Genomic DNA, 72,089 nt, shown 5'->3' with positions numbered 1-72,089 from the left:
CGCATCCCATTTTCACACAACTCTTTACGTTCATTTAAGACTTAATTTAACTCATTTAAGACTCTGCGTATGAGGATCCTCGATAAAATGGGCATTTTGGCATAATTTAGAGTTTTTGTCTGCTCAAGCGCTGTCTGAAGCGGCTTTCTGTGCATCACAGACATCAGATTCATAGACATGCACCAGCACTGCACTGCGTTCTCTTTTGTGTTTTATCGAACTTGGATGGTTTAAAAGCATTTGTGTGAATTAGAGCATGGTCATATAATGTAACGCTAGCCAAAAGATGATGGGGGGGGAAAAGCATTAAACTGAAAAAAAATTTATCGCATTCGTTAACTCATTAATTTTGAAAACACTAATGTATAGCTGTTTCTAATGTATAGCTGTTTCTAAAGTTGCGAATTTAACTTGTGCGTAAAACTGGAATGTCGCATTAAACATTTGTGAATAAAGCACCGTTTCTGTCTAGTGAGCCGGAAAAAACAAAATTGTCACTTCTTGATAAACTGGTGCTGCATATCACTAAGAAAAATGGAAGTTGCTGCAGCCAGAGAAGCCACTGTATATAATAATTTCATATGTAATAAATTACTAGCACCTCAGAGCGCGCGGCCGCAACGTAATAAAGTTATCTTGCTTTCGGAGACGAATGCCTGCTGTTTGGGAACACAGTCGTGAAAGACAGTTCTGGGGGGTAATTATACCGAACCACTTTGACGACAGACTTTGCTCAGGCATTTCAAAACAACCAAAACAGTATTTCAGATGATGTGCAATGGGATCGGTCCGCTGGTTAGTCCAGTTATGCCGTCCCATTGCAATGTCTTTTTTGTGCATCAAGGAATTTATTCTGTGAATGTTTTTCCATCGTAGTTTATGCACGTTTTCTTCCCGGTTAAAAAGTTAGGGTTAGGGTTATCAACTCAAATTAATGCATACGTTTTTTATGCGTATTTTGAAAATTCACATATAAATAGGTGGATGGAAACATAGCTACTGATGGTTGCTATAGCTTTTTTTTTAAAATATATACAAATTGAAATTTTTTTGTATTTGCTAAATTATAAAAAAAAGTTATTTGCTTTTTTTCCAAAAAAGTCCACCATTGCTTTTGTGTCAGTCTCATTTTTCAATAGCCATATCAATGTTTTTCCTTTTCTGCCTCGCACAGCCCTGCGGAGAGAACCTACGATGGAAAAGTACGGGTGACAGTGGAAGTGGTGGGCAAAGGCAAGTTCAAAGGCGTGGGACGCAGCTACCGGATAGCCAAGTCAGCGGCCGCACGCCGAGCCCTGCGCAGTCTCAAAGCCAATCAACCTCAGGTCCAAACCAACTGAGCTTCAGACCGCAGACACCCCAACACACCAGTCAAAAACACAGCAGAACCCCCCTCGGCTCCAGTTTACGACCGAGTGAAGTTTTGTCGCTGACTGCGTTCTCATTGGGCTTGTCTAACTTAAATGAATCGAGTCAAAAGATTTGAGAGTAATTCACAATAGGGTTCATGTTTCATTTTATTCTTTACGTGCGCAAACACAATCTTTCTTTCTCCCCAGCTTTGTTTGAACACGAGTGCTTTTTTTTATGTATTGCAAGTGTTAAGAAAAAGGTCAGGTCCCCCTTTCCCTATTTTTATTAACATTTAAAAAGATATATGCTCTGCTTTGTGGTAGTGGTTAAAAAAAGCTAAAGCTTATATAGGTAGTATTACAATGTACATAGATAAACTCCAAGGTATCAACTAAATAAGAGAAACACAACAACATAAAAACACAAAATTCCTCAATCTGTGCACTAGTGCCATTTTGCTGCCGTTTGGCAGGAAGGGCACGTGGAAAGAAAGAGTGTTGGTGTTGTTGGAAATGTTTTTCTCTATCTTGAGATGATATATTCTCAATCATAATTGCACTTCTCTAGTGTCCGCTTTATTTTGACGAGAGTCATGAACGTTTTGTTTTTTTTTGCCTGCAAAATAGTTTAGATCACTTGTATCGAGAGAGAAAGGCCCTCGCATCTTTAAGACGGATAGGAATTTGACATTCCCGGTTACTGTAATCAGCAGTTGTAAACGGCACTTGAGGATGCGTGTTCGTGTAGTCCAACCGGATGGGTTGTGTAGACGTCACAGCTATATAAAATAAATATTAAATGTTTATTACGAAATATACGTTGATACTTGGGTTTCAGTAATGTCTTTTTGATACTGATATTGATGATATTTAGTTGACAGTCTTTATGAACATTAGATGTCTCCGTAGACTGACTTGACTGACTTAGTTTTGATATAACGACACGAACGATAAACAGGAGGACATATCACCTGGGAAAATATGCTGCAGATTTTATATTAAAAAGCGGAAAGAGAGGAATGGAATCGGATAATTCTGTAAGACACAAAGCACCTTTACATACCGTCTTTAGGACAAACCGATATTTCGCTAGACTTCACGTGCATCGCTTACCAAAGTCGACACTGATGCAGCGTTGTGAGGTTGCACCTGTTAAATCAATCCCTCAACATTCACACGTTTGGAGATGTGGTAACCAGCCTTTTTTTTTTTTTTTTTGCGTAAATGTGTTGTAGCCTTTTGTCTAGACTAAATGTTTTCATATTAATAGGCATTCTTCACTTGAATACCTCAGTTAATTGCATGCATTTTTTTTTTGGTGCTATGTTTAAGCTTGAATTTCTCATCTTTTTGCACTGTAACTGTATTACCTCTTTAATTTTACCTTTTTGAAATCTGTTGGGTTGTTTTTTTCTGTTCTGTCTGCTCGTCAGGCTGTAGAAATTGTTTCCCCATTTGTTTTTGTTTTTTTCCTTTGGTTTTTATGCTTGAAGGGGAAATGCTGAGAAAAAAAAGCTTGATGCCTCTTTGAGGTTTTTCCTTCACATGAAAAATATTGTACATTGGTCAGAAGGGTTACTTAACACTTGAGAAAATCGATAGATTGCACTCCAAGTTCTTATAAGCCATGCGTCTCGCCTTTTGTTTCTTTCCTCTCTTGCAGTCTTACCAACTCTAATTGCGTTTTTGTTTTGTTTTGTCGATGTATTAATAGTTAGAAAACAAGACACCCTTGTCTATCATTGCTACTCCAAGAAATAAGGGTGCAAATTGAAACATTTGAACATCTTGAAGGCTACCTAACTTTTCCCTTCCTCGTTCTGTCTATACTTCTGCTATTGTGTTACGGACAAACTATTCCTGAAGTTACATAATCCCAGGCATTGCTACCTCAGAAGACCCTTGCGAATAGTTTGGCCTTATCATAAAACGTTGATTAATATATTTGTGGATATGCCTTTTTACAAATCTGAATGGCATTATTAAGGCACAGTATTGTATACACTCATCAGCACCTTATAAGGGGATAAATATATATACTCACGACTATTTGCACTAGAATACATTCCCACTGACATTGAATTTGCATCTTTTAATGGAGTATGCTCTAAAGTGGTGCCTTTCAAACCTGTAACATCTAAACTGTCTCATCTTTTGCTACTATAGCAATTTTTTTGCATTATGGTTTCGATATGGTGAAGGACTTTTGGTGCCATGCTTCATTCTTGGATATCTTGTAACCCAATTAAAGCCAAGATTTCACGAACATTTGAGGCTCCAACCGAAGTACTCCCCTTTCTTGAAAGTGAGTGCAATCTGGTTCAGTTTTTGCAAGAGTTGAGTGACCCTCTTTACATGAGCTCAGTCGCAACCCCAAAGTTGAGTATTGAAAGTCATTGGAAATGAATGGGTTTCCATATTCCCTCAACAAATGGAGTGAGTTTGTGCATCAGGGTCAGTGCGCGCCGGCCCTGCGATATGACACTGATTCTGTAACCCTTAACCCTCAGACTATTGCAACTTTATTATTTGTGTGTGTGTGTGTGTTTGTTTGTTCATTTGAATTTTTTTCCAGCTTGTTACGTTCGTTTTCCCCCCGAGCCTCTGAAAGCCGCACACTTTTTTTTTCCTTTACTTTTTGTTTAAGCTTTTTTCCTCACTGTTGGATTTTTACCTTTCAGAGAATGTGAAATCACACGTATGGTGCCACCGCATAGATATTGATATTTTTTCTTTCTTTTTTTTCCTGAGAAGCAATTTCATTTTCACAACCAATAATCGATTATCATGCCAGAGCTAGTCCCACAGAACAGATATCACAGTAAAAAAAAAAGGAAAAAAAGTATCATCTGTTGGGAGTGTTTTCTTAAAGTGGTCCTCCATCGTATCATATGCTGCAGATTGTATTTTCCTTCATGGTGGAGAATCATTTTTGTGTTTTTTCTTTTCTTTTTCTTTTTAAACATGTAGCACAAATAAGCATTGCACTCGGGCGCCATACTTTACCTCATGTCAGAACGATAAAAATAAAATAAAAAATACAAAACATGTATATATGATGCCGTAACGTTTAAAGGAATAACTTGTGGTTTTGGCCTTGCTGCTGTTTGCATCGCTGGTATTTTACCAATGTATTTAAAAGTGATCCGAGAGATACAATGTGCCTGCAGGATGTCATCAGAGAAAATACACTGTAGAAAAGTAGTTTCGAATCTCTACAATCTGGGGCTAAATATGTGTCCTATGTGTACATTAATGTCCTGCCTTAATGTAATACTTTGAATATGGAATTGTAATGTAACCCGTCAAGTCCTTCGACTTGCATGATTTTAATATGTTGGGACGGCACTGTCCTTCATCCATCACCCCCCCCCCCCCCCCCATATTAGAATTATGAATCCAGATGTATTAGTGCATGTCATTGAAAACTCCTTTCCCACCCACATGTATTTCCTTTTTAGACTAAATACATTGTATAGATCTCATTAAATCAGCCCTACATTTTATTTAAAAGGGCTTTATTTCATAAAAAGTGTCATACTTCTTTTTTTTTTTGTGTGGAAAAAATGTAATTTCCTGATTTAAAAGTCAAATGCACTCTTAGCAGCAGCAAGGTGTTCAAAGACAACATAGCAGGACTGGAATGTGTGGCGAGCTCCTCTTGAAGGGGTTCATGGGTTCATTGAGCACCGTAGAGCACTAACAGTACGGGGATTTAAAATGGGGAATTATGGGTCACAAACTGCAGCGCAATTTCTGTATTTTTAAGGGACGTGTATTTAAATGTCTATTTCTCATTCATACTGTATCAGTGCTGCAGTGGTTTGCATTCTGCACCTTATGGATCACAAAAACCTTTAAAAATTCTGTCCCCCCACCCCCTCCTTTTTTGTTTTTTTAAGTAATTGTAGCTGAGTATATCTACAATAAAGTTATGGTATGGTCGTTCATTTGCGGGTGTTATGTGTGTTCTTTTCGCTGTAATCTATATCCTGAAAGGAGAAATGATGTATTAGATTGTTTTATGAGCTGCACGGCTGTGGCTACTAATACTGTGTGAAAAGCCGGCCGCGCGCCACAGTGCAAGTGTGGGCTTCGCAGTGCAAGCATATGCTGATGACCTCAGTATTTTCCTAACCCAAGGAGTGCTCTTGCCTCCCGTTTACGAGTGCTAGGAGGCCGTTCGCGTTTAGATGGACTCGGCAACCGTGACCGATGTTTTAATCACATTTGCAAGGAGCCTTATGTAATAGATGAAGTAGGTATGAACTGTGTTTGCGAGTATACTTTTTCACTCTCGGCGGGCCTTTTTATGGCCTTGTGTATTCATTTCGCCACTTGCACATTTTGTATGGCTGCATCGATGTTTGCCAAGAAGTAAAAAATAGAGCTGGAGCGCTCACTCTTGGTAGGTGAGAGATGACCTCACATCAGCTGTGCAAGCATTGGAGCATATATTCTGATAGGAGAGTTTTGCCACACTATTACACATTCTAATTAAATCTTGGATTCAAAAAGACACAAGTTCAGCATGAATTATGATTCTTAGTCTGATGTTTGCTGATTTGGAGGGACTGTTTGAGACCAGTAATCCCAGTATGATCCTCTGAGTGTACCTACAGTGGGGTCCAGACGTTTGAGATCACGTTGAACATTTCAAACTGAAACAAAGACACACTATACATTTAAATAAGAAATATTAGGTCACACTTTATATTTGGTGTCTTTAACTTCTATGTACTTACATTATACATGCATGCATACATATTGGTATGGGGAGTGATAAGGGAAGGGTCTACCTTGTAATTATAAATGTATTACAGAAATTAATTACAACTGTAATTACATTCAGGTAGTTTTTAAGTATTAGTACAATGTAAAAACATGCATGTACACAAGTGTTTTTTTCTATCAATTGATTAATTTAAATGTCAGTGCATAGTTAAAGACACAATACTGTATATAATGACATCAAATAATATATTAAATATTCTATATTTCTATCTGCGATAGATGTGAAAGAAACGGAGTAAAAGTTTATTTCCATTCCAGAAAAAAGTAAATATAATATATATATATTTTTTATACCTATATATATATATATATATATATATATATATATGGTAACACTTTAGTCCTGTTCTCATTATTATTAGCATGTATATTACTATTTATTAGCTGTTTATTAGTACTTATAAATCATTCAGAATTCCTTATTCTGCATGAACATATTCTACATCCCTTAATGATATCCAATACCTAAACTTAACAACTACCTTACTAACTATTAATAAGCAGTTATTATGAGTTTATTGTGGCAAAAGTCATTGTTTATATTTAGTTAATAGTGATAATTGGACCCTAAACTAAAATGTGACAGTAGATTTTTTTTTTTTTTTTGCAAAGAAATTGTCTGTTAGATAGGGTTTGTGTTCAGATGGTTTCATTTGGAAAAAATTATAATATCAGAACTGAATGATTTCAATGATTTTTCAAGTGTAGATAATGACTCGTTTTTCATATGATAGTGTCATCTTAACCTCAGTCATTTATGTGTACAAGTAGCCTACAATACAATGCACAATAAAAAACTTTATTGAATACTCCTTCACAGACTATAGACAAGACAGAATGCAACAGACCTCACTGTTATGCACACACACACAATACAGAAACTACAATAAATTGCTAGACAATAAGACAAAAGTGACATTATCGTTGGCATTATCAAGTATCCAGTATTATTTATTGAATATGAATGTGTACTGAACAGTCTTGGGGTAGAAATTATTCCTAAATCTCATAGTGCGTGTTTGAAAAGTCCTAGAATTGTTTTTTGTTCTTTGTTGTTTTACATTTGTTATCGAAATTATCCCTGCTGGCAACTAAAGTACTGAAATCATTACATTCATTACATTAATTTTCATCCCTAATAAAGAAATATATTTATTGCAGCCCAGTGGTGTAGTTACAACATCTACCAACAGGGGCTAACAAGGTCATGCTAACCAGCCAAACCTTGACCCCTTTATCCAAACAATGGTAGATGGCATTATTATTATTTAATTCATTATTTTCCCATTTAGTTTGGTGGCACTGATTACATGCTTCACTTTTAAAATGAACGTCCAGGTTCTTGATTTAGCCTAAGGCTTTGTTCTTTACTCCAACTCTGACAAGCAGGGTTGATTAAACTGCTTTGCGTCATTTTAAAATACAAAAAAATAATGGTCTAAACCAGATTTGACCAAAGTACAGCACTCTTGATGAAGTAGCTACTCATAGCAGATCACCTGGAGCATGTCCGCTGAGATGATCTAGGAGGGAGAAGTTGAACATGGCTTTGTTCATCAAAAAATGTAGATAAAGGAGGAAAATAAATATCTCTAGCTGTTGAAAAGACGTACATATGCTTCTATGGGTTATATGTAGGTGGAATGCAAATGACGGCCAGTGTTCTGGGCTGGGATCAGGCGGGGCTGATATGCTGAGTGTGGGAATGAGAGGCTAATGGTGACTTATTACCTGTGTTGACAATGTGCAGGCTTGTGCCGTGTCATTTGAGCCATTTATTCTCCGCGCTATAAAAACAAAGAGATGACGAATAAATATGCAGAGGGGGCTCATTGTTTTCCGCTTGCTCGGTTGCCAAAACTTTTGACTGACCTTTCGAGCACAGGTCCCAAACCAGCGCTAAACCGTCTGTCACTCAGCGCACGCGCGCTTACACAAGTCGCCCTTTCGACCTCAGCATCTTGTTTTTCTCTCTTTCAAGCTCCGGGAGCAGGCGACAATCGTAATCGAGCATAGCGGGCATTCCGTGCAGTGCGCCTCTTCATCCTCGTACGGTAATTTGTTTCCCTCTTTTGTACAGTCTCTTTCGATTCCCCTTCACTTGAGGATTACAGTGTGTTGCAGTCAGGCCCTTACAATGCGCAGGACTCCAACGGGTTATTAATACGGCGGTTTACTGATGGCCCTTCAGCTTCAGGAACGGGCCTGCGCTTCCTCACGTGTAATTGGATCCAGCTCCCTGCACCCTGTCTTAAGGGCAGGCCGAGGAATAACCCCGGCATCAGGAGAGATAAGGATCGCACGCGCTTCCACATATACGGCCCCAAATCAGCAATCACATTTAGCGTCACTCCATCAGTCAAATCTACTTTTCTCCATCGGTTTGCGGTTCTTTCTGTCTCCTTTGGTGACAGAGTAGTCTTTCTAAGAATTGCTAGGTGGGCGCTGTGGTCAATAGAGTTGCTTTGCATCATCAGTTTGGAGTCTACATTTATTCGTTTAGCAGATGCTTTTGTCCGAAGGGACTTGTAAATAAGGAGTATACTACAAAAAAAGTGATTTATCACAAGGAAACTGATGTGAGAAGTGAGAAAATTACAAAGAATGAGATGTAAGTGAACTCTGGATATAGGATTCTATATTCACTGCCGGTCAAAAGTTTGAGGCCTTTTTTTCTAAAGAAATTATACTTTATTCTGCACTAAATTATACTTTGAGACTTATTTAAATAGAAAACAGTTATTTTAAAGTCAGTTTTTCAGTTTTGAATGTGTTTTAATGAATTAAATGCAGCATTGGTGAGCATAAGAGACTTTCAAAAGTGTTGTATGTGTGTAAATAAATATATAAAATGTCTACTGATATTATATTAACTTATATTATGTATGCTGATTTTGGTGCTGGAAACTTGTTGTCTGCATATATTTTACATATCATCTATTTGACATATACTGTTTTGGTTCCTTGAGTTTAGTTTCCTTACCCGTTTAGTTGCCATTACTTATTTGTTCATTGATTAGTCCCACCTGTTCCATGTTTTCTCTCTCACTTGCCCTGTGTATTTTATACCGCTAGTTTGTTTCAGTTCTTTGCATGTTCTCGTCATGCATAGTTTGGTTTTGTTGTTTTTCCTCGTGCTCCTTTGTTCCAGAGTGTTTTTTATTTTCACTTAGAGTAAATTTACTACACATTGATGTAAACACAGAAAAGCTTTTCCTTTGTGTTTTTTACATACAGGCGACAAAGTTGTCAAAACGATGCACGAAAACGACAAAAATGCTGCATTATGCATGCAGTCGACATGTGCATGATGTCACGTTCAATCGCGTTTTTGTACTTTACACAGAGACGATATTGGTATCGTATTCAGAAACTTGCACTTTAAAATCCGTTTTCAAAGTTTGTCCCTAAAATGCCGTAGTCATGTAAATGAACGTCCAAAATGCATTAGAAGTTTTCAGGTTTTCAGTTGAAAACTGAATAAAACAATATACCGCCTGCACATAGATCCTCAACTCTTCTTTATAGTCAAACTGAAAATATCAAATATTTTATTATAAATTTGTCAAAAAAAAAAAAAAAAGTCACACCTTTTTTTTACAACAATACTAATACAAGGCATTAAAGCATATGCCTTAATATTATTATTATACATTTCTTTCTTTGTTGAGATCATAAAAAACAAATTCACTTTCTCCAATATTTTGACTGGTAATGCAAATTGTTTTGATGCATACAAAATCATTGCTCTAATGCAGTCTCCTCCCTCTTAATGTAGCTCATTAGCGGAGTAAACAGCGAGGGTCCGGGGCCCCTTTACCAGTGTGTGTGTGTGTGTGTGTGTGCGCGCATCTGAAAGGTCTGTCTCATGGGGGGATTTACTCTCCGGGTCTCAGGTGTTAATGGAGTGTCAGAATAAACACGCTCTTAATCCCCACTATCTTTTCACTTAGGAACAATTACAATTAGGAAGTCAGTTGTTAGCTGGCTAATACGCCAGTACCATTGTCTCACTATTTAGGATGAATTGGCTCATGCTAATTGCTTCATCTCATTATGCATGAAGAGCTTTGTAACTGCGGTTCAGAATGGGAGCGTCCCCAGCACTCTGAGCACTGTGTATTTTGTTTGGGAACATCATGGATGTAAAACGAGAAGAAATGCTTTTACACGGCTATTAATTGCTTGTTTAGTTTTCCCCTCTTTAGCTTTATTAACAGCTGGATCAACTACAAGATTTTATAAAACCTGATGATCATGCTCTCCACCATGATTTAAGATGGAAGCAAAACATCTGGCCATCTATCCTTATTTTGCAACAAAAAATTAAGTTGTTTTCTGTGAATGTGTGAGACTTCCGATTTATTAGCTATTAAACAAGAAGAATTACAAAGTGCAGTAAACTGTAAAACTATTTGTGCTACAAACCAGTGTGTTTGATTACTATAATAAATTAAAAGGTTACTCTTTATTTGAAGGATGATGTAGTTACATTGTACTTACACACTGAGTAATATTAATTAACTTAGGGTTTGGTTTAAGGTTAGTTACTTGTAATTATGCATATTTAACTGTTATTACTATAGTAAGTCTATGTAGTAACGTGTAACTACATCACCTAAAAAAATAAGTTGATAAAAATAATATGATGACAAATACCAGTTTGCAATATCAAGTAGCATAAATGACTTTGTACTTCTATAATAACCAGAAGTGGATGAATCCGGAAGTCAACCACATTCGAATGACAAATTGCGATAATGCTTATGTTAAAAATATAAGGTGGATGCTAAGAGTTACATGATCAATTTGCTTATACAAGTAAATATTGGAAATAGTTCAATAATCATAAAAGTAATGTTTCTTTTTTCTAAAATTTTCTCTTTATTTCCAGGTGAAAATTCCATTTTAAATTCCAGATTTTCAATATGGTCTCAGACTTATTGGACCCCGCAGTGTACGTGTGCATACAGCCAAAATGAGGAAAGAGGGGGGGGGGGGGGGGGGGGTTGCTTTGATACAGCTATATTTCTTCATCAGCTTGAACATAATTTAGCCATCATAGAATTCCCCATTAATCTGCACCAAGGACGTATTTTGCAAACACATTAGAACAACAATGCAGGCAGGCATACATGTAATCTCTCATTTTACGATTCTTAAATGCTGAACAGAAATGGAATATGAATATTTCTGAAAGCAAATCCCCAAAGAGCCCAGGTTATAATGTCCACAGTTAGCCGTAATGAGAGCAGGATGAAAGCCATGATCAGATGGTAATTACTTGACACAGCTCCTCTGATGAGCCACTGGGTATGTTTGATTTGTCATCATCACCTGTCGTCAGCTCAGACAAGCCTGCCTCCCTTCTCTTCTCACTCCTGGCCACGCACCCATTTTCTCCTCTCATGAACCACAAAAGCAATCTGGGGAATATTGAAATGAAGTCTGAGCAGGGGGCTTTGGAAACAGCATGACATCTCGGGCTGGCGAGATGCAGAAATAATTAACCGAATCATTTGGGTCCCAGGGCCTATTTCCATTTGCAATAACAGTGTTTTAGTCTTGAGTGGTGTCTGTAAATTGCCCCCACTGTTTGCAGAGGAGAGTAATGAGAGTTTAGTCTAACGGTCATGTTCCCCTCGTTTAGCTCGAATGAGAAATGTCATCCGTCTGAAAAGCAATAAGGGGTCCGTCAGAATGGCATGTGCCAGTCCAAAAAGCAATGATTGAAGGAATACGGGAAAGTGTGGCGTTGACTTTCCTGACACATTTTAGCCTGGTTAAATTGTATTATCGTAAGAAAACAACACAAATTATTAGCCATTCATTTGCGTGATAATAAGCGTCAGCGTTTTATCCCTCTGGTGTCACTTCGGTCATCATTTTATGTTTTGATTTGTATTTTACTTCAGAACTGGTATGACACTTAGTTACTTTTGTGGCACTTATATGGAAACACACACACACACACACAAAAATGTATGAAAAAGAAATGAATAAAAATTATATTATATATATATATATATATATATATATATATATATATATATATATATATATATGCTTATAATGCATGGATATTACATCATACCATAAAAATTCCTTAAAATATTAAATAAAAACATAATAAATGAAGAGCACCTTAAGCTATGTGGTTATTGTGAAAAAATTAAAAGTTAAAAAAATATTTTTCTAAATAAACACAAATCTTGGCCTGGTGTCTGTGATCAACACCTGTTATTCTCGACTCGAACCATCTGCGTTTTTACCCGCTTCATATCTGTTGTTATGGACATAGATTATAGTATTTTTTTTCACGGCACACGCGGTTGTGTTCAGTAAAGTGGTTCAGCCTCTAATGCCTAACTTTTCCGTGGGTTTGTGGTCAGCCGTGTTCCCTTTCATCTGAAGGTAATTACCCTTATAAGCTGAACCTCCACAAACGCAGTGTTTGTCGAGATGTGATACTAAGCAGTCGTGTGTTCCAGCCTTGTCTTCACACGAGGCCCTGAATAGATGGACAAGTCCACCCAGTCGAACGAGACCTTTCGCTTTTCTCCCAGGAGTGCTTTACTCGCCCTTTTCGGAGTTTCTCCCACCCACATTATTTCTGGGTAAATGCTTGCAGATTGTTTCACTACAAAGTGGAGGGTTCTAATTAAATAATATAGCCCCTTTTTAATATTCGTGGATAAGATAACGGAGAGTAGTGGTCCTGACACATTTAAGATTGCTGTAAAAATCAGCAATAACAAGAAACTACTATATGCTCAGTTATTGTTCTAGGGAGAGCTGGTTATTTATTCCAGATGGTGAGAGGTGAGAAGACCAGAGTGGAAGATTTGTTTTCGTTGAACATAAGACTGTTTGATCCTTCCTGTCCGAGAGAGCAACTGATGTCACGGATAGGCTGGGTATTAAAAATTAGGTTTTTCTGTACAAAAATATACATCATGTGCCTTGTTTTTCACTCTTGATGTATTACCATTAGACTATTAGATATTATAGGAACATTTCACCCAAAAATAAAAAAATTGCCAATTGTCATTTGCCATTTGCATTTGTCATTTGTCCATTTCTGACATAGGATGCATGTCAGTGTTTAAGTGGACACATTACAAATATTCTATTTATAACTAAATTATGAGTTGTCATGATTTTGGAAAGAATAGCTTTACTGAAACTATGACTATTTTTTCTTTATTATTATTACAATTATTCATAAATGAAGTAAAAAAAAAAAACTAACCCTGTCACGAAAAATTACAACCCTGAAACAACGAGAAATACATATATACTGTATGATGGGGTTGAGTTTTTGTTGTTGTTGCTCAAAATGGCCACTGATCCTCATGTGGTGTAGGAAAGTAAAACATATATGGCAGCAGTGAAATGAGTACTTTATATATATACTTACAGAATAAAATAAAATTTTGAAAAATAATAATTTTCCATCTTAATTTTATGTGATGGGGAGTTGTTGCCTCAAAAATATGCATAAAAAGTAGGATACTACTTCCCATCTTCTGCACCACTGTAAAAATTATGTAATTTTTGGTACATTTTGTTAAATATTTTCTAAGTACAAATTCAGCGAAGTGCCTCAGGGACATGACAAAAGACAATATATATATTATAATGGACATACCAAAATATTGTGAAAAGCGTTTAACATTTCATTTTGGTGAACCACCACTTTAAAAGGGAGGACTGGGGGACTTAAATATTATCGAATGCCAGGAATGACCCAGGCCACATTTGCACAGGAGTGACAACCACATTTAAAGACCCCCTGTGGTGAAAATCAAGTATTTAATGTTGTTTATATATCTATGTGGCGTTTTTAACATGCTTTAAGACAAACCATGTACAAATTCATGTCAACACCATTGCTGAGTATTTTCTAATTTAAACTGCAGTGATAACTGCTCCACTGACCATACGCTGGTCACTCCACTGCACACCTCGGATCACTTACTCCTCACTCTTAACCCTTAACATGGCTCAGGACGCAATACACACTCCTCCACAAGTCACCTTTCGGGCGTAACCAATGCTCACTCTCACCCTCCCTCCTATCCTCTTTGGTCCCATCCACACTTCCTCCCCCTAATCAGCTCTCATCACTAGATACTAACAGTGCAACTGACACTTTTTTTCTCCACTCTAACATCGTTGTTTAGACAACTTCTGCCCCCTTGCATCCAGGCCAGCCTGCGCCAACCCCCTCTGCCCCCTGGTTCTCTGATGTTCTCCGCGAGCACCGGTCTAAACTCAGGGCTTCAGAGAGGAAGTGGCGCAGATCGAATCCACAGAGGGGTGAGGTGTCTACTTCCCTATGTCTAGCTACTGGGGTGCCTCAAGGCTCGGTGCTTGGTCCACTTCTCTTCTCCATCTACTTGTCATCACTAGGATCTTACATTCAGAAACATTGTTTTTCCTATCACTGCTATTCTTATGACACCCATTTCTACCTCTCATTCCAACCAGACGATCTGACCGTAGATGCTCGCATCTCGACTTGCCTGAGAGACATTTCTTGCTGGATGAAGAACCATCACATTCAGAGACAGAGCTGCTTGGGGTCTCGACCAACCCAGCACTTCATCATAACTTCTCCATTCAGCTGGTTTCGTCAACCATAACTCAGGACAGCCAGGAGCCTTGGAGTTGTGATTGATGATTAGTTAAACTTCACAGACCACATTGCTAGAACTGCCTGGTCCTGCAGTTTTGCCTTACAACATTAGGAGGATCAGGCCATTCCTATCGGAGTATGCTACACAACTCCTTGTCCAAGCTCTTGTTCTATCCAAACTAGACTATTGTAATGCTCTCTTGGCAGACCTTCCAGCATCAACTGTCAACCCTAACCCTAACTGTCAAACCACTGCAACTGATCCAAAATGCTGCTGCAAGTGTGGTCTTTAACAAGCCGAAAAGAGCAAACATCACACCTCTCTTCATAAAATTGCACTGGTTGCCAATTGCCCCCCGCATCAAATTCAAGGCACTGATGTATGCCACTATGCCTACAGAACAACCACTGGCTCTGCACCCCTATATCTTAACTCATTACTTCAGACCTAGAACCTTGCGTTCTGCAAGTGCATTACGGCACAACATATTTGAGCACAAGAAACAATATTTACGGGACAGTAACATGTCATAGGGGAGAGCGGGGCACAACCTAACGCATTTTGGTTTTGGCTCAATTATTTAAAAAATAATTAGGTTAGATTAATCTTTTTTTTTTACACAAGAAACATACACATCTCTGCTACAAATGAACACTTAAAGTTTTTTTCTAGGACCTTCCATTTTCGTACAGTTGCACTGAAAGTGACAGAAGTGCAAATGTTACAACTTACCCCATATGCGGGGTTAGTTGTAACAGACAGAGGGGTTAGTTGTAACACTTGTGTGTAACACACATAATTCAGTACTATTTTATCTGTATAGTTTGATATTGTTTGTACATCTGTATAGATAGATATCCATACACCCATCCCTCATCCAATCATCCTTCTATTATGGATCAATATCATGGATAGAGATATAGGAAAGGGCTGAACAGTTTTGCATGCAAAATTATTATTATTGTTAATAGTAACAGTAATAATAATAAAAACAAGTTTAAAATCACATTTGAAAGTGTTTATTACATGAAAACAGGCAATATTTTTAATAAATAAACAAGTGATCAATAGTATACAAATCCCATAGCCTACAATATTGTGAACACTTGGCGGCTTAGTTGTAACACTGTGCTACAACTAACCCCGCTGTGTAAAAAATATTTTAAACCTAGCTAACCGTTGCTAGGAGTTGCTGACATGTTTCAAAATGGTGTCATGTTTTAGCCAACAAGACAGTGATTAAGGCAATATAAAGTTAGATTTGGTGACGTACACACACAACTCAGAAACAGAAAAATACATATGATGAAAAAAAATACTTAGATGGTGTCAAAACACTCTTTGTCCCGTATCTTCACAAAATATTACCAAAACTTTTCACAAATCCACGGGAGACCGTCTTCTGGTAGCGAGAGAAAAAGAGTGTAAACACAACCCGCGTGACCCTGAGTAACTACGTAAAAGGTCCGTGTTACATTTAGCCCCGCGTTAGGTTGTGCCCCGCGCTCCCCTATTTCGTTGCTGATTTGAAATTGGTTATTTCATTTTGAGTTTGTCAAGCAGTTTTTGAGATTTCAAGATTTCCGTTAAGTGAACTGGCTTTAAAAAAATATATATATATATATATATAGAAAAAAATGTGTTAGAAATATGTTAAGAACTGATGTACAAATCTCAATCCTGCCCAGGATTTCATGTGAGCCCACATAGTGTGATTAGACAGTCTAGTCTTCAAACACTGGTTATTCAGTTCTCTTTTTTTCTCTTAGCCATGAGTAACTCGATACAAATCCGGGATCTTGATTGTGCCGAGAGCCCTGTGAACACACAGGCATCAGGCATGTATTATTAAATGGGATGAATTCAAGTAATTGTTGTATGCTTCAAGAATTAAACCACTGCAATTTATGTGTCCATTTGAATTAGGAATTGATAACGTCACATATTTTGTTTGGCGTATCATGTTTACGCCACAAATTGTGACTCGCCGCAAGACTGACAAGAGCGTGAGGAGGCTGATGACTGCCGTGCCAGGCGGGAAATACTGGGAAAATTACTTCCATTGGAAACTCATGAGTGGCCATATTATCTGCACTGCAACAGAGAAGGTAAAAACTCCTCTCTTTTTCTAATACCATCAGCCTGGTGGACTTTTTTTTTGTGGCAATCAAATTATTAATGGACACAAACCCATTTAGGCTTGTTTTCATTGCCGAACATGATTTTGCACATGCCAATTCATCATTGATGGATAAAGGAGTGTCTCAATCATGCACGCCTGAAGTGACATCGATATCTGTAAGATAAGCCGCAATATTCCGCCCATTCCCTAAAAAGAAACCACAGCTCAGAATGTATAGATGCTGTGATTGCTAATACAATGCAGCTGTGACCATGAAATCAGGACTTAGTGTAATGAGCTACTTTGAAGTAGAGACTTGATACTAAAATCTGCTACAAAATAAGGGGGAACTTGTGCTACTTGATGATAATCTGATATCCAAGCCCTTCATCTATATATTTTTCCTTTTAAGAAGGCCAGATTTTCACCAAGAGGCAACCTGGGATAGATTTGGACTGTCTATTTTCTGTCTAGGCACACATACGCAGTGAAATTCCTGCCGGGTGAAGTTAACACAACACATGTATTATTTAGGAAAAGAAAAATAAGCCAATATATAAAATTACAGTATTATTAGAGCACATATTCTCTTACTGTATGTAAAGTGCTCCATGCAGGCATGTCTGAGGACAGGGCTTGAATTGATTTTATATGCTCGCAACGCATGAGAATGTTAGGCTGGTATGTAGCTTAAATAAACCAACAGGCCGACAATTAGCCAAATCTGTCATGGGGCGAATATAATCGATGTGTTTTGCGATATGATGGAATCAGAAGAACCGTGACATGTATGTCAGAAATATAGACTAGACAAAAAAAAAAACATTTTGGCTTGTCCATGCTGCAGTTAAAACCGATTTTTATGCTTAAATGTGTTTTGCTAAATGTAACGTCTGTCACTGTGCATAAACGTCAAAATGGTTTTAAAGCAATATTCTGGTTTCAGTACAAGGTAAAGGCCCCCTGAATTTTTTTTTTTTTTTAGCTTTTAGTATGAATATGTTAGACTTAGGTTATGAATAAGCTAGTGTGTTCCAAAACAATGACAAAATTCACATTTAGGAGATATAAATAATCAAAACTTACAGTCTCTCACTTCCGCTAAAATGAATCACGGCTTTTTATGACATCACCATGGACTTCAGCTTCTCATCACATCTTCTGTCCAACCAAGTGTCCCGCTCCCTATGCTATAGACCCATTTATATTATATATTTGGTCTATAAATAACACCTGTCCAAAGCGACTGTTGACACGACACGGAGCAAAATGGGTTGGTGGTGACTGAGTGTTCGTTGCTCAAATGCTCGAGTTTTATTCCGTTTTCCAACTTTACGTTGGTTAAGAATGAAATGGCTAGAAATTATTCATACCTCTATTGAATCCAAAGTATCATCAGCGCCTGGATTCACTTCCCTGGTGCTGTCAAGTATGACTTGCAGTCTGTGAGGTAAACTAAACACTATTGGCTATCTGAAAAGGAGGAGCCATTCAATATGTCCCGCCTTAGCTTCCTGTTTAAGTGGAAATGACGTCAACACATCATACAAAGCTGCGTGTTCCAAGGCACTTCAGTGGGCATTTAAGCTCAGTGAACACCACTTTTGGCATAATGTTGATTACAGCAAAAATGAAGGACCACTTGTCCTTCGGTTTTTAAAAAAAAAACTGTTACTGAGTCACTTACATTGGAAGTGCCAATCCGTTAATGTTAAAAATACTCACTGTTTCAATAGTAAAGCCATAAGATTTAAAAACTGAAATGACCACACAAACAACTTTACAGCTCAAATAAAATGTTTTAACAGAGCAATTCAAATAAATGCTTTTATAAATTTTAAGCTTAACTTTTCTGCTTGTAATCGTCCAAAAATGGTCACCATTCACTTTTGTAAGTGCCCAACTGTAACCTCCCTTTTTGCTTTAAAAAAAAGTCACAATTATTTTTGTGTTAATCAACATAATGTCATAAATGCTGAAATTGAACTTAACTTGTACTGAACCTGGAATATTTCTTAAGATCTACTTGGCCATCAGGAGTAATTTACTAACTGGCGCTTTTCAGAATAAACCGGAGGGCTGATTTAGACAAAGTAATCCCTCTAAACTAGCAATTGGTTGTTTATACAATTATCCTAAAAGCCATCAAAGCTGATTTAAACGGCTCTTGCCTCTCAGATAACATTTGAGTTAAGACCGCAACAGCTGATGATGATACACAAACAACCCTGTTAGGCCCCACCACAACAAACTCACCATGTCAACTGCTTAATGCCTGTTGGAACAGTGGGGCATAGTTTTGGGAGCCCTAATTAAGTGGTTTCATATGTAAGGCCCTTTCAGACTAGGCCTCTTTTTCCCATTGCGCTGCACAAGAGCATTTAAGGTTTGCTGAGTGTTGTGAGGTTGAATCATCTATTTTCTGGTGTATGTTACCGCAGTGTCCAGATTTAATGAAGCTATGATATATTTATGGCTTGCCAAATCCTACCCTAATCCTACCCTTGATAATAAGCGGAGTATATTAAGCTCAGTGACTGTTTTGTTAAACATGCTTCATAGGGTCGGCTAGGACCCGTGGGCCACTGCTCTGTGTACACTACTGGGTAACCTAATTTTCACTTGGAGTGTAATGTATACCTATAAATAGCAGGGGAGCTGATTCTCTGGGTCAACTCTGAGGTTCCCCAGTGATGTGCATAGCTCGGTGAGTAACTTTTTTTTGAGCGTCATGAAGTGGGCATCCATTTAGGCACACCTGAGAGGGTACTTGTGAGTTTTTAATGAGGTGTTTCTGGACCAGGTTCTCAGTTTAAATTACACCGCTAAGATATGAGGTATGCCAACGCAAACGTGTATTATTAGTATGAAAACTCAGAGTGAAAGAAATGAATAAAGGAGATGTTGTTTTTTGTAATTGAAATAAAGTCTCTCACAATTGAGACTATGCAACTCACAATTACGATTTTATATTTCACAATTGCAACTTTATTACTCGTAATTGCAGCTGTATCTCTACGGGACTTTAAATCCGACAGTTGTGACTTAATGTCTCAAAATTGCTATTATTTCTCACAATTGTGACTATTCTCATAATTGCAACTTTATATCTCGCAGTTGTGACTTTATATCTCAGAATTGCATCTATGTCTTAGAATTGTGATTTATATTTTGCAATGTATCTTTTTATTTCACACTGTAAACATTTTTTTGTTAAAATTACGGTAAAAAAACGGCAGCTGTGGTTGACAGAAATTTACCGTAAAAAATACGGTAGCGACATTTTTGGTTTTACAGACTTAAATTTACAGTAAAAAAAACATATTTCATTATCTGGTATAAATGTTATTTTACCGACCTATTGAAGTACTAATATCTGTTTTGTACCATTGTAATACACTGATATCCACCAATCACAGTGGTGATGAGAGGCACATGATGAATCAAAGCTCTTCAAAAGCAGCTTTTCCACAATATGAGAAAGTCAATGCTAATATATAGAAGCAGCACAGTGTCATTCACACAAACACTAAAAAAAGTCTTCAATAAACATTAATTTAACACCATTAAAAGTAACATAAAACCCGAATGTACATATCTGATTAAAAATGAGAAAAATTTAGAAAAAATAAAGTTATTTCAACAAAAATACATAAAATGTGAAGTGTCACGCAGGGAATTGTGGGAATGTCCAATAACTTTTTTTGCCCACTGTAAATGAAATAGTATGGACACTTTATGTTAACCAATAAAAAAAAATTAACTGTAGCATTTTTACAGTATTTTACAGTTAAAATCACAATAATTTTTTACAGTGCAGAATCACTTCATTACTTCAATTTTAATCTTTGTCTCACAATAACTTGTTTTATTTTTTACTCAGAGGTGAAAACAGCCTATACATATTTTACTACTGAAAAGTTGTTTGAATTTGAGTATGCACATATCTTGTTGGATCTCTAAAATTAAGGATGGATGGTAGACAAATTAACTTCTTATTTTGTGTGCCCAGGTCACTGCCTATAAATTTGTGTCTTTAAAAATCACTTACGATTACAAGTTTTTCCACGAGGTGAGCCTTTCACACCTGGCCGGGTGGGAAGTGCGATCCGAGCTGCAGTCATGTTGGGAGGCTCTCGGCGTGAGAAAGAGCAGAGGCCGTCCTGCAAATTGTTGATGCCAACCCCAGCACACTGTTTATTTTCAGCATCTCACACAGGAATTTTAATTTATTTCTTCATTCTTTCATTCTTTTTCAAAGACTTTGACCGTTGTTTAAGGATACCTCGTTCCCCTGTGCACAGCCCTGAGCAATTACTGTGTCAAAAGACTTAAACAACTGCAGCGGAGTAAAAGGGAGCTTTACATTTTGATTGTATGTGTCGCTTCTCACTGCAGCTTGTGTGAATCCACCTCCCCGAAGCCCTTAAAATTGTTATAATCCCTGAAATAAAATCCTGATGTATTTTCATCACTTCTAGACGTTATGATAATATCAAACAAGACACTTTTGAATCCCAATCCCTCAAACGTGCAAAAAAGTCAACTGCAAATATTAGCGGACTCAAAACAGGCTGTTTAAGGGTATGCTTGGATGTGAAATGCATTAGAAAATTGCTGTGTGTTTATGCGTTTTGTGTGATCTTTATAATCAAAACCTTAAAGCCAGCCCTTGGCTCTTGATTCGTCCATTTCTTCCCTTTCACAGCTGTGCGAGAATATCCTGCTGGCATTTTTGTGGAGCAATAGTCGTGGCTAAAAGATGGATTAGCATTCTTTTACCAGAAATGTGCCTCTGTTAGCTCATTATCTTTTGACAATTTTAGGAGATATGCCTTTAGAGTCTGTCTTTGTTTAAGCTATGAGCCTTCCTATAAGAGCCAGTCAGCTGAATGTATATGGCCAGTGTCAGGCATAATTAACTCTGACAGGGGCATTTAGTGGTTGTAATTCAAATCTAATTCAGAACATCTTAACCTTCAGTCTGTCAGAAGTTGAAATGTGCTGGAAAACCCACGGCCCCAATCATGGCCTTGTGTAGCGGTACAATGATGTGTCAACATGCATGCTTAGAAAAACAGCTTCCCTTGAGCACAGAAAACTCCCTTACAGTACACATGAAGGAAAACAAAGGCCTCAGATAGTCATGGCCGGGTTTGTGCGAATTGAGCTCGTAATTGGCTGACGCTGTTTAAAGTCACAAAAACTGAATAATGTAAATACAAGAAATCTGCTTCAGATTTTCCCATTCCCAGTGTGATTGGCTTTAACGTCCCATCGCCACATGCCGTACGTTCTGTACTTGCTGCCGCACTCTTTTGAAGTAAACTCATAAGAGTGTCAGCGGGAATGAGCTTAGCTTTGCCAAAAGGACTAAGATGAAGAAGAAAGTGAAGATTATTGCACTTAAAATTTAGATGACGAACGCATACAACATCATGTGATGCATGCTATTGTAATATATGAAATATCATGCCATTTGGATTTGGAATAAAGCACAAATTATCTGAGTGAAAAACAGGAATATTAAAGGCCCACTGAAGTGCCTTGGAACGCGCAGCTTTGTATGATACGTTGATGTAATTTCTAATGAAACAGGAAGCTAAGGTTGGACATATTGAATGGCTCCTCCCCTTTTTCAAATAGTCAATAGCGTTTAGTTTACCTCACAGACTGCAAGTCGTACTTTACAGCACCGTGGAAGCGAGTCCGAGCGCTGATGATAAGTTTGATTCAATAGTAGAGGTGCATGTGACTAGGTCTAGCCATTTCATTCATAACCAACGTACAGTTGGAAAACGGAATAAAACTTGAGCGTTTGAGCAACCGAACACTCACCTCCAACCCATATTGGCTTTGGCCAGGTGGTATTTATAGCATAGGAAGCGGGACGTTTTAGATTCTAGAGCATTTGATTCGTGAGAATCTGAATTCCATGGTGATGTCATAAATCTGTGATCCATTTTAGCGGAAATGAGAGACTGTAAGTTTTGAATGCTTATATCTCTAAACGCGAATTTTATCCTTGTTTTGGAACACACCCGCTTATTCATAACCTTAAAGGAGAACATATTCATACTAAAAGCTAACAACCTTAAATTTTCATTTATGGGGATCCTTTAAGGTGAAGTCATGCAAAAATAACTACTGTTTTCAAACAGGTTTCCCAAACTCTCCACTCATTGGGTGTTATTGGGACACCCATTGGGTGTCCATTAGGTGTTAAACGCATGGCCCCACCCCAAATGTACTATTCGTCGAGTCAGTGTTGCTTTGTCATGTTGAGTGCTTAAACAAGGTATGAAGTATGTAGCTCAATACCATTTTTTCTTTTTGGAATATGTTTGTGACTCAATAACCTCAACAGGAGGGATAAAAAAACACCAGCTCTGCCAGAGCGATCACTCATTTCAATATGACAAATAATGTACCAGAGGACTTCTTGTAATGATCTTTACAGTTAAAACAGTGTGTGCACATTCAAAGAGAGGAAGGGAGCTGTCTGACAGTATTCATTCAGCTCAGCACATTTCACCCGCGTGCACGCTATTGCCCCGCCGCTCAATGACGGATGATTGATGATGCTAAGACCGGTGGCTTTTCTAACCCTGTTAAGTGCTCTGAAAACAAATTACACCTTTCATCCTGACAACATGTCAATTACTAGATTTGGTAATAGCTGTCGTTCTATCAAATATTTTGTGTGTCTGAATAATTCGTAGAAATTAAACTATTAATCATCCTGGAAAGACGTTGGTGAAAGATCACGCATTATGGCCGTCTGAGCATGTGACCCCGGCTACAATACACTTAGAGGTGTTTATGGCTTATTCTGTGAAATAGTTTTAATTGCCTAATTGCCACGTTGCCGCTGGTTCCAGGGTAGTGTGGCTTCGAATTATCCAAAAGTAAAACCAAATGCTGTTTCTGGAGTTTGTTAGCAAAATCAATTACTGTTTTCATTCTTCCGCCCCACCCAACAATTATTTTTTGCAATAATAAAGCTAAGATGTTTCATTTTTCTTTCTTTCTATTTATGTGGGTGTGTTTAGTCACAGAAGTAGGTGTAAAGCGGCAGCTTGTTTATGTCTGTAATGACCCCCCTCTGTGATCGGACTCGAGAGCAAAAAAGCCTTCGCAGATGGTGACATGCCGAAGCGTCAAAGCGCCTGTGCCCTCGGCAAGCCATAGACATTCACTTAGACCACTCAGACTTCTCTTTGTTATAAAGCAGGTCCAATAAAAATACAAAGGGATACTGTTTTTTGTATGAGTAATGCATTAACCTGCTCGGGAAAAAGTTCACGTTGAAAGTATGGGCTCGGACAGCAGAAGATTTATGGCGATGGCTGCAGAAATTATGCTTTTTTTCCCCCCATAGGCACTTTAATTATGTAATTATTAGCAGCTGGTTTTCATTTGTGGTGGGTTGTTAATTAGGGGTAGGGGTCTCCAGTTCAAGTGCTCTGACTCTTGCGATAAGTTGAGAATTGTCCGGGGGGCTTCGAGGCCTGGGATGATTAGCCAAATCCGCAGCAAACTCATTTGTTATTCAGGCTTTACCCAGGAGCCTCCTGCCGGGTCCACGGAAAAGACCCGGGTGTACCGCTTCCTCTGAGTGGTACCTTCCTTATCAACCGCTCTCATCAGATACAATTGTCCGTAGATAAGATCCAGAGATATCACTGTTTGTTTTACCTATTAAGCCTAAAGGTGGAGTAATCAGATTGGGTTTGGCTCATGCTGCTGATAATCTAAATTAATCTCTCAATCTTGGGTTATGGAATGTCTTCTAGCGGAACCGGCGGGGGGTGTGGGGCCTGGAGACGTCCCTTCCAGTGAGCCCTCTGCCTAATTGTTGGATTGAGAGTCAAGTCAAGGGCAATGTTCTTGAAGAGCTGCAGGTCTATTCAGTCGGCTGTCTGAAGGCGCAACATCGTCTGAGCAAACACAGATATATGCTAGTAGAGTGTGTGTGTGTGTGTGTGTGTGTGTGTGTGTGTGTGTGTGTGTGTGTGTGTGTGTGTGTGTGTGTGTGTGAGAGAGAATGTTATGTTTCCAAAAAATATATACAAGAACCACCAACTGCCATTCATTAACAGTTTTTCACACATTCATTCTTCTGCAGAGAAAAACTGAAAACCGCGCTAAAATACATTTCCCAAAAAAATGTACTTTAATGAGCTGGGTTTTTTTGGTAATCAAAAACATACAGCGTGACTGTTCGATTCCTGAATCAGCCGTTTCTGTTTAGTGATTCAAAAACATACAGCACAGCCAGTATAGTTGGACTCCCAAACAAATGACTCTAATGAGCCGGTTCTTTTTAGTGAATCACAAACATGCAGAGCGACAAGTGAAGTTTGATTCGTGAACAAATGACTCTTATGACTGAGACTTTGTTCATATGGCAATGTGTAGTTAAAATAAAGAAAGATATAGTTAAAGACTGCATTTTGTCATTCATATTTTATATATTTTTAATTATATATATATATATATATATATATATATATATATATATATATATATATATATATATATAAATGAAATATGTTGTTTGTTTATTATTTTTCTTTTAAAGTATCATTTTAATTTAAGCTTAAGATGAGTGCATTTTGTGCTGCCTCTAAAAAGACATTGTTCTCTTCATTTTGAAACAGAATTGCATTTTTTTCTAAATATGTATTTCGTAAAAGTACCAAAAAAAATCATTACAGGAGCTGTTGAGGAATTCAAAACATTAAAATTAAAATACATCTTTATGATGATTCCCATATGTACGGTATATAATCCCTTATATATTAGCCAAAGGAACAGTGTTGTTAGAGAAGCCTAATAATATATTTGATACCCTCAAGGATGTGAGAACACATTTCTGTTGTCTGATAAATTGTCATTTTTATTCCCTCGCTGCACTTTTGCAGCACAAACGTGTTATGTCTGTCAGCAATGATTATGAATTTAGTGCACTTATGGTCTTGTAGGAACAGTCAAAACATTTTATGTGTGTGTAGCTAATTCAATGAAAAATGAACGGGGCCAAAGTGAATTACTTTTCGGTAAACACTTCTTCGATTTGTTTTCAAAGATCTATTTTGAACAAACATCACAAATTCACTGGGAAATTACCTCTGGGGGATTTGAGAGAAAACCCGTAGTGTAGCAGACAAATAGCCGTTGTGCAAATAGCAAAACAGTCGGTGTGTTTCAGAGAGTATTCATGAACATCTGAATCACAGATGATGTAGTGCACTCCGAGGCCTGACAACACGTGTTATCTGATATATAGAAACAGTGAAATTGCGCAAGACAACATGAGAAAGTTATTTCAAGATTAGCTATGTTGTCTCTTTGCTCTCTAATACATCATTTTCAGCGTACTGGCAGGCACGTTGAGAACATCTTGCTGGATATGTTTCTCTCGACCACATGAAAAAGAGAGTGGGATATTTATTCACCCTGGGACTGATACCCATCTGGTATCAATGATTTTTAGAGGCGTCTTCATTATAGAACATGACGTTTATAGTACATGCCATGACCTATGGATGTTAACATTCACTAGTATATTTTCTAAATCATGGTACGATGTGAAACATAGCTCTTTTTTGTTCTTACGTGCAACTCATGAGCTTCAATATGGAAAGCGGCAGATGAGAAAGAAAAATAGTCCATAAAAAAAAAAGAGATGGAGGTAAATTGGTTTTTCAGACCTCTCTAGCATCAGGCCATCAGATGTCAGTGTGTAGTGGAAAATGGAAGAGAAATGACTTGCAGTGGGCTGAGTGCGGGCGGTTTTTCGTAGCCAGCCGGGCCTGTAATAAAAGTGACACTTAGAAAGGACACGTCCACTGTGCATCCTACGGCTCCTGCTGATGTTTGGCATATGTGAATGAAATACTTCCCCCGTGTGCATTACTATTCATCTCAGCATGAGCGCTCCCGATCAGAAAGAAGCGCTGCCTTGATGATTCTCTGCCAGTTCTAACTAGCGCACATCAAACTTTTTACTAGTTTGAATGGAAGGAACTGCAGGAAATTGTGTCGCCGTCACTAAATCTATCATCACCATCTCTAACATCACTAAATGATCACCGAAGCACAGAGATATCTGCCTTAATACTGTTTTGAGTGTCTGTGGTCAGAATGGAATGCTTGCTTAATGCGTATACTGAATACAGTGCAGTAAATAATGTACACTGCTTACAGTTGTGTAAATAATAGTAAGTGAAATGGTATCCATTCTATACTAACATGTAATTAGTTTTAATTTGAATGCTGAATTATTGTTACAGGACCTCATTGTATTGTCTGTATGTTTAACTCAGTGGCGTCAATGTCTCATCTTGGAAATAATTGTGGTTATTTTGCATTTTTAATCTAATTTTGTCGATTAAATTTAAAATGTTGTAACTTTTGACCATTAGATCTAAATGTGGAATATTTTTTACTTTATTTCTATAAAAAAAAAAACTTGACTTTATATTTATACTTAAATATTTATATTATGACTATATATTGTAATTGAAGCTTTATTTCTCATAATTGAGACTTTAAATCTTTAAAAATTGAGACTTTCTTTGCAATTTTTTCTCAAAATTGTGACTTCATATCTTATTTTAAATTTGATTTTACAATAACTTTTGTATGAATAATAATAATAATAAAATCCATCCATCACACTGTAAATTAATGATCAAGTGCATTGCATTAGGAGTATTCCACGTGCCTTTTGGAACTTGTAGTTCAAGATTCGCAAACTGTGGAGTATACAAACAGTATACTGTATAAAAACAGTATGTGTGTGTGTGTGTGTGTGTGTATATATATATATTTGGGTGAAAGTGTGCTATTCTGAACATAGTCGATGTCATATAATATTATTAATAGCTCTATCATTACTATTTACCGTGTGACATTGACAGTGTAAATGATGCAGTGAAGATATAACATTTGCATTTGAAGAGGAAATGCTCTTTACTTTTAGATCAGACCTGGAGTTTTTATTATTATGGAGTTTTTGTGCCTGTTTTGTTTTATTATGTTGTCTTTTAATTTAAAATAAGATTTTTGGAAACTAATCTGCCAAACAAAACACATTTAACTGAGGAGCCAGGGCCTGATTCTTACAAAATCCAGGCCCCAAAGCTAAAAGTAAAGGGAAATGCCCTTGATACTTTACTTTACGAGAGTCTGAAGTCCCTCATCATATAATAATATATAATGCCTGCTATAGTCGCCAGCGCCAAAGCTTATACGGCCTTGACCCCGGCAATTATACATAGGCATCAGAAAGTCAGCTCTACCTCAAATCCTCTGACAATGCATATTAACGTTCTGCCAGGTCGACCCAACCAGAGGGTTTAACACAAAAGCCTATAACTAGCTAAGTCTTGACATTTGATCATTTTTGGAGAAACACTGCGTTCTGTGATGTTGCGGACCCTTTCACATACAAAAAACCCAGTGTATATTCCTCAGGCTTAAGCAAGAAAGGTGATGAATTTGGAACTCAAACCAGCAATGACTGCAAGTTTTTGTTGGCTTGTCTATTTGCAAAACAAATGAATACAGCATGTTCATGCACAGCAGATCCGCTGCGTGGCATATTGTACTTCTTTTGCCCCATTTTTTTTCTATTATCACTTATCTTATTTTCCTTAAAATAAGAGACATCTGAATTTTGTTAATCCATACTTGCATGTGATAAGGCAGTCCGGATGTTCACGAGACTTAATAAAGGAATAAAAATAAAAAAACTCTTCCATTTTGTTTAAGATGCTAAATGCTGCACATCATTTAAATCAGTTGCTTTATCTATCCACTCGTTTTACACATTGATATGTCTGTTTCCTGCTGAACCCGAGCAGGACCTCATAATGGTTTTATAGGGTTCAGCAGCTGTTTATGGGCAGCAGCTGCCAGAACCCGTATACTTTTATGAGTTGTCAGAATCTTCCAATGCATAGCGGTCTGAGCAGAAGAGCAGTGAATGTGGTGAAACACAGAGGGGGCGGGGCTTACCTGTCAACACTCTGTCAATCATTACGGTTCAACAAGAACATAGAGAGATTAGAAAGTATGTATTAATTGCTGCCACACAGGGTTTTTTTAACATCTGATTATTTAATTGATATCAATTGTGTCTTTGAATTATCTTTATTTATTTGATCTGCTACTATTGATACATGTGAATAATTACAATTGATTGTTTAATTAGCATATTATATAATTAATTACAAAACAAATGAACAGGCTTTGTATCTTACAATTTTGAGTGGTTGGTTTACAGAGTGATTGTCAGTGACTGGTTAATTATAATAATACAAATAATAATCAATAAACATTTTTTTTTAACTTTAATAATTTATTAAATTCCAAATATTTAAAAAAATTGTTGTAATTTTTTTTTTTTTTTTTACATGTTTTCAGTAAATTATTTATGACATATATAAACACCAAAGGGCATAACAGGTATGCTAGACACATTTATTTGTAAAGAGCAGGCCTAACGTTTTATTCATGTTTTTGAATGTGCTTTTTTTTTTATAATTTTTTTTCATATACATGAACAAGCATGTACAAGGTTTCAGTGTCCTGAAGTTTAATTACAACATTGTATTTCTTTTTGTATGACTTCAAAGCTTTTCTTGAAAACGTGACCGTGCTAAATCACATGTTTGCTAACCTTGCGCTTAAACTGTTTTTGTTTTAGAACGAGACCCCTTGATCTTCAGATGTCACTCTTCATGTCCTCTGCGACTTTTGCCCCGTGGCTGCGCCTCTCCCGCCGTCCCTGGCTCAGTGTTTACGCGACCGTTAACTTCTTCAACCCTCCGATGATGAGGGCTAATCACATTTGAAATGCGGGCTCTGCTCTGTGAGTTAGTGAGTCTGGGGTAAAACAGTTTGACTTTAGGTGTCTGTCAGAGCCCTGCTGTGTTTAGACAGAACTCAAACAAGTGTGTCAGCTCCTTGCGTGATCTCACCCCCTCCACCCCACCCCTCGAGTGCAGCTCGCCGCTCCATCAGCTACTCGGATCCGTCTCCGAGGTGCTAATGAGTCAGCTCGCTCGGCCCGGGAATGGTTAGCGCGCCGGGACTCCGCCTGATCGTCCGCCGAAAATCAAGTACGCAAATTCTGACCTTATCCATCCCCTCCCATCCCCATCATCTTGATTTGTAAGTAAATCATGCCTGTCAGTATAGTAGCAACCCTGATTAAAGTTCAGGGGTTTAATAGATCATTTTAAATAACCCCAAATTACTCCCCTCTCCCTTGCCGATCCACCTGGACCTCTGCCCTGGGTGCATGGCTGTTTTCAAGCAGCGCAGCTCAGGCCAAGTCCAAGCTCGTGGTTCCTGCCTATTCCCAGAGGGTCCCACGCTGCAGGCCTACACCAACATTCTCAGCTGCATTTAATCTGCCTTCAGACAAGCTGGCTATGAGAAAATGCAAAGGAAAAGGCGCACCAGTGGAGACATGGAAAATCCTGGACAGTTGGTGTGCTTTGTTCACTTGGTGAACTGGAGGCCGTCCAGGAACACCCCCTCCCTCCGCCCGCCCCGCTCCCCTGGCGATACGAGTCCGTTCCAATTAATCGTGTTTAACCATTCTAATCACACTTTAGCACATTAATCCTATTTTCAATCCAAAACACATCTGAAACGGGCAGCATGTGGAGGGATTTCTTCCCCCCCTCCCCTGCACCTTTATTGCCACCGCAAATCAGATGAAACCCAGAGACTACGGGGCCCTGGTTCAGCCTGCACTCTGACTGAACTTGGACTTCATAAAACACATGGTCCACACTTTTTTAAAGGTGGAATTTATTGCGAGATGGTGATTCCACGGCTGAAAAAAAGGATTCCCTGAAGAGTTTTCGAAATTGCCTATGATAAAGAGGCAGTTAGGAAAATGCTATTATGAGAAGGGATCAGGGGCTTTTCCGGCCCCTGCGTTATTGCTGTGTATCCCATAAACGCGTAGAGTCGCTGCGTCTTATCAGTCGCGCATCCAAAGTCGCGGTCTTTAAACCCAATCCGTCTGTTAACGGACAGCTCCCCAGGCTGCCCCGGAGTATCCAGATTCTTGTGTTTACTTAAAAAAGTACTAATAATTTAAAGCAAACGTCTATATTTCTGACATCGCAATGCATCTCTAGAGTCGATGAAATAAAAAGGGAGCTTTGCGTTGGCTTCGGCGAAGTGTCAAATTCTCCCCGAGGCTCTTCTAGTGAAATCCTGCATCCAATATGGGGAGGTACTTACATTTTACAAGCAGTAATGTAATAAATGGCTCTGCATTGTTAATTAAGGCCCGCAGAGCAAACAGAATAAAACAGTGCCTTTAATTGCAGCTCTAAAAAGCACTCAACAAATAAAGTAGTTCATGTTAAGCTGTGGCTGAGAGTGCGTAAGAGAAAGAGAAAAGAGAGAGAGACAGAAAGAGAGCTATTTGGCTTGATTGAATTTCAGGGGCATGTAAAACAGCCGGTTAATGATATTAGGAATTAGTGAAACAAACAGTAGATTTACTCATACAATAAACCCATTGCAGAAATTTTTGGAAGCTGCTCAGACTTAATGACATCATTGACCTCAACCAGTAATGCAAAGCAATGATGTAATTACAGAGTGAAGCAGAGTCTCACTACAACTTCTAAACATCAAGGACCTGGTTTCGACTGAACTTTATAAACACTTTTGTTTAAAAAAATCAAATAAAAAAATTGTGAAAATAATGGGGGGGTGGGGGGGAGGTTGAAATCATATAAAGTTACTTATACTTTTATTAAGCAAAGATGCATTCAATTTATCTAATTTCTTTCATTTAAAAAATCCTGGGGGTAAAAAAATTATTCAACATTGATACTTATAAGACTTTTTTTTATGCACCAAATCAGCATACTAGAATGATTTCTGAAGGATTGTGTGACTGGAGTAATGCCATCGCAGGAATAAATTACATTTTAAAATATATTTTGATTGAAAACAATTATTTTGAATCATATTTTATAATGTTACTGTTGATCAACGCCTTTTACATCTATTTTTGGATAAAAGCGTTCTCAGAATATATCGTAAATGCATCATTATTCCTCAGAGCCAAAACAGGAGTGACTCTCGGCAGCGCTTTGCTTTCCATGGTGGCTCCCCTGAGAGGCGGGACTTGTGTGTGGTTATGGAATTCTGATGACCCGTTTTTCCTTGGGTTTTCACTTATTATGTGACATCCAAATGGAGACCCGCTTTGCTTGGTTTGACGAGGCATTTTCCAGTTGGTAAAAGCAGTAACTCAAAGGTCTTTTTCAAAAACGCAGCTAGGCTTCGGGACGGGAATCATTTCTCTGATGTGTTTGAAAATATTCCACATGATATCTAAATATAAAGTCCTGAGGTGACCAAGTGTTGGCCTTTTTGTGGTTCACTGGGGAGGAAAAACGTAGGGGGAAAAAAACACATTCCTTTACTTTAGCAGTACTTGGGTAAACTATTAGACATCGTAGACAAACCAAAATGTGGACTGTGAAATAACATTTAAAGCCATGATCTGTAATTATTTGCTCCTTTTGGATGAACGCAGTTGGTCCAATTTATTATGTAACAACAAAAGATGTGAAATAAAACAAGAATATTACTGCCGGTTACGAACCGCACACTAACTGCAGCACTAACAATAATTTAATGATAGTGCAAACTGTATTAGGGTGACAGATTCATGGGCTGGATTGTGCTTGGCCATCACTCAGTTATGATATTCCTCTAAAGAGGGTCATTGGATATTGTCCTGGAAATTCAGACATGAAACAACTTTGGTTGACTATTTGGTTTCTTATGCCTGTAATACCTTGGTGAGAGCTATGGTTATGGTTTTAGCTCAGTCACAATTATCTATTTCCAGTGAATGATTTGGCCCGAGATGATTTTTTTTTTTGCAACCATTTCGGTTCTGTACACTACGCACCATGTTGAAAAATCCCACAATTATAAACATTATATTTAAGATATTACATGTTTCTTTGGATAAGAAAAGCCTGTCTCTCTGTCTAGTGAAATTGTTGCCGGTCGTACCACATAGCTATTATATCGGAGCAGAATATGAGCATGTTGAAAAGGAAAAAATGCAACTTTTCTCCAGTCAACAGTGATGTGGAAAATGGAACCGTGCTAATGTTGCACAAGCTTGCAGAATGACTCTTTGTTCCTCGACTCTCTCAGCCATCACTTAGAATGTGAAAAATAAATAGGTTGGCAGCGGTCAAAAACACAACGAGACCGAGAATGTGTACTCTGGTGGCTTTCCACCGCCCAGTTGCCGATGTGTTTGTAAGTAGGCCGCAAGTGTGAGCAATCGCTGGAAATTATACGCTTTTAGAGGGATTTGATATAAGGTATTAAGCCCGGCTGGGATGTTTGGCAGCTCAAATCGTGGAGAATTAGATTCAGGGACAAGATGGGCACCACAAGCTGAGCTTTTTTAGGTCTCATCAAATCACATATTTTTCCAACTGTTCGCCGAGATGAATTGGATCCTGGTAGATTTCGGTAATAGGATAAATGCAGACGTAGAGGCACTTGCGTGAAGACGGGGCACCACATGGTAGGTGGGATGGAAACTTTATTCTAAAGCTGTCTGCCCTGAAAGAGTCCTCTTCGACAGAAACATCCCGGGAAATTTAAGACATTTCCAAAGGGCAGAGGTGGAGGATCGAGAACTAACATACATCTGGTGCTTCTTATTCAGTTCTTGAGTTTACATGCAGGGAGAATCCACTGAGAGCATGGGTGATGTCTTTAGCGTCTAAAGTGGGGAGAGGGGCATTTCTCATTCTACCATCAACTTGCACTGTGGGCGCAAAGCCACGTAATCAGGTCCAAATTTCAGGCTTGGTTTACTGTAATGTCTGACATGCTCTTTCAGAGTGCGTGAAGACAGTAACTCACATGAAATCATTATATTACTGTATGGCTTTATCGAATTCTGTCAAGGGGCCTCTTGTTACCTACTGATGAAACAAATGTGCATGTGCTTTCTAGGAAATTACCAAGCTGCTGCAATTTTAGTGTAACCAATCTTCATGTTTTTTGAAAGGTACATGTCCAGACCGCGTAATATTTGATACACCCTGTTTTGCTTTCACATGTATTATGCATGAACATTTTGGCTACTCAAATTTCCCAAGGCATTTAGTGATTCAAAATGTTTCCTGACAAAAAGATTGTCTTTGGTAAAAAAAAAAAATGAAAAAAAAGGAGTAAATAAATACGTTTTGGTGCAGTCAATGTCTGAGACTAGAACACACTTTATTTCATCTTATATTATGATGTTAAAATTGTTATTGCCGCCTTCCTGTTTTTCTCTTTTTTTATCCCATTTGTCTGAAAAGCCAAAGTGTCCATTTTTATTTCTCAGAACACATTATTTTATTGTTACTGTTATATATTATATAACAAATATATGCACTGTTGTTGTGCTAAAGACTTGGCTAAATTAATTCCAAGTGAAAACCTGCTCAGGTTTAGTTTCAGATGTACTTGAATCTGTAGTAATGAGAAATAACAGACATAGCAAATCAGCAAATAAAGTAATCAGGAACATATGTAATGAAAACCTAAAACAAATTAAGGGTCATGGCATAAGGAACTCCATTTAATTTCTATCTCTAAATACATCTTCCCTATATCAATATAATCTAATCAGGGGTGCGCCCAGCCAAGAACAATATTCACAAAGACAAGAAATTGCATATTTGGACAGATTTGTGTTTACGAGGTACAGTGAATAAAAAAGAAAAGTAAAAGAAACATTATGAGAAGGTTTCTTCATCAGTGAAGAGTAGCTATTAAATTCTTATGTTTGTAATGTGACTCGGCCAAAAGAAAGTGGAAAAAGGAGTGTGTGTGTGTGTGTGTGTGTGTGTGTGTGTGTGTGTGTGTGTGTGTGTGTGTGTGTGTGTGTGTGTGTGTGTGTGTGTGTGTGTGTGTGTGTGTGTGTGTGTGTGTGTGTGTGTGTGTGTGTGTGTGTGTGTGTGTGTGTGTGTGTGTGTGTGTGTTTGTTCTGCGATGCAGCCAGAAGCTCGGAGCTCAAATGCATTTGTGAGTCTATACTGCAGAAAACATTACACTGAGCACTCTAAAAAATGATGTGTGTCTGACGTTCAGCCTAGCTTTTATTTTCATGGAGGGAAAAAATTGTTTGGCAAACATCGGGTAGTGTTTAAAACTTTTCTATTGCCAGTCTTGACATATGGACGCGCTAAAATGTTGTGATATTGTAGGACTATTTCCTTGTCAGACATTTTTGTGTCTGAGTAAAAATGTATTTATGGTGCCATTACATATGTGGCATTGCGGCAGAGTGCAGACGTTCAAATCAGTTTCAGCGTCAAATGCATGGCCTGCCACTGTTGATGGATACTGTCATCTTCATTAATAAGGTTTTAATTGACACCAATTTAAGGGAATTGTGAGTAGTACTTTTTTTTACTTTTATGTAGAAATATTTTAGATTGTACACTAGACTAGATTCTCTCTCTCTCTCTCTCTCTCTCTCTCTCTCTCTCTCTCTCTCTCTCTCTCATAATTTAATGTTATGATTTGTTTATAAATGTTTTTATATATTGTAGTTTTATATACTTTACACAGTGTATAATGTATATTATACTGTATATAAGAATATATATTTATTATAAATTTTATAGATAATTATAATTTATTATTTCATTTAATATAATATATATTTATAATATATCATAATATAAATATATTATTTATATTATATTTATATTTTAAATTATATTATTGCTATAGATTATATTATATATACATTAATTTAATACAATTATATATATATATATATATATATATATATATATATATATATATATATATATATATATATATATATACATGGGTGTAGCCTACATAACTTTTTTGGTCTGGATCTCAAGGGAGCACCTGCTGGGTTGTTTTAACCCAATTTTGGGTCAAATATGGACAAACCCAAATGTTGGATTAAAAATGCATTATAAAAATGTAACCCAACAGCTGGGTTTGTCCATATTTGACCCACAATTGGGTTAAAACAACCCAGTATTTTTTAGAGTGACACTTTTTGCGACACACTTATCCTACAAGCAGTCGTCATCACTTTCTTCCTGACTGCTCTCCTCACTATAACACTATTTGTTCACTGTAAAAATTAAATATAGGTTCAAGCTGTTTGTCTTGTCTGTCTTTTTATTTTATTTTAACATTAATGACAGGAATATTAGGCTGCTGTCACTTTAAGACCGAATGCACGAACCGAATATACTGAGACACATCCGGTTTATTTTTCAACTGTTCACTTATGATGACATAACCGAGAGACATAATTTTGTGTGTGTTCGTTCAAGCTCAAGTAAACGCAAAAGAGGAATCAATGCGGTGTTCCAGCGCTGTCTGAAAAGCGCCTCTCTCTATCTCTCTGCGTGCGGCTGTGCGCACAGAAAACAAGTCACGATTTTCACCACCTCTTTCGCGTCTAAAATCGTTTGAATGTGTAAATTGGCAAGATAAAACACGTCCAAATGATAAACCCCTAACAACTAATAATGATATATATATATATATATATTCTTATTAATAAATAAAGTCATTTAATTGTGTAATTGATTATACGCACACATTTAGGTCTGTAATCGGTTAATTTCAGTGCCAAATGAAATTGACTATTTTCTCTGCAAAGGAAAGCTGTCGAACTCCAGGACCAAGTTCACCCCTTTGTAATTGAGGACAAGCATCTACATGGTGGGCCTTCAGTGGTCCAGGACTTGAAGAACGCCTGATTGCTACTCTAAAACCAAGAAATTTGCCTCAGCAAGCGTCTCGACAGCCAAATGAAAAGGAGAATGTTACTTCAGAGAGCACGTTACAAACCGGCCCATATTGTAAGTGATCTTAATCCCCCAATCTAACCACTTGTATTCCCTTTTTTCCCTTGAAATGATTCCAGTCGCTTTTTGGCAGGGGAGACCCGCAACCCAAGTGTGGTGTGAAGAAGATTTCCAGATCTGTGCAACTGGAATAAAAGGAGGGGTCGGGGAGACCACCCGTAAGGATCAGATAAGAGCATGGTAAGCCTGGCCCGAATCAGTTTGGCATTGGAAATTACAGTGATGTTTGCATGGGGTGGGGGGTGGGGGTGGGGGAGCATTCCCCTCCGCTCTCCGCATAACCACACTATTCTCAGTAATAGATTTCAGGAGGCTTTTTTGCCCGCGTCGGTGGTTGTTTATTATTGTTCCAAATGATAGAGTGCAGAGCTGGTGTGGTGGGGCGATGAGGAGGGGGGGCACTGAAAACAATCATCGTCAAACTCGAGTATGCCGACTGTCACTCCAGAGAAAGGCTTTTGGAGCGGCCGCCGAGAAGGAAAGATTTATGGTGTCTTAAAAGACACGCTTTAAAAAGCAATGGTCTCGGTTTATGGATTGAAAACACTTTTTGTAAAACAGGCCGTGCTTGTGCGGGCCACGGTCTGCGTACGCTAGTGTGACTACAGGTGAGGGCTCGCTGTTGACTCACCTATGCAAGCACTTAAACCGATGCTGACAGAGTGAGTACGTCTGCATGCTAACAACTGAGCTCTAATCCTGCAGAATGGAGAGGAATCATTTTTTTTTTTAAAAGAGTCCGAATTAGCTTAACAGTTTAACGTGTTTGTCTTCCCAATCGCTCCATTGTAAGGATGACTAGAAAAGCTGCGGATTAGTGGGGTCGGATGGGTTTCATTCAGAACAGCGGCCTATTGTGCAAACCAACATTTCTGAAAGGACAGTGAGTCTGGAGATCACCATAAAAGTATTGTTCTTTCCAACCGCCCACCCACTGCAAGAGATTTGTGCTTCTGGGGTGTTTTTTAGTTTTTGTTTAAGTGCTGTCCACTCGATGTTGGAGAACGAAATATCACTGATAAAACTTTGCACGGGAAAAAAGATATAATGGGGAAAATAAATAGCAGGTAAAGCCTGAGGTTATCCATGGAAAAGTGAAATAACTGATTATTTCGTATCATGACAGTAACTCATACTAAATTTAATAACTGCAGGTCATTTCTTCTCTGAAGGATGGCGTGCAATCGGAGAGGCTGACTTAAGGAACAACTGAATTTTTTTAACTAGCATCATTCATTGCCTTGAAAGTACACGAGGTCTCTTTAGCTAGATGGAGAAACACTATCCAAATTCTCCATCCACAAACAGGCCTAGTGGTTGCATTTCACTGTTGATTTAATAGAAATAAAACAGGATGGATTTGGGGATATTTCATTAATCTTCCTTGCCTTTCACTTGAGAGGAAATTAAACCAAATGGAGTTCAAATCTCAACTCCACCATTGTGCTCAAGGCTGCCAATGTCCATTCTCCCTTTGGCAAGGTACGTTTCAATTCGCTACACAAATTCCTTCCTGATCCCCATTTCACTGCACTGGGTGAGGTTTCTGAACCCAGCATATGTGCAGGTGCAAAACTGTAACACTGTTAGCAGTAATACACTGATACAAATAGCTCAAAAATAGCCCGGTAATTAGCTTTGCTGAATATTCCTTATGACTTAGATATTTCTGTAAAAAGCATGATGGGCAATGGACTGCAAAGAGTTGTGACATTGAAGCATTTTTATCTGCAGTTTCAAAAACGTATTCAGTATATATATGAAAACTTTTGTTACTGTTAACACTTTGACTACCTTAATCAGAATATAAAATAAAATGTAAATTTTAGTGCTGGGCAGCAATTAATCGCATCCAAAATAAAAGTTTGTGTTTACATAAGATGTGTGTGTAGCCTACTTTGTATAATTATCTAGTAAATATAAATACACACACATGCATGTATATATTTTTAAAAAATGTGCTATTTATATATAAAATATTTATAATATAATATAATATAAATTATGTATAAATATATATACAGTATATACATGCAAATATTTCTTAAATACGTACATATTTGTGTATTTATATATACAAAATGATTATACACTGTACTCAAACTTTTTTTTTGGGTGCGATTAATTGCGATTAATCGTTGCCCAGCATAAGTTTTATTTAGTGTCAATTAACCTTGGCGCAAATGTAGAGGTAATTGCTAATCATTAGGGCTGTAAACGATTAATCGTGATTAATCGCATCCAAAATAAAAGTTTGTGTTTACATAATATATGTGTGTGTTTTGTGTATAATTATTTTGTATATATAATATATAAATACACACACATGCATGTATATATTTAATAATTTTGATTTATTTATATATAAAATAGTTATATTTATATATAATATAAACTATATAAAAATATATGTGCAGTAGCCTATATAAATGCAAATATTTCTCAAATATATACATGCATGTGTGTGTATTTATATATACAAAATAATTATACACAATACACACACATATATTATGTAAACACAAACTTTTATTTTGGATGCGATTCATCGTTTACAGCCCTACTACTAATCATGTTCATTTGTGAATGAGGGCTTATCCACTGTGTGCACTTCTCTAGATGTGATTCGCAAAAATTTGCCTACAGCTTTTATCATACATGTCACTATTACACACTATTACAGAAGTTTTACTGTTTTTTTTTGTTGTTGTTGTTGTTGATAATGCCCATAAAATGGCTTATAATAACTATCCAAATAAACCATGCAAAACCAAAAGGGAACATCGCGGACTGCAACAGTTGCTGATTGGTCAATAACGTTTTTAGGCGGGGCTTATCGAAGGGTCGATTCAGGTACAAAAGCATTGATAAATATCCCTATCATCCAGATTCACTGAATAAAGATTAAATGCAAATACTTTTTTTTCTTAATAGTTTCCCACTGAGCACAGACACGTCCAAACGACGTCATTACAACGTCTTTGTCGAACGTTCAGAAGACGTCCACTGAGTAGCCAGAATGAAAGTTTTTGCAACGTCTTTTTTAGACGTCTCTTTGACGTTCAATGTTGACGTCCAAGTGACATAAAAAGTGAACGTTCAAAAGACGTCCAATGAAGAGTCAGCTTGAACGTCTTTTCTAGACGTCTTTTGAACGTTAACTATGGACGTCCAAGTGACATAAAAAGTGAACGTTCAGAAGACGTCCACTGATGAGCCAGAATGAAAGTTTTTGCAACGTCTTTTTTAGACGTCTTTTTGACGTTCACTGTTTACGTCCAAGTGACATAAAACGTAAACGTTCAAAAGACGTCCACTGAAGAGCCAGAACGAACGTCTTTTTTAGACGTCTTTTCAACGTTAACTATGGACGTCCAAATGACATAAAAAGTAAACGTTCAGAAGACGTCCACTGAGGAGCCAGAATGAAAGTTTTTGCAACGTCTTTTTTAGACGTCTTTTTGACGTTCACTGTTTACGTCCAAGTGACATAACGTGAACGTTCAAAAGACGTCCACTTAAGAGCCAGAACGAACGTCTTTTCAACGTTAACTGTGGACGTCCAAGTGACATAAAAAGTGAATGTTCAGAAGACGTCCACTGAGGAGCCAGAATGAACGTTTTTGCAACGTCTTTTTAACGTTCACTATTGACGTACACATTGAACTTTTTAAATTATCATTATTGACGTCCAACATCTTTACAGGGTTCTAAATAAAAAAGTCATTTCAATGTCACCTACAGATGTCTAGAGGGCATTCACACAATTTGACACATTTCTTGATTTCAGATGTCACAAATCAACTATTATTTTAATAGTTAATGAGGCCTGTCTTATCCTCTAACCCTATTATCTTTATTAAACCATGTTTTGGTCATCAGACCTTCATCAGTTTACAAGGTTGGATGACCACATGGTATACAATAAAACTCACTCGAGTCATAGTGAAAGCAGTGCGCACTACTGCTTTAAAATTGTAAATAAATGACCTATCCCCACCCCTGATATGCAAATACATTTTAGTATCCTTATTGGAAATAAATGACATCTGATCTATTAAAAAGGACAAAAATATAAATAAATAGTTTGAAATGCCAATATTTTATTTTTTTACATCTTTAATGATTTAAAAAAAAAAATCTGAACAGGCTGATTACTAAAACAAATTTGAAACAATGAACAAAAAGCAAGTGAACAAAAATATATAGAATTTTCCCTTAACTACACAAAATTTCACCACCCCTGTATGCCCTCCCCCTCCCATTCTTCTCAGCGCTGAACAGGCTGATAAATAAATACAATTAATTTAATTATTTAAACGGCAAGTGAACAAAAAAATTATAATAATAGAAAATTATAGAATATTTAAACCCGTGTGCCCTCCCCCTCCCTTCCTTCCCGGCGCATGCTTTAGGTGGTCTGCGGCATGGAGCTTGATTGTAGCCTCAGTCGCATTTGCATCCCATTTCAAGACAGCCACTGCAAGAGTTGAACAAAAAAATATATACATTTTTATATATATATATAGAAAACCAGTGTTACATTGCAATGACTTCACATACAATATTTTTTATGTGAAAACAACCAGCTGAGAAGTTCCTTATTCCTCCTGTCAAATATCAACTAAGTGGCAATACTGCACAGACCCATGGTGACTGGTGTGGTATATGGCAGCATACACCTGACTGAAGATTGGTTCTGTAAACTCGCTTCGCTGTATGTTAGGAAGGTGTAAGACTGCAATATTTTTGCTAAGACTGACACTAGAATATGTTGAGGTAGTGAAAACAAGTGAGTTAGTGTTAAACTTAAATGACGTGGGAAACTGCTGTGTACCTGTAATTGCTTCAAATGTTTTGGTTGATTCTAGAGGCAGTTTTTGCTTCTTCCCCTTCCCCTTCATGTTAAAACTCGACATTAGCCGGTTGGTGAAGAGCCTGAGGAAACAAATTCACCATTTAGAAATGACACGTGTGTGGTAATCTACAGGAACTGTAGCATGGGTGAGTGCCAAGAGTAGACTAAAGAAATGTGGTTCTGTTTAATCGATTCCAGAAAGTTGACCATTTTATAGCTCCAATGACATACTTTCCTGTCCTTGCACTTGTGAAATCCCCTCCTCTTTATACCTTACACATCAAGTTTCTTTGAGGACTCATGATTGCATTTCAGATAATTAATAAGCATTTAATCTCCTCCATTGTCTCCAGCTGCACTATATGGGCGGATGACAGAGGCAACTTACATTTGTTTAACTTTTTTTTATGAAATATGGAAATGGCAGTCAATGCAGTTTTCTGAAGCTTTTTCTATTTTTCCACAGCTTTCTTGTTTCGGACAGTGGTCTAGTGAATAAAGTGTATAGTATAAGTTGGTTAAGATGCGTCACATCCTCCGTCGACCAGCAAACTGTGACAATAAATGTAACGCGTTTTGTGTTCTGCGTGTAACATGTTCCTATATGTAGGGATCTTGTTAAAAATACCTGTCTAAAATTTTATGTATTCCATCTCTCAGATCTCTCTCTCCAATTCTGCTGAGTTGAAGCACCTTTAAAGGAACACTCCGACTTTTTGGGACTTTAGCCTATTCAACTTATCCCCCAGAGTTAGATAAGTCCATACATACCTTTTTCATCTCCGTGCGTGCTATAAGTCTGTTTGACGCACCCACCGCTAGCCTAGCTTAGCACAAAGACTGGATGTAAATGGTTGCAGCTAGCATACTAATCCAAATAAGTGACAAAATAACTCTTTCCTATTTACATGTTGTGATTTGTATAGTCACAGAGTGTACAAAAAACAAAGTCACATGAGACACAGACATATTTTAACCGTATAAATACTGGGAACTATATAGACGCGCCGTGGTGAGGAGCAGAGTTCGTTCAGAGCGCGTCTCAGGTGCTGCGGTTATCACTCCGCCCAAGTAGCAGTGCTTCCCCTTCAGAGAATATAGTTCCCAGTATTTATACAGTTAAAATATGTCTGTGTCTCATGTGACTTTGTTTTTTGTACACTCTGTGACTATACAAATCACAACATGTAAATAGGAAAGAGTTATTTTGTCACTTATTTGGATTAGTATGCTAACTGCAACCATTTACATCCAGTCTTTGTGCTAAGCTAGGCTAGCGGTGGGTGCGTCAAACAGACTTATAGCACGCACGGAGATGAAAAAGGTATGTATGGATTTATCTAACTCTGGGGGATAAGTTGAATAGGCTAAAGTCCCAAAAAGTCGGAGTGTTCCTTTAAAGAGAGGGTGTAACATTCCTGACATGTTAGAAAAACAACAACCTATAACAAGTTCTGACTTATATACCACAGAATAATATTTATAAATTAAATGGTGCATAAAATTATATCACTTCTAGATTGTGCATACCAGGGAGTCAAAGGCATCTTTATCTTTGAGGCGTTCCTCCTCTCTTTTAAACTCGTCCATCGTTTCTAGCTGCTCGATGTGGGCAGACGACAGGAGAGGCTCGCTTCTCCCCAGCCTTCTCACCTCGAGGTGGATGTCAACTAGCTTTGTCAAAACTTTTTTTTGAAATTCTGAAAACAAAAAGTACCACATATGTAAAAGTCTACATGTCGGTTTAAACTGCTGACAAGAAGCCAATTAGAAAATTATGCTACCGTTATCCTTAAACAGATGTTCAAAGTTAGACCTGCTAATGCTGTATGTCCTGTTCAATTCATTTTTATAGTTTTTGATACCAGCTCTAACACTTCAGTACTTACTTGCCATGGACATTGGAAATCGTAGGTCCCTACAAGGCCCTGTACTGGCTTCATGTGCAGAGGATTGCTCTGAGAAAGACCTCCCAGAGGATCTTTGGATGGGCGTGTCATAATCTGAAAGACGAAATGTGTCTATTACATTATTGTTCGTAATATGGATATTGCTCTTGTAGCAAGTTGTGTGCCTCTGCTGTACTCAGCAGTCAGTGCAAAAAGACCAATATACTTTTAGCCATGATGATACTTGATAGAGAATAAATTAAGGTCAACCATGAAGCTAAGAATCTTAAAACCAGTTGTTAAAAATATGCACTATGACATGGCTGCTACTTTAGAACATTTACACTCTTGCCACAGTGAATTGCATTCGGAGGAATACCTTCTTTAGACAAATCGCTGTGCCTGGACTGCTTGTGTCCCATCTGGTGGCTCTGCCTGGACCCGTGGCTCTGATAATTGAATTTTAAACAATATTACTAACAGTCAATAAATTTTATTGTGGTTTATAGTGAAAACGGTAATTGTCCCATCCCTATTCCGGAGTGTTAACAACTTAGGGTTAACTAATAATTGTTGCAAACTGGTACTACCAACAAGATTAGTGCATTCCTGGAACTGGGCCTTAATGTATTTGAGATTCATAATAGTGGTTTCAATACTGACCAAAATAATTGTTATTGATTTTTTACATAATCGAGCAGCCCTAGTTTGTGCTCAAACCAAACTAGTTCCTAGTACAATTGATTTCGTTTGAGAAACAACATACGATAAAGGTTTTCTGCTTCAACATAAACTTAACTCTTTTTCTGTCTTTATTGCTTCAACCTAAAAAAGAGATAAAGAAGAATATTTCAAATTCTACAACTATTTTATATACAGAAATATACAGATCAGGGGCCGTATTAAAAAAAAAAATCTTATGACTAAAAATGTGCCAATTTAGGATAAACTCTTAAAATTAATGGCCATATCAGTCCAACATTTAAGACTTTCTAAGAGTATTTCAGCACATCTTAGCTAAGAGGACACACAGTTAATTCTCATACTGTATTTTCAGAAACTTTGGAAATATTTATTCTCTCCCCAAATTCGTCACTAATAAAACACAATAAAAAATAATTGAATGGGTAAGATTTTGTTTATAATATAAATGTTTTGCCATTTTATTAAAGTTTTCACATATAAGTCAAACAAAATTAAAATTTTAACAATAGTTCAAGCGTAATCTTTCTTTGTAAAAATATACGTTATCATCATACATATTTCAAAGGATTTGAATTGGAACAAACACTAACATCAGTTGATAATTCAACATAAAGTTACCTACTTTATTTTTGACAAAATACTATATATTTAGTCTAGTTTACAGTAAAAAATGTATAATCTATCCAAAACTATTTGTCTATTTTTGACAAATATGTTTAACGTTAGACAATTTTCGTTTTCTAGTTTTGGATAGATTATAATTTTTTTTTAGAGCATATAACGTTACATTTTAATTTGCAGTTATACGTTGCTTACAAATACATATAAAATCACGACATTTAAATATTTAAACACTCATTTTGCGGTTTTTCAGACATTATTTCATATAGCGATTAGAACAATTTAGCACATACATAAGAATAACTTACTATTCACAGCTGTATCCAATTCTCCTCGAAGTGAAAATAATCCACTTCTGAGGTCGATTTTTCCAAGATTAACATTCTTATATCGTCACAAGACGACATAAAGTACATAAATCTGATTAAATTTGATATGTTTTATCGAGCTGATGTGGACATTGACAGGTTTTCATGGATTGCCTCAGAACATTTGCTTGAAAAGCGCGTGCTCTTCACGTGTTCACATATTAACGTTAGGCCTACAATTAACGTTAGCAGATGAGAGAACGATAGACATCTCTCTTTTTATACAGATTACATAAACATAAAATATTTATATTAGTTTTGAATTCGATCATTTAAAAATAGACACTTATATTATAAAGATATATGCCTCTGTTTGCTGAGTTTTGTTTAAGATTAGACACGTGCTCCAGAAAAAAAGTTAACGGAGGGTCAGAATTATGTTTAAGCACAAAGTTTTGTTTCGACAAATTTGTAATTTTTTCTCACATTTCTTAAGTCTGTAACTTATGCAACGCCGGCGCGTTTGTCGACCCCGCGCAAAATGCCTACGTTTAAAGAAGTATTTCAAGGTATTAAGAGGCGTGACTTAATTCACTTCATCTGATGTCAACTGAATAACATATCAAATTAATGTTTTTTTTTGTACCTACCTGATTTTGTTCAATAAAAGCAGAGTCTCTGGATATCACCGTGTCTGCAGCCTCGCTTGATACCTTTCAGGTGACGTTGCGGTGTGGCGATTCTTCTTCTTTGGTTTTTTCCTCTAACGGTTGTCGCAAAATGGTCGCAAAATATGGTCGCTAACTGTTTTAGTCAGTGCGCCACAATGCCACCGTGCCACCCCCAGTTTATGAATGATCATGCTTATGCTACTGTTATTATTATGAAGAAAATAATAATTTTCATAATAATATTTTCTTAATATATTTATATATATACAGTTTTATATATTTTACAGGTCAAAAGTTTTAGATCGGTAAAAAAAAATATGTTTTTAAAATAAGTCTTTTCTGCTCACCAAGGCTGCATTTATTTTATTAAAAAAAACAATAAATAAAAAATAGATAAAAAAAATAATAATAATAATAATTAAAAAAAAAGCATCATTGTCACTTCAATGTCACATGGTCCTTCAGAAATCATTAGAATATGCTGATGAATGCTCAAAAAACATTCATTATTATTTTCAATGTTGAAAACAGTTGTGTACAATTTTTTTTTCAAAATTCTTTGATGAATAGAAAGTTCAAAAGAACAGCATTTATTTAAAATATTTTCTAACATTATAAATGTCTTTACTGTAACGTTTGATCAGTTTAACATCCTTGATGAATAGGGTTAGGTAGCCTTCCGGTTTGTAGCATGAACCTGAGCCACTGCCGCCCGCTATCATATTTATTGCACAACACTGCTGATCAGGTGCAGAGTTTGCAGTGTGTCCTAACCAAAATCGTGATGGTTTCCTCTTTCTGCATACCCTACCCCTTCCTCTATTCCTGCCACATTCTCATAACTTCTTTCTTATTATCGATAATAGCTTCCTACTTGCTGTAACTTTGTGTATAATTTTGTTGTATTTTGTGCTAGGGTTAACAACCCTAACCCTAAATTTTCCTCTTGATTCATAACAATGCTCTGTTGATCATACCTGCAACTATTACATAAACCAGTATTCATGTTTCCTCTATTATCCTGACACATTCTCATAACTTCTTTCATTATTATAGATTTAGCTTCTGATTTACTTACTTTGCGGTATATTTAAATATTTTTAAGTAGGATGGTTACCCTAACCCTAACCCTATCTCACACATATTTGCTATATTTGTTCATCCGTAAAGGATTCTGTGTCCTCCAGGACATAACTGCAGTATATGTGCTAAATCAACATTGAATTAGGAGTTTTTACAAAAACAAAAATACACATATGATCCCACTCCAACATTTTCAATATAAAACTGTAATATTTTAGGCCCTTTGTGGGCTCAACCATATGTGCAAGGTTGTAATTCTACTGAATTGTTTTTAATGCTGGAAATGTGCATGCACTGAATGTGCAAGTTTGAGCACACATTCTTCCAAAATAAATATATTTCAGAAATTTCACAGTTTCCATTTCTTAATCCATATAAATTAAAGAAATTGTAAATAATTGATTAATTCCACAGACGTCCACAAGAGTCCCTAGTCAGACTTTCAGATTTTGAACCAGTTTCGCACGTCCACAGACGTCCAAAAGAGTCCCTAGTCAGACGTTCAGATATTGAACCAGTTTTGCACGTCCACAGACGTCCAAAAGAGTCCCTAGTCAGACGTTCAGATATTGAACCAGTTTCGCACGTCCACAGACGTCCAAAAGAGTCCCTAGTCAGACGTTCAGATATTGAACCAGTTTCGCACGTCCACAGACGTCCATAGGGGGTCCTAGTTAGACGTTCAGATATTGAACCAGTTTCGCACGTCCACAGACGTCCATAGGGGGTCCTAAATAGACGTTCAGATATTGAACCAGTTTCGCACGTCCACAGACGTCCAAAAGTGTCCCAAGTCAGACGTTCAGATATTGAACCAGTTTCGCACGTCCACAGACGTCCATAGGGGGTCCTAGTCAGACGTTCAGTTTTTGAACTTGTTTTGAACGTCCACAGACATCCATAGGGTGTCCTAAATAGACGTTCAGATATTGAACCAGTTTCGCACGTCCACAGACGTCTATAGGGGGTCCTAGTCAGACGTTCAGTTTTTGAACTTGTTTTGAACGTCCACAGACATCCATAGGGGGTCCTAGTCAGACGTTCAAATTTTGAACCTGTTTTGCACGTCCACAGGACGTACAAAAGTGGTTCTGAACTGACGGACGTTATACGGAGATGATCTGAACGTCAAACAGACGTCGCGTGTTTGCTGGGTTTGTAGATTAAATATTTAGATAACCACTATACAACACAATTGTCAGATTTCAAACTAATTTTCTCCCATTTATGCTCTGGAAAGGAAAGCTACAAGATGCCCTGACCGCATCGGCTCAAATAGTGCTTTAAGCAGTGCTGTCTACCACAATAAACTCAAATACACATTGCTCTGATTGAATCAGCTCACGATAAAATCAAAATCATCGCAGAGCCAATAACAACATTCTGAAGCAACCCATAATGTAATATGTTGCATCGGGGTTGTCTAAAGGTTCCCGACACTAACCTCTATAGCCTGTGTTTTTAACCCGCACGGTGCAATTGAATAATGACTGGTTTAAATCTCCATGTCAGTTACTGGGCGAATCCTACGACCTTTTGAACAAACGGACAGAGCAACAAAACTTTTTATTTGTTGTTACTGAGGCATTGCAGCTTACCCTGAAGCTGCACAGAGAATAAACATTCAATTCATTGCATGGAAATGTGGGAAATGACCGCAGCAAGGAAGGGGGAAATAAATTTAACAACGCTCCTCCGGGGCAAAACGCTGACAGTTTGAGGGTCGGAGGGCCGCATTAATATGTATTTCCAATGATTATTGAATTATGTTTATGATATGTTTCCTGAGCCTACATAGCATTAGTGAAGCTTTATTGGTAAATCCGTTCGCTGCGCGCTCCAGTTACGGCTAATGAGGGTAATTATTGCATAGCTTAAATGTAATACTGTATTTGATTCTCATGCTCCTGAATAACCCGCGCGCTGGCACGGTGCGTCTCGCGCGCGAACAAAAGGCGCGTTGAGCCCCGGTGAGCGCGCGCTTTGCGCCCCCGGGTCCAGAGGGCAATACACTGATGCCTCAATAGGGTTAATACCCCACCGCATAAAGACGGGATTAGGGCCTAGCTTACACAACGAGGAGGAAGAAAATTGAATGTTTGGGAGAAAATATGCGGCTAATTCCATTCTGTCATCGGTGGATATTAAAGATTATTAGCTGGCACGTTCACTTATTTGTAAATCACAATGGCAGCACTGTGTAATTTGAAAAGCCAAGTGAAACAGAGCCACTCTTGTGCAAGGTAGCGTGTTAGAGTAATTCACTATAGCCTCACAAATGGTTATCGTTATCTTAACATTTTACAAGGCTGTTGAGATATAGATTTACAATAAGACATTTCTGAAAGAAAGAAAAACGTCTATACACATAGACAATGTTTTTGTGACAATACTCAAATCAAAGGCTATTGACGAATGGAAAAGAGGATTTGGAGAAGTCATTTGGATATGTTAACTTATGCAAAGCATTTACAGTGATTTACAGAAAAGAATTCAAATTAAAGTGGGACAAAAGGGAGGACTGACAAACAGATCTCCTCTGGTATCAGCCAGGCCAGGGTCTTTGGCACCTGTGGTGGATTAATGGAGACCACCACCAGTAGCAGGCTGAGGTAAAGCTCAGAGATTGAGTTTCTACTTTAAGTTGCCGTCGTCGGTCCAGGTGCTCTCCCGTAATACCTCCCAGATCCAGACAATATGTTTCTGTTTTACTGCCTCTCTTCTTTCCCCGCATCATCCGGAAGTAAAAACACCATGATCAGTTTTTGCTATCATTTAAAAAGCCAATTATTCAATTGATTTTAATTGACTATGTATTTGTAATTTTGCAATTTTGCAAAGCCTTCCCCTTGTAATATTTTAAAATGAGCTGTCAATCATCTTAATGTGTTAATGTAGCATGATGTAGTTAAAATGATACATTCACAGAAGATAAAGATATGTGGTTGCAGTGTTCTTTGCACACCTGTGCCCTCTAATGGTAAGCATGTCACAGACGCCTCATTGTTGCTGTCCATGGTATTGTCCAGCTTTTTTGTGTCATGTTAATGTCAACAACACTTATTAGGAATTATAAAAAATGTCATACTTTATATAAACAACAAACTCCAACTCAAACTGCGAGTACCAACCTGTAGCGCAAAAGTAAATACCACTTAGAGGCCTTAACGTGTCTTTGAGTCAAGAAAAGAAGGAGAAATTAAAAGAAATTGAAGTGTCACAGGACATTAAGAAGCCTGAGTTAACGCACTAATATGCTGCATTCAATTCATTTGTGACATTCGCTGTTCTGATGTTTTGATGGATTGATTCTAGGTTCCATTATGATTCTGTCACGTCCTTCAGCACCCATTTGAAATTCTTGTGATTCCTGCGTGGGCAAATGAGCTCTTTACAATGGCTCTCTGACAGGAGAGAGAGTGCAGAGAGGGATGTTTGATTCTAAGATGTGTAAATGTGTCCCTGATTCTCATCTTAACGCTCGGTTAGATAACACGCCACCGCATACGCTCCTGTCTCAGAGCGGTACCGCCAGAGGACCAGCTGCTTTTAATCAGTAATTACTGAGACTGGCTGATAGTTTCACACTAGAAATAATGATTAATAAGGCCTCATATAGAGAGAGGTTCTTTTATGCACAATGACAGGTTCTCGGCGTAAATTCTTTCGGAAATTGTGTAAAATGTAAGAAATGAACAGAGAACGGTCAGAATGGGCAGTAACAATGTTTCAAGAACTGAATAAAAAAATTAAACATTTTGACTGCCACATGCTATACTGATTATTCAAATCTTTCTCTTTGATGACAAAAAAAGGTTTTCTCTGTTTAATACATTTATTATGCATATTTTACATGCTGTATCAAAATAACTTTTATTTATTTTGTTAAATTTAGTTTTAAGGATAGCTTTGTCTTATTTTCTGTGTTTGCCACCTATTTAATCCCTAAACCCACTAAATTAAAACAACAGATATCTCTAAACTTAATTTTTTATGTCAGCGCTGCTCCGATGCACACTGTGGAAATTATATTTCACTGAATTAAAAATTACATGCAGGCCTAAAAAGATAAACACACACTATATTTTAATAAGTAAAACTGGTTGAGAAGATGCCAACTGCTTCAGTGCCATTTGAGGTTTTAGTATTTGTTTAAAGTAAAAATGGGTAAAAACTAGTGCTGTCAAATCGATTAATCGCATTTTACAAAAGTTATTGTTTACATAATATGTGTGTATATATTATTAGATTTATATACATATATATATATATAAATGTGTGTATACTGTATACACACACACACATATTATGTAAACAAGTACTTTTGTTAGATGCGATTAATCACGATTATTCGATTTGACGGCCCTGGTAAAAACAAGACCTTTTTGAAAGCACTGCTGTTGTTTCTGTGTTGAGTGAACATACTGGAAATCTCAAAAATCTTGTTGAAAAGTAGAAATAGTGAGATGTTATTGTCTCAGACATCTTCAGACATAACACTAAACACTTGTTTCACTCACAAAATATTCACATTTTACTAAAAAAAACATCATAAGCAGTATAGTAAACATTCCAAATGTTTTCGAGTGAATATTTTCTAATCTTTGTAAGTCACTGTATGTGCTCTGGTCTCGAGCTCTCAAGGCGTCTGTTGAACTGTTGCACCAGTGAATGCCTGTGTTTCAGCACTGTAGAATTCAGCTCAGGGGGTCCTACAAAAGACATACTGTAAAACCGGCACCCGCCATATGACAGCCATGACATGAACAATAAATATGGATTTCTCGCCGGCACCAGCATGGAATGAAAGATTAAATGCAAAAGAAGCCCTTTTAATCCAGTGCCAGGTTCCCTTTCTGTCCCTGCTGAAATACACAGGAAATAAACACTGCTGTCTGGCACTGTTCATGGCTCTGCCCCTGTCTAGCACTATAAATGCAACACACACACTTGGGTCCACATAGGAGGAATGTATCTATCTATCTGTCTATCTTGACATTCATTCATCCACACAGATATTTTCTCTCTGAGACATGATGACATGTAAAAAAACGAAATGGAGAATTGTGCACTTGAGGCAATCGGGAGGCTCTGACAGCCTGTCTCACTCTGAGGTTTGTTTTTGCTAGTTAAAATGTGGTTATATTACAAAGTCCCTTTTGATTTGCTGCATTACGATAGATTTTAGAGATCAAGGCTTTGAAATATATGTTGTGCCGTGAAGATGCCGGTGTGCGGACCCTCTATTGAAGAGGCCTGTCTAGGCCTGTCTGCAGAGCCACCATTTACTCTCTGTGATTGATGTCAGCTATTCAGCATGTAAGTGGTGGCTTCACACCTCTTTCGCGGCTTTTAATTTCAAATGGCCATCTCATTTTTTTTCAATCCTTTTTACTACCTCCTTTCAGTGCCTCTTGAAAGTTGAGATACATGTACAAAAAGAGGAAATAATAATGCTATAGGTGCCTTTTTGAATTACAGAGTGCCTAGAGAGCAGAGCTGAAAATGCAAGTATCCTTTCATTCAGTCATAATAGGCTAAAAGTGTTTACATAAGGGCTAAGGGCCAATCAATGTGTCAAAATTATGCTCGAAGTTAAATGGTGTAATGTATTTTTTAGTATTACAAATAAAGTAAAACTGCTCACGTATAATGTGTTTGAATTTGTATTTGTACACACGCGCACACACACACACACATATACATCAAATTGACTTTGGTTCTACCATATAGGCTATATATAGGCTATATATATATATAGGCTATATATATATACATATACTGAAATTGACTTAGCATATATATATATAATGTATATATAGTCAATTTCATATATATATATAATGTATATATATAATATATATATATCATTTATATATATATATATATATATATATATATATATATATATATATATATATATATAGGCTATATATAGTAGAACCAAAGTCAATTTCTAAAGTTAAAATAATTTCCGCATAGTTAAGCACCTTGTTCCCGTTTATTAATCATGCGATAAACATGCAATTATGACAACAAAAGGCACCCATTGAAAAGTAATTGCCGCTCGTAATAAGGCAAACTTCCACGCGTAAATGGCCCTGCATTTAAGCATTTATTCCTGTGATAACTTGTGACCATTGATAGGCCTAGATTTTAATAGCCCCTCATTGTTTCATTTGCGTGTCCTGTCAACATAGTCTAATGCGGCGGTGGTTTTCAGCCTTTTTGACTCCCAGGTCCCCCATTACAATATTCGAAGCCCGCTTCATGTGGACTAAGATATTTCTCCTCGTCCTTCTACTGTACTGGCGAATCTGCTTGTTTTCAAACGTTGTGCATAGGCTACAGAAAACAGCAGTCAATAGATTAAGTCCGTGATTTCCATTTAAAAAACGACACGGGAGGCTATAACTAAAAATGACCATATTAAGTGACAGTTAAATGAGAAATATTCAGTTTGAATGTTGCACATCTTGATTTCTTTTGGCGATTTTGGTGTTTAGCTTTCAGAATTAAATAGGCTATAGCACATTTAAATTATACAGGCCTATATTATAATATATTAGGTAAATAATAGAATACTAAAAAATTATATCAAAAGTTAGTATCCAAGTTTGCTGAGGCCCCCTGACTGAGAACCACTGATGTGTCAGGTTCATGAGAGAGTCTTCTCAATTTTTGTTCTAAAGTTATGCTTGTACATAATTAGTAGCCTAGATTTGTGTGATTCCGTAAATTGAAATCAATTTCATAAACGATGGATACAGAGTATAAACACAATATGAATGTGTTATTCATAGTTTAGATTTAGTTTAGGCTGATCAACCGTGCCATGCCACGGATACGCTTCCTGGATCTCCTCTGGTTTCCCAATAAACATTCAGACATTACAATTGCGCGATATTGGTGATAAATTGAATAGCCAGTGTAAGCAAGCAGCATCTTCCTTCATGCAAATTTCATTTGATCAGGCAATGTAATTGCAATAAGTATGTTTTAGAGCTGGAGAATAGAGCCGCTAATGGTCGTTATCTTATCACAGCGAGGGTCATATGTTCATTGAGCGCGTGCTTATTGGAGGTGTTGTAAGTTAACACGCGCGATTTCCTCCCTACCGGGAATCCGCTCGTGATGGAGTAAACACGCTAATCTGCTCAGCATTATCTCCCGTGGACAGAGCGCGACAGTCGTGTCAGACCGAGCCTTCTGCAAATAACATGCACTATTAAGCAATTTAAGATATAGTCCTTGGTAATGCAGCGGAATCCGTGGACATCAGTTCAGGGGTAAAAAGGAGAAATAAATAAATAGATGGCTATACAAAGCATTAGGGAGAGCTGTAACATTTTGTTTCAACGTCTGTAGCCTAACTCAGTGATTTTGTCTCAAACTTTGATGATATCCTACTGTTATACAAATGTATGGCTAGTTAAGAATCAGTTTCCCTAAACTGTGTAAATTGATGTCAAGTATAAAGATTTAGCACTATTTAAAACAGATATTTAATATGATAACGTGCATGTTAGTGGTATAAACAAATGTATTATTTTATGCCATCATATTGCAAATGTTGTATTTAAAACAGTAAACATTAAATTGTAAACGACTAAATACATAAAACCGAAAGTCTCACAGTTCTGTCAGATATAGAAACCATTTTGTGCATTTTCTGGGTCTAGTTTATGAAAGTAATGTTATAAGCACGTCTGCTCATTCATTTTTTTTCATAGATGAAAAGGTGGATGTTATCAGAACCTGCTGATTCAGATGATGCCTGTCATTTAGTCAATCGCAAATCAATAATAAAACATTAAATTATACTTTTATCTCAAAATTAGTTTGTCCTGCAAATAATTTATATTTTTACATAGCGACTTAAAACCTCTTCTGTCACCTGTTACAACACTTCCCGGTTTTAGAAATTTTAAAATACATTATTTGATATAGGAGTGTCTGATGTGAGAGCGAGATGTTATACATTTTTATAAAATCTAAATAAAAACGAAGCTCACCTGCTAGGACTCAGAATGTGTGTTTGCTGAAGCGAAGTCGCTATTCTTCTCATCCACACAGGAACAAACATGCATTTTACGCATAAAAAAACTTTACAGCTATATTGTATTTAAAAAAAATGTTCAAAAGTATTTTCACTTTAAAAGAGGAAATAAAACTAGACAACCATTTACAACCAAATCTGACTGTCTCTTTAAAAAAGCTGGCTGGAACTAAATTATTTGTTTCAAAAGTCAGCAAATAACTTTAATCGAATTAATTCTCAATACACAGATCGGTGGTTTTCACGCCATTGTGTGCTAACCTTAAGCCCAGCCAATCTCTTATTGGAGAAGTCATTCACAAATCCTTCAATGACGTCAGCGGGGTATAAAACGGAGCAGGAGGTTCAGCTCAGCCACAAACGAGTCACTGAATCTCTTGCGCGTGGTCACTCTTTCCAAAGGGGAAAAAACTCGAAGAATTCGCTCTTTTTGCTACTATGAGGAAAACCTGTGATTTTTAAAAGGACTACGAGAACATTTTAGTACGATTGGCACCAAGTCTCAAACTACATCTTTTCGCTTGTGATGCCCGCTGGGATGTTTAGTATCGACAGCATCTTGGCAGGGAGACCCAGCTGCAAGGACTCGGTTCTGCTCCATCGGAATGCTCCGGTTGTGTTCTCCAACTTGACGGAATCCTTGTACACAGCAGCTGGCGAATTTAATGGACTCTATTCACACACAGGACCTCCAGCTCCTAACTTACAATCGATAAATGGAACCAGGATAGGCTACAACAACTACTACTATGGACAACTTCATGTCCAGGGGCCGACTGGGCCAGCTTGCTGCGGCGCAATACCAACCCTCGGCTCGCAACAGTGTCCGTGTATTCCCACAGGTAGGCTATGTTTTTATTGTTTTCTTTTTACGTTTTGTAGCATAGGCCTATATGTATTTTTATATATATTTATTGCAGTGTAGGTTTCAGGATTAGGCTATCTTAATAAAATGCATGGTGTATTTCGCTCCTCTTCATTTTTGCAGCACATTTTAAATAAAGGGCTATTACAGCCAAGTTAGGTTTAATAGTCCGGTGTGATTAGTTCTTTCTTTTATTACAAAAGCATCAAACCTGACGAGCCTAATTGTAACATCGAACATTTTTAGTCTAAAAAAAGAACGCAATAAAGAATGTTTCTTGATAGGAACGATTTTTTTTTTTTTTTTTGCAGAACTTAACCATTTGATTACGTTTTACACAAGTCATGACTTTGACATTTTTTGTTTATGCAGTCTACTCCAAAAAATGATTTGATCTTATTTTCAGGTTACGATAGCGCCGGTTCAGTGCTTATTTCTCCAGTCCCTCATCAGATGATGTCGTACATGAACGTGGGCACCTTGTCCAGAACCGAGCTACAGCTACTCAACCAGTTACACTGTCGGCGCAAGAGAAGACACCGAACCATATTCACTGACGAGCAGCTGGAGGCACTGGAGAACCTTTTTCAAGAAACCAAATACCCTGATGTTGGCACACGAGAGCAACTGGCACGAAAAGTGCACCTACGTGAAGAGAAAGTAGAGGTGAGTGACAGTTTTTTTTTTTTTTTTTTAAATAGTTGACACTTAAAATGAAAGTTAACTTGTTTTGCAGCCTATACAAAATGTAGACATTATTTCCGAGGGTAAAAAACACTGTTAAAACACTTTCATGATTTTCATGTTTTTTTTTTTTTGTCAAACCATCCTAATTTATGTGGTTCAGATAATGTAGTATTTTGAGTTTCTGTTGATTGAAACAATCTCCTTTATTGTATCAACTCAAAATTTAATGTCAAAGAACTCTAAATTGTAAGTTAAACCAACAACTTTTTTTTTTTTTTTTTTTTTTACAGTGTAATAATATGGACACACTGCGTAGCCTATATAACCTATTTAATTTAAAATAATAATTGTGGAGCTGCCTGTAGCCTAATTTCACACTGCCATCACAAATAAGACAGCGTGGACATTCTACAGCATTCCATAAAAAAGGCCACACAATAGTTAATACAAATGGGATGTTAGGAAGACAAATACAGCCTTTAAAATGTTATTCCATTTATTTCTTCAATTTTTTTAAATATATTTTTACATAGCCTATATATTTTTAAAAACGTGTTTGTTTAAAAAAAGTAGACTAACACGTAGTAGAAATCAGTGCAATTGTGACAAGTTCTATAAATAGCCTATATAAAAAATTAAAACACTCGAACACTTTTTTAGTAACAACTAAAGATAGCCTACATTTGAGTTTAGTCAGAATGCGCTTAGAAGAAGTGTTCGCTTGAGGAGTAGCATAATCAGTGAAAATCAGTCAACCACTGTAATTTATCGCTTTATTACAGATGCACAAAATCGTTTAGTGTTTTGTCTGTAACGCATTTAAGATTATTCTAGATTCTAGATAATTCTAGTTTGCGGTGCCAGGGGCGCCAAAGTCTATTAGGGTTGTGTGAGACGAACCTCAATGAAAATTACTGACAGAAATTCCTCGACCCCCTGAAAGCCAGTGAATAATTCTCACACTGCATAAAACAAACTCGAGATTTCAAATGATATCTGTATAATCTTTGTTTTTTTTATATTCTTGAAATTAAGCATTTTACCAATTTTCTTCGCTTAGGTTTGGTTCAAAAACAGACGAGCAAAATGGAGAAGACAGAAAAGGTCTTCGTCAGAGGAATCAGAAAACTCTCAGAAATGGAACAAATCCACGAAAACAACCACAGAGAAAATCGAGGAAGGCAAAAGTGACGTGGATTCTGACAGCTGATAAATAGAATATGAAACCGGAAAATCTTGCACAAAATACGATTCGGACTTTATGTACATATTGTAAAGTACCATGTGAGTAGGAGTGAAATGTGTTGTCATGCTGTTGCACAGATGTATAGTAAATGTTACCTTTAACAATGATATTGTTATTTATATTAATTTAAAATTACACAGACAAAATAACGTGGATTCTGGCCATATAATTGCCTACCTGATATACTGAAATCGTTTTTGAAGTCTTGTCGTAGATATACCAAAATAAAATGTTCTGGAATGGGCTGTAACTGTACGATGGCAGGACGATAAAGTTTGAAATTGATTAAATCAGGGTTTTACGCCTGAAAACAAAAAAGAACATAAGCAACTATTAAAGTAATATCTAAACAAAATGTTTGATTTTTCGTATTTATTTAAAATGTTGCAAATATTCTCAAGCATTTCAATTCACCAAGTACTCTTAGGGTTTGCTGATTATCAGCATTTGTTAAACGAGGGATTTTCTAATTTAGATATTTATGCTATAATAACATTTTCATAAGTAGGCGCGAGAGACCTTATCACAGTAATTAAATCTTTATGCTTGTGGATAATGAAAATATATTTGAGCACACTGATTGTGAACAAGCTTATTAGAAATTAGAACTTGACATGGAGATGTCACAGGATGTCTCATTTTTATCACTTTTGATAAGTCAAATCATTAGCCGACAAACGGTCTGAATGGATTGTCATCAACAAGCTGATGACCTAATAATCATCAGAATGACATGAAGTAGGATTTTGAATGGTGTAAAAAGCACGAAAACCACCTGTTCTTTATTTTTTAATTAACCAGTTTGCCTGAATGTATTCAAACGTAGCAAAGCAAACAGAATCACATAGCCTACTGTTTAATGATTAATTTTTTTAAGCGAATTTCCTGGGTATTTATATGTAAGCTATCCCTATTTATAACTTTGCCGAAAAAAAAAAATCAAACGGTGAAAAGAACCTCAAACGCGACATCTCTGAGAAATACACCGACAACATTCATTGGCCACGTATCATGCTTCTGGTGTTTTGACGCAGTCCTGCGTTTATTCAATGTTGTGTTGTCACTTTGTTCACACTGCACTCAATAGGCCTAAACATATTTTCTTCTTATAGTCACTTGAACACATCGAAGTCAATTTAAGTCACCTAATTTAAGCTGGAATTAGAACTGTGATAGTGTTATTTTGTTTCTTAAACAAGCTCATAAAATGTTTAAGATGTCTGCCATATGCAGATTTGTTTTGTTTTTAGCATATGCAAGATTGTTACATATAAGGGTTTATTAAACATCTCTCACTCCTGTCCAATGACACTTGCCATTTACATGTTAAATTCCAGGTCAATTTTATAATAACAATAATTAAGTATTATATTATATTTGCCACTATTAAAATGAATTAGCCTGCCCCTAAAACAAGCTAACGATTTCCATGAAATAGTCCAAATACATTAACCGTACAAACATTTCAGTTTCTGTGTTATCTCCTGCTAATGGACCATAACATCTATCCACACAAGGGTGTGCAAGAGAAATGATATGAAAACTGCAAATACAGATGTGCGTGTTTGCCTGTGTGTGTAAGGAATGGACATGGATACTGCATACATATTTAAAAGAATAATTACAGCTTAGTTTGTTTTGAAGGTATAAGCTACTTAATTATGATTTGTGACGTTGGCAACATGCCAGTGTCTTGCCTGTAAGAGCACTCTTTTTGGATTATATTGACAATTTTCTCTTGACGAAACGCAGATCTTGAGTCTTGAAGGGCAACAGTGTGAGCCGAATATTTATTTGTGTTTATGTGCTTATGCATTTGGGCTATTTATCATCAAAAATAAACATCCATACCCAGTCCGTAAGTATATTGACTCAGGACAGCATGTTTTTCCAGACATGAAGCTGATTAAGTGTGATATTTTTTACTAAACACTCCAGCAATCGAAGACATTGGTAGTTTCTTGACAATTTGTTATTCCTTCACAGTAAATAGTTAGTTGAGTGATTTTAAATCACAGTCTGCTCCTCTTGTGTACCTTCGGTCTTCTGTTTTTTTTCTTCTTCTTTTTTAAACAGCACACTATTCGAAAGAATAATACTTTTAAACGTCTTCGGTGGCTATTTAAAAACAGATTAAAGGAGTGTAGTGCAGGTACTTAAAGATTTGGCAATAACACAAACCAAGAAACAAAACATGTTGCACTAATAATCCTTCACATGTCTAGTGTGATTTATAAAGTGTTTCTTCACTGAGTGCCAGTGAGATATACAAAGCACAGGACTGAGTCCATTAATCTCTGTTTTTTCGTGTGTGTGTGTGTGTGTGTGTGTGTGTACAGCCTCCTTTCAGGCTGTAATTTAGTATTTCAAAAATTTTATAAACACTTTGTTTTGTTTTTTTTCAAACCATTATTTCTTTGACCTTTTTATGCATAGTTCCCGGGACTTGGAAAAACATAGGTGGAGTCCAAGAAAAATTAAGCAGCGAGTCAAGTCCAGAAGCAGATAAATCTTTAGTCGTGTGCTTGTTTTCTAAGAAATACTGCATTTTGCTTCATATTCTCGGTCGTGCATAAGCTGTTCTTTTTCTCGACATCTCGCTCTTCCATAATTAAAATCATTACGCTTCTTGATCTAATAAATGCAGATGCTTTCATTAAGAAAATGGCAGATGTTCTCAATTTTGATCACTGCAAAAAGGTATTAATTGAATTAGATTGTGTGCTCTGATTTACCTTTTCTTCGGAGAGATGTGGCCACATGATTGACAGCTTTTGGGTGGATTCCCCCATCTAAATATAGTAACGGGTGTTGGCCATCCTCTGTGGTGCGTTTCGAGAAACATATAAAATGGCGCAGGAAGGACTCTGAACGAAAGAAAGACAAATAATACATATTTTTACCACCATAAACATTTTCCTATATCATTACCGTATTTCAGTGGGATGGCATGTGGTTTGGTACTCTGCAAAACCCTAGAATGCCCTACAATGCGACATGTTTTTAAAATGATAAGTTCAAGAAACAAGTATACTGTAAAAAGTGTTCAGTTCACTTACTTAATTTTTTTTTTAGTAAACCCGTTGCCTTAAATTATAAGTAAATAAACTTAAAGCTTAATAAAAAAAATTAAGTTATGTGAACCTGATAATTCCACAATACTTTTTTTTTGATTAAGCATGAAGTTTATTTACTTAATAAATTTAAGGCAACGGGTTTCCTCAACTTTTTCAAGTTAGGTCAACTGATCACTTTTTACATTGCTTTATAGTGAGCTTAGCACCTTTATAGGTTTTAGCAATTGTGGCCCTTCATTCTGTGTGTAATTACTAGGCCTGTCACCACATTCATTCCAGCACGCTAGCTACCAACTGCCTTCTGTTAGCGTCCCTCCCCACCGAAACCACACGGCCGCTGAAAAGCAAGTGGGACCCCAGGTCAGGACCGCCAGCTAGCAGCAAACACTTATCTCTCCGAGGTAAATCAGGTAATCATATACTAAAGCCAATTTTTCTTTCGCTTTACAAGGCTCGGATAACATCTTTATGTTCTCGGGGCCCTCAAGGTCCAGCTCTTTAGAGAAGGCATAACCGTTTCCCTCTCACGCGTCCTGCCAAAACAAACAAACACGAGCAATATGAATGAGCTGTATCTATGGAGAATGCATGCATGAGTGTGTGTACATTCATAAGGGTGTGGAAGTGCTGGGAAATCAGGAAGGGCCCATCATACGGCACTGCCCTGGCTTCAGTGCTGATTAGCGGTGTGGGCTAACCTCAGTCTTCCAGCGGGGTCTGCCTCTGGTGTGGGGTGAGCAGGACACCCGCCTGTGGGTTAGTGGGAGGAGTGCACACTTTTGACCCGCTGCGAAACGTTTGGCCCTGGTTTCAGAACGGCCCCCGGGGAATCGCAGGAACAGGCACAGGGCAGGTTCGCATGCAGCACACACAGCTTACGACACTCTCCAGATAGTTTAAGACCTTTAATGCACTCGCAAGGACGCTCAGATTAGAGTGCGTGTTATTCCGCAACCTTCAGGGCAGTTCACTCCCTCAAAAGCATGCCACAAATGACAGGCTGTTGCTGAGACCCAACAGGGAAGTCGTTGTTTTGTGACCTCATAATGCGCCCTTTGCCGTCCACTTGGTGAGAGCTGAAAGTAAATAAAACAATGTGGGGATTAATGGCGGAATGTTTCAAGCGCTTTACTCGTCCGTGACAGGCGAAATCGCAGGCGTTTACAGGAGATAAATCAGAATTATTTGTATCAACAACACAGGCAGCTTGGATTCTGAATGATAGATCATATCTGAAAATGAAAAGCTAAGCTTAGGTTTAAAATGTCATTTTCAGTGATGTGAAAAAAATTAAACAAGGCAAAACCAAATGTGCTGTTTGCGGTATTAAAGAGGTATGTCCTAGTACAGTATAAACATATTGGAAGACAATTGATTGAAGGAATGATTTCCTAGCGTTGTTCTTTCCGGACAGAAAATTACATGGCGCATATCATTTTACATCTGAAAAGAATGGCAGTTTCAGAGGACAATTCCTGTATATAATAAAACATAAGAATATGTGCCTTGAATACAAGGGATATATAATTTTCTAACTTTAGTTTTCAAGCCGCAAGGAATTTAAACAAGTATATCAAGAACCGTTTGAAATAACATGAGGAAACATGAATTTAGCAGAAAACCCAAAGGCACAATGATGTACGACACTCTGATAGATGAAGCGCAAACAAAGATTTAAAGCAAAGCATTTTCACAACAAATGAATTATCAATAAATCACAATGACAGATTTACATTACCGTGACAAATGAACTGCTCTGTAAGCGTTTTGCTAACTTTTTCGGTGCTTTTCCCAGACACTATCCTATAATAAAACCAAGAAAAGCAATATGTTATCTATCAAAAGCAATTTGTTCTCTTACATGCATGGGGTATTAAAACCAGAAGATTAGTTCCACAAGATCTGCAAAACAAATAAAATGTGTAATGAAAATAATAGCTAATTTTGCAGATCACGCGTCACCATTTCAATGAAAGAGAGCATTGATTTAAAGTTCAGTGGGGTACGATTCAAAACATTCAATCAACACATCTCAAAGCCTAGCATAATTATGAACACATTTAAACTGGACTTTTCAGATTTAAAATGCTTAGGGGTCCCAATCTGCCCTCTAGTGGACACATAGGATGCAGGTAGCCTACATTAGTGAAATAAATACATAACGATTGCATATTTAATAATACTAAGGCTGTATATAAATTAATAAAATAATTTAAATTAATTTCATGACTTCCAACCAGTCATTAGACAGCCGAATTAGACAATAAAAAGAAAAAACTTAATAAATGTGTTAAATTATTGTATTAAATTGACATCTTGTAGGCAACTATGACAGCCTTAAAAAATAATTTTGTGAAATTTTCTTACATTTTCCACACACCCCCTTGCGGCTGTCTGGGAGGTTCCCAAACCCCTCAGTCCCCTATAATCAAACTGTGATATGTTAGCTGCACAACAGCAGCTTTATCTAATAAAAAAATCATTTGTTTTTTGAAATACAAACTGCCCAGGTATTCTGCGCACCGTAATTATCCTATGATTAAAGAAGCCCGGTGATGATGATTATCATCTGAGGAGGCCAATTACAAAAAGTGATATTACAGTGAACGATTACAATGAAACAAAACACCAGGAGGCCGAGATAGTGTCCGCGCTCCCTCCCCCCCCAAATCCTGCTATTTCCCCCAATTAATTCCCTGACAGACGATATCCACCATGCACCGTACTTTCCACAAAACATATCTTAGGTTAAACATGCAATCAAAGCACCAGCGCCACGAGAGAAGGATAGACCTCTCTTGGCAGCCTTACCCAGAATCCCTTCAGTCATAACAAATCTGCCCCGTGGCCGCTGATGGACAGCTGGTTTACAGCCAATGTCAGGCATTAACAGATTTGATCCGTATTCGAAAAAGGAGGCCTGAGCCGCCGAGGAGTGGTGGGTGGCGGGCGTCTCACGCCAGGGCCTCTGCGTGATTCATGGCCCGGAGAGGGTTTCCACTCTCACATCCACAAGTGTGCTCGCTTTATTTCGTTCTCTTTCTCTGTAGCATCAATAAACATTATATGCTGTAAATACACACATTATTTATGCATTACGCACACATTAAAAGAATCAAGTGTAGGCTACAGATAAAAAGCAGGCGGTTATCCACTTAGTATGCAGAACCGAATGTGAGCGCGCATTCACTTTTTGTGTTTAACCGAGTCTGTGGGTGGGATTCGGTGCGGATGGCTTTACACTTCTCTTCGCTGAATTTAACACACATAATCTGAGGCTCGCGAGGGCCCCGTAGCAGAAGCGGGAAGCTCTCATTAAAGAACCCGTGTGATGTTTTATGAACTATGAAATTCACTTAAGACCCAAGGGGGAAAAAGAACTGCAGTGGAGTAAATATTTATCAGCTTTATGGGTTGACTCGAGCGGGAGGGTCAGGAGAGCGGGCTGAAGGGATGAATCCGAGGATAAGAGAGAGAGAGGGAGTGAAAGAGAAAGCGATACACCCAGCGGTTCTCAAACTGCTCTGATTACAGTCTCACTCTCTTGACCCCGCGAAGGCAACGGTGTTGGCAGCTCCCGCAAACTAATCTTCCGTTGCTAAGTGAGTAATTGAATGTGAGAGCTTATGTATTTTTGTAATGAGCTGACAGCATATTTCCACTCTCTGCCCAAAAGGTTACTCTAATCAACATGGTCACGCTGTTTCTCTCAGAGTGACAGTGCCGCGCCAACAACATGACAAAGCGTCCAGCCGCGCAGATGTCGGCCGTGAGAGACCCGTCTGTTCCCTGGCAAAGTGTGGACCATTGGCGCGGAATCAATGTCAGCGCGCAGTATTTTTCTCGCGACACAAATTAATAGTTTGTCTTCATTCCTGTCTGAGTGGAGCACGTGTGGAGTCAGGAATAGTGGGGTTTGTTATGTAGCAGCCACGGAAGGCACAACGGCACTTTTCTGGTCCCAAAAATAGCCAATCAAATGGCAACTCAAAAATAGGCTACACTGATAAAAATGATTATTTGGTGAAGTAAATACTACAGGAAAAAACAAATGTAATTTCTAGACTACATGGAAAGTTAGTTCAGGCAAGAATAAAAAACAAAGTACCCTAACTTCTATATTAGCCTACTCAATTCAAGTTTGTAGAAATTAAAGTGTAAATAAAAACGTTATAAAATTAAGTAAACCCTACTCAACTTTTCTGATACTGGTGTTCCCATCATGCACTGGGGCATGAATAATTAGTAAGGATTATAATTATAATGAATAATTATAATTCGCTGTTTTCCGGTTGCATTTACACTGTTTTATCATTGCTTTTGTTGTTAGCTTGGGTTAGGGTTAACCTAGGTTAGTAACTTGGCCATTTTGCGACATACACTTCATTTTCTACTCAAAATGACACATTCATACTTAAAAACGATCCATCGGATGCTACTGTTATTGTAGCTACCAAATATTGAGCTCTCCGTGTTTGCAGTGCATACCGCGTTACTTCTGTTATGTTAAATTTTTACTTTTATTTTCAGTGTATATATATATTTATTGCATTATAATTGGTGTAAAACTGAAGTAAAAATTATCAAATAGGCTATACAGTAGCCTATGGACCAAAGACTAAAATATTTTTAACAAAGATTTTAACCCCCCCTAATTTAATCAAATCGAGAAACTCATTAGATCTTCACTAAATAAGAACATTCTGATTTTAGTAAATTAACAGTCGACATATTGGAGCTATACGGTTATATTACATGTTTATTTCACACATTAATCTTCACTGTGATTGGAGCTGTCTATATGAGCCCATTATTGCACATTCTTAACAAATAATCTCCCCTAATGGAAAACTTGAAGAAAATAATTGATAAAGTTCTGCATTTCCTCCCTCTGAGAACCTAACAGTAGGTTGTCTCAACAATAGATAAGTTTGTTGTCTCAAAACATATACAATAACTTCTTGACTCGTGACTTCATAATTACTTATCACAATCAAACTGTACGAATTTGCCAATTTGCCAAATTGTAAACAATTACATTTTCTCATGAGATTGGGTTGGATAATTTCAGAGATTCTCAAATTGACCATTTTTGAAAAATTAATACATTTCACAACCTTACCTCAAAATTATATATTTTTTCTAACTGGACTCAATAATCTCACGCGTCATAACAATTTTGCAGTGCGTAGTTACCAAAAGGCGAAAGTGGTTAAGATTTAATTTCCCTCGTATAATACAGCAAAGCTAGGTGTTTGTTGTTATTCAGAGTTGTGTGCGAATTTAAAAACGTAAAGGGCCTTTTACCCCAGGGGCCTTATAGCCCCGCTGTACCCTGTTGAAGGAGAGACTGCACATGTTTCACTGCAACAGTCAGTAATAAGAGAGTGTATTGCTTGTGGGATTAACGGATACTTCGACCGAATGTGGAACCTGAGTGAAAACACACATGATATAAGGTGGATTCTGTCTTTTGCATCTGTAACTTTAGCTGACGGGTTTGTGGGAAATCAGTGCAGAGCGTGGAGCTCTGCATCGAAAGGCTATCACTTTGAGCGGGCCTTTAACCACAAATACTTCCCCTTTCATTGTCCACAGGAGGATATAGGAGCACATGGAAGATTATTTTCAGTGACATACGGAGGTGTTCCATTTAAAATGCCAAGACAATTTCATTCCGACTTTTGAGATTGTATTTTGAACCCTTCTGAACTACTTTACCCATAACAAATTCCAAACATGTGACATGGAAAGGCTCGCATTATCCGGTGTTAGGATGGACACTAACTATTCTGTTGCACATATAGGGGATATTCATTACAGGAACCTAACAAAAAGAAAAAAACGTATAGTGTACACACAGTCATTTTTTTTCAGGGTAAATGCAATCAAATGCATATTGTTGAATTGACCTTGTGTCCCAAAGCATTTTCCCGGGACTCTTTCCGTCTATCTGCAGCGCACGAATCGTCCACACATAACGATATGTAATGTAATCAAAGTCAGCGCTGTGTTTTATACAACTAATTAGCCTCAAACAATCTGCGAGAGAGGGAGACAGCCCGAGTGGTGTGGTACTCATCAGCTTCAATGTATTCGTTGTTTGGATTGCTGTGTTTGTATAAACCAGATTGGTTTGCACTTAACCCTGTAATATATGCAAAACAATCCTCTAGATAGTACTCTTAAGCTTTGCCAGTTACCACTCTGGCAGCTGCAGTAAACTAGGCTGTGTAAGAAAAATAGCGTGTAATAAATTATGACATGAACCAGCACACGTCACACGGGCAGGCCGGCCTTCAGCTCTGATCAGCAGTCAGGATATTAAAAATGGCAGTGCAATGCACAGATGCAGGTCAAAGGGTCACGGTCTTTGGGAGACACAGAAGGACTGAGCTCTCATAAAAACTTATTTAAATAAACAGAGAGAGGAGGTGTGGCGAATGGACTTCGGAGCTGGTGGTGATATATATTCAGTATGAAAACTCACATATACAAATGACTGGGGGAGAAAAAAAAACTGTATTAGAAATCAGATACTTCATGAGCTCTGTGGCAAGAAACGAAAACAGTTGGCCAAGAATCTTCACCGAATTACTCGCTTTGTAGTCTTGAGGCTCAATTGTATGTAAAACAGATGTAAAAAGGGGCCTATTTTCTGTTTTATTTATTTTTGCAGTTATACTTGATATATAAAATAAACATGACCTGTTTCTTTATTCATCAGCCGCTATGCTTCATTTCGGATGGGACACTGCCCAGACACACAGCCTAATGTTAGATGGGATCTCCATTTTGGAACAAGTAGCCTTGTGGTTTTCATAGTCCACTGACACAGAGAAATGCCGGATTCCCTTGTGGTCCCCCATATTTTCCCCACTGAAATGTAAGAAGGGGTCGGCCTAGAAAACATGCAAATGAATTCATAATCAAATCTGTCTGTTTCCCTGAGTTCAGGTACACCCTAAAGCAAACTCTGTCAGCAGGCACTCAGTACACTAAAAGTAATCATGGTCTTTACACCCAACCGACAGTTATTAACTCACATTTTCTCTCCCTGAGTAATGGCTGCAGCTGAAGGCAATACAAACAGTCTTAACATTTTATTTAATCACTTGTCATAGCCACTCACAGAAAGATAGGCTTATATATGCCACATGAAATTACATGTCAGGTGGTACAACTACAGTATCTGGTTGTACTGCCTGACATAAAAACAGATACAAAAAAAACATTTCAACATGTTGAAATGTTATGACTGATGAAAATATGCATTACATCAGTTTTGAAAATATTTTGTAAAGCTTTATTTGTCAATAACCATATCTAGGCCTATGTCTTTTGGTGAAAGGTTGACAAGGAAATCAATAATATCTTGTAGCCACACTGTGCTAAATGCCTATGTGACCATTTGTAACTATATCATCTTGAGTGGTAAATCGCAATGAGCCGTTTGTGGAGAAAAAACTAAAGCCCTAAATTTTAAGCTAATACCAGCTTTCAAAATACGTCATTCTTAATGTGAAATTCAAACAATAAATGTCTTATTGACGCTATTTAATGTGATATATATGACGGATCACTGCTGGCCTACCTGACCCACGAAGGCACGTGAACCGATCATCTCTTCCTCTTGACAATTGCACGAAAAAAAACATACATTATACCTTTATGTGTTGAGATAAGAAATAACTAACTGAAATATAAGATGTCAATAAAGCAGGTTTTGACCTTGTCACCTGATCTGACATGACATTGACCTCGGAGAGAAATGAGAATAGCACTAAATTAAATAAATGTAATGCATTCTATTTTTACTTGACCTGTTATTAATGTCTTTAATGTATGTTTGAATAAGTCTAATTCCTTACAAAACGTCTAATACTGATTACAGAGCTTGACCACAAGATGGCAGCATTGCAAAGTCAGTGAAAATGCATGCATCTGCGGCCCGAGCTACAGTTTATCAGAACTGCTGCTTTAATGAGGTTCTTATGGTGTAAGATTGCCACTAATTACTTCTAATAGTATTGGAACAATACCACTTATGTATTAAGCTGGGATCACGACTTGTGTCATGTTGCACTGCTTGTAATTAGACCTACAACAATTATATTAGGCGTTGCTATAACCCCCACCAACATCTGCCTGCGTGCTCGTAACACGTGACTGGATAAAACATACACAGTGCCTGTATCTGCAGACCTAGAGTTATGCAATGGCTCTCTGGTCTTCACATAAGTGGTGTTATCTGAGTAGGCAATAAATGTCATGCTTACACAGAAGTTAATTGCTGGACTGGTTGTTCTCAATTGACATCACTGATGTGTTGCATATGTGACTGACTATAAGAAGAAAACAGATCAGGTGGACACTGCATGTTGTTGGGTTGCTAGGTAACATACAGGCCAAGTGAACTAAATCTCCAGAATATTTATGGCTCAGGAAATTGAAACATCTGTTGGCGTTTGTGAAGTGCTGATTGGCTTCAGAGTAGCTGTAGCAAACGTTGTTACTCCAGGGCTAGGCTGTTGTGTTGTGCCGTCCCATTTGTGGCAGTTGAAACAGAGTGGATCTAATTAAAGATCCTGTCATTGGAGGATAATAGGTTTCTCACTAATTAAGAACCGTTGTGGCTGATGATGATGTGTAATCTGTTTGGTTCTGGCTTAGCACAGCTTTCAAACATACAGCTGGAATGTATCGTTTAACTGTCAGTCAAACAATAATTGAAATACTTAAAGGCATTTTCACAAACAAACCAGAAAAAGTGAATTGTTTATTTTATTTTTTTATTTCCTTTCAGAATTTTATATTAGGCTATTACTTTTAGAAATAAAACAGTTTTATTTTAGTATGGCTAAGTGAATATTCAATAATAATCAACCTTTGTTTGAGTAAATAAACGTTTTATTAGATTTAGTGATTTTTTTTATTCCCTATATATGATATTTATGAATATAAATAAACCGAGCCAAAAATAGTGCTGTATATGTATAGATAAAATTATAATAATATAATCAGTGATTAATCCAAGGTGACACGAGTGTAAGAGAATAATACAAGAGTGCTACCAAAATTTTCTTTATTTTTGTAATTGTAAGCACATTGGTGATTTTATTTTATTTGATCATAATTTGTAAATTTTCTCAAAACACACACACACACACACACACACACACACACACACACACACACACACACACACACACACACACACACACACACACACACACACACACACACACACACACACACACAGGCCAAGTGAACTAAATCTCCAGAATATTTATGGCTGCACACACACACACACACACACACACACACACACACACACACACACACACACACACACACACACACACACACACACACACACACACACACACACACACACACACACACACACACACACACACACACACACACACACACACACACACACACACACACAAGTTTAGTATCAGAAAGAAATGGATATTGTCTTTATGTATAAACACATCGACATACCACACCTGCTTGTTTGATTCAACTTTTTTTGCTGTTGCAATTTTAGTAGCATGGTGTGAAATAAATAACTGAGGTTAACTAATTACAGCGATTTAATAACTCTATACCTTTCCTTTTCTATCACTATACTTCCATATAGTGGGGAAAAAAATACAATGGAAGTCAATGGGTGCCGTAAACCTACCAACAATATTTAAAAAAAAAAATTTTTGTGTTCAACAGAAGAAATAAACTCAGGTTTAGACTAACACAAGAGTGAGTAAATGATGACAGAATATTAATTTTCCTGCACTGTGAATTTTGGGTTTTCTCTTCACACTAGGTGGCACTGTGGAGTTGTTCTGTTACTGTACCTGTGTTTATCTCAGTACCCATAAGGTCATCACAGACAGAGATAGGCCTATAGTGGTTCATTCATACTTTCTATTGTTCATCTGCTGTGATCTGATGTTCATTGCAATACTCAAGTCTGCCCAAGGGCAAAAAGATATACATGCAGGCAACCCAACAAGCTAACAAACAGCATGTACTTCCCTCCCCCGCATTCAGCAACGTTAGCATGACACAGCAGTGCTCCGTCTCTCTGATAGAAGCTTTCTTCACATTCCACTTTCATTCACTTTTAATTGGTGCTGTCTCCGGGTGGGATAGGGGAGCCACTCTTGTTTAGCCCTGTCACAGAGTTGCGGCACAGCGCGCAGTGCTCATTTCCCACACAACACACTTTCAATTAGCGGCCTGCCTTTCATAGCATGGGGAGAAGGCAAGATCACTAACAAGTAGCCGGCTATAGCTAATGAGTTAGCGCGGAAATACAGTGACATGTGAAGGAAATGCCCACGAGACGCGTAAACGCAATGGGACATTGAAAGAGGATGTTGGGATGCAGGGCAAAGCATAGATTCGCAGGGTTCATGCTAGAACATGACAAATGTAAACTAAATATCATATGTGACAAACATAACAATTTATGATTGAAATGTTGCTCCAGGATCAACAAATATGTTGTTTTCTCAACACGGCGACAACTATACATTATTTTAAAACACACACACACACACACACACACACACACACACACACACACACACACACACACACACACACACACACACACACACACGATAAAATGCACGTATCATGCCTTCAATTGAATAAATAATACACAGAATATATCTAAAATCAGCACATTTAATTTTACATGAGCGGCTATATACACAGTGGCTGTTTATGAGGAAGACACCACATTTAGTTATTTTTCTTAGGCTGCAGGGAGTTATACTGCAAAATCTTTTATTTTAGATTATGAAGAATGTACTGTGGCATTCGAACAGAATAACTGCAGTTATGATTAGCCAAGATGTGACAGAGTAACCAGAAGCATGGCTGGAAGTGCAGCTAATCATCAAGAAATCAGAATATAAAAATAAATAAAAAGAGCGATTACTTGGTAAAGTGTCTTGCCTAGAGACATTTCATTATTTAATTAAACTCAGAGCCTCCTTCCATCACTCCTTTGGTGCTTGCAGGCGCACAGATGTTTTTAGACATGTCCTCATTACTGCGTTCCCTTTCAATGATCATTTGTTTGACATGGGATCATTGATAAAAGTGTAGTGCACCATTTAAAGCAAGGTTATCCTGACCATGGCATGAA

At 37.4% G+C, this 72,089-nt stretch overlaps 3 protein-coding genes and 1 long non-coding RNA gene across 9 annotated transcripts in view; 2 read left to right on the top strand and 2 right to left on the bottom strand.

Annotated features, from left to right (window-relative positions):
• Nucleotides 1-5,302, top strand: part of dicer1 (dicer 1, ribonuclease type III) — a 31,726-nt gene extending 26,424 nt beyond the window's left edge. For both annotated transcript variants that reach the window (XM_079633729.1, XM_079633730.1), the window contains one exon: nt 1,175-5,302. In XM_079633729.1, the coding sequence (XP_079489855.1) occupies nt 1,175-1,340 (166 nt within the window). In that variant the 3' untranslated portion in view covers nt 1,341-5,302. The remainder of the gene's footprint in view (nt 1-1,174) is intronic.
• Nucleotides 5,303-40,942: 35,640 nt separating this feature from the next.
• On the bottom strand, nt 40,943-46,136 carry LOC307009220 (uncharacterized protein). 4 transcript variants are annotated; one of them, XM_079632823.1, is made up of 7 exons: nt 45,885-46,126; nt 44,400-44,425; nt 43,980-44,049; nt 43,601-43,714; nt 43,242-43,411; nt 41,691-41,791; nt 40,943-41,333 (listed from the first exon to the last, which is right to left on the bottom strand). In XM_079632823.1, exons 3-6 carry the CDS (start codon nt 44,020-44,022, stop codon nt 41,759-41,761), a joined length of 360 nt encoding a protein of 119 aa, XP_079488949.1. In that variant the 5' UTR covers nt 44,023-44,049; nt 44,400-44,425; nt 45,885-46,126; the 3' UTR covers nt 40,943-41,333; nt 41,691-41,758. The 4 variants fall into 4 exon arrangements, 3 of the variants coding, with proteins under 3 accessions (XP_079488949.1, XP_079488948.1, XP_079488950.1); XM_079632822.1 differs by lacking the exon at nt 44,400-44,425 and having other exon boundaries at nt 45,885-46,123; XM_079632824.1 differs by lacking the exons at nt 44,400-44,425; nt 45,885-46,126 and adding an exon at nt 45,235-45,840.
• Nucleotides 46,137-55,373: 9,237 nt separating this feature from the next.
• Nucleotides 55,374-58,391, top strand: gsc (goosecoid). Its single transcript, XM_079633276.1, has 3 exons — nt 55,374-55,889; nt 56,319-56,578; nt 57,660-58,391. Exons 1-3 carry the CDS (start codon nt 55,574-55,576, stop codon nt 57,807-57,809), a joined length of 726 nt encoding a protein of 241 aa, XP_079489402.1. The 5' UTR covers nt 55,374-55,573; the 3' UTR covers nt 57,810-58,391.
• Nucleotides 58,392-60,580: 2,189 nt separating this feature from the next.
• LOC307009482 lies at nt 60,581-62,725 on the bottom strand. Of its 2 annotated transcripts, none has more exons than XR_013800049.1 (3): nt 62,661-62,725; nt 61,621-61,998; nt 60,581-60,712 (listed from the first exon to the last, which is right to left on the bottom strand). It is a non-coding gene; the product is annotated as an uncharacterized lncRNA (long non-coding RNA). The 2 variants fall into 2 exon arrangements; XR_013800050.1 differs by lacking the exon at nt 60,581-60,712 and adding an exon at nt 61,355-61,455 and having other exon boundaries at nt 62,661-62,703.
• Nucleotides 62,726-72,089: the final 9,364 nt, after the last annotated feature.

Source organism: Phoxinus phoxinus, assembly GCF_949152265.1.
Source record: "Phoxinus phoxinus genome assembly, chromosome: 13".
Taxonomy (NCBI): Eukaryota; Metazoa; Chordata; class Actinopteri; order Cypriniformes; family Leuciscidae; genus Phoxinus; species Phoxinus phoxinus.
This window is presented reverse-complemented; position numbering and strand designations above follow the sequence as displayed.

What these genes read in the sequence shown, in the direction of transcription:
- gsc (XM_079633276.1), top strand. Translation starts at nt 55,574, where the DNA reads ATGCCCGCTGGGATGTTTAGTATCGACAGCATCTTGGCAGGGAGACCC. An exon ending in GTGTCCGTGTATTCCCACAG is followed by an intron (nt 55,890 to 56,318) that starts GTAGGCTATGTT and finishes TCTTATTTTCAG; the next exon opens with GTTACGATAGCGCCGGTTCA. An exon ending in TACGTGAAGAGAAAGTAGAG is followed by an intron (nt 56,579 to 57,659) that starts GTGAGTGACAGT and finishes TTCTTCGCTTAG; the next exon opens with GTTTGGTTCAAAAACAGACG.
- LOC307009220 (XM_079632823.1), bottom strand. Translation starts at nt 44,022, where the DNA reads ATGGGACACAAGCAGTCCAGGCACAGCGATTTGTCTAAAGAAG. An exon ending in CAGCGATTTGTCTAAAGAAG is followed by an intron (nt 43,715 to 43,979) that starts GTATTCCTCCGA and finishes TTCGTCTTTCAG; the next exon opens with ATTATGACACGCCCATCCAA. An exon ending in ATTTCCAATGTCCATGGCAA is followed by an intron (nt 43,412 to 43,600) that starts GTAAGTACTGAA and finishes TTTTGTTTTCAG; the next exon opens with AATTTCAAAAAAAAGTTTTG.